General features: G+C 41.5%; 1 protein-coding gene and 1 long non-coding RNA gene across 3 annotated transcripts; one reads left to right on the top strand and one right to left on the bottom strand.

The window, feature by feature from the left end:
* Positions 1-21560: 21560 nt before the first annotated feature.
* VLDLR (very low density lipoprotein receptor) lies at positions 21561-36251 on the bottom strand. Of its 2 annotated transcripts, XM_069001626.1 has the most exons (19): positions 36017-36251; positions 31856-31975; positions 30774-30896; positions 29788-29910; positions 28115-28486; positions 27886-28008; positions 27678-27800; positions 27111-27230; positions 26908-27033; positions 26333-26504; positions 25795-26019; positions 25522-25640; positions 25007-25146; positions 24749-24890; positions 24289-24435; positions 23271-23360; positions 22804-22881; positions 22524-22693; positions 21561-22204 (listed from the first exon to the last, which is right to left on the bottom strand). In XM_069001626.1, exons 1-19 carry the CDS (start codon positions 36234-36236, stop codon positions 22169-22171), a joined length of 2769 nt encoding a protein of 922 aa, XP_068857727.1. In that variant the 5' UTR covers positions 36237-36251; the 3' UTR covers positions 21561-22168. The 2 variants fall into 2 exon arrangements, with proteins under 2 accessions (XP_068857727.1, XP_068857729.1); XM_069001628.1 differs by lacking the exon at positions 23271-23360.
* Positions 36252-36330: 79 nt separating this feature from the next.
* On the top strand, positions 36331-39471 carry LOC138103377 (uncharacterized). The gene is made up of 3 exons (XR_011147711.1): positions 36331-36440; positions 37427-37531; positions 37900-39471. It is a non-coding gene; the product is annotated as an uncharacterized lncRNA (long non-coding RNA).
* The last annotated feature ends 28264 nt before the right edge of the window (positions 39472-67735 follow it).

The raw sequence follows: 67735 nt of genomic DNA, 5'->3' as shown, positions 1-67735 counted from the left end.
CCATTGAGATGAACCAACATGTTCACACAGAGTCTGCTGGAGGCAAGACAGTGCATGGTAGTCATGAATTATCACAGGGCAGCTCTGAACTTGCCACATATGCATGGGACTTCATGTAAAGTTTTTTTCTTAGAATTAGATCACCATTTAGCACTGTTGGTTGAGGTGCTGGCAGTTCAGATGTTCCCACTACTTTGCCTCTCTCCAACCTCTTGTTCCTGTCTGCTGCTGGTGGCTGCAGCCTGTCCTGAAGCCTGTGATGCTCCATTGCAAACAGTGCCTTACATATATTTTGGGGGAATGTATGTTACCCCATGGCTACTCTGACAATAGGAGGGAACCTGGGATACATTAAAATGTCCTAGGTTGCTGTTTTCCTCTTGCTCAGAATAATGAACTGCAGTTAGTTTTGTTTTGCCATGAACTATGCTTTAAGCTAAATCTTGATCTTAAATTAACCCAGATATATCTTTGGCTCATTGATTCCTTGCACTTTCTCTTTTTACTCTTTTTTTTTCTGGCTTTCTTTTTCTTCTCAAATGTAAGCAATTGCATACCCATCTTAGGCTGGCATAAGTCTGAAGGGACTAAACTGTAAGGAGCACAGAAAAGACATTATAGCAAATTTGATAAGGGAAGCAGCACACAAGGAATACCTTTTACTTGACTGCAGCTTTATTTATAAATTAAATAAACCTACACACATAATAGATTTAACCACAGATATCATAAATCAGTGTGCTTGATTTAAGTGTCCAAGTTACAAGGCACTAAAGGGGAGTTTGGGGCACTAAGGAGAACAGAGGAGAACCTGCCTCACACTGTCACCACTATCTGCTCCCAGCAGCATGGGACTGCAACCTTCTGCTTCCCAGGGAGCAGCACCATGGGATCACCAACCCACACCCTGCTGGAACGCTGCTCTCAGGTTTCTCTGGGGGGGCCTAGCCTGGGTGCCTATATCCCCACGTATCCCTCAGGATGGCCAGGGATATCTTGATCCCCAACTTGGTGCCAGGGGAGGACCATAGAATCATAAGCTGGGTTAGAATGGTGGAATGAGCTAACTAATTTAGGTGCTCCATTAGGTTGTAATGGAAAGTAAGTGAGTTAGACTGGTCCTTGAGCCTGAGCTGAATTTCAAACACATAGAATCCATCCTTGATTTGATTTAGGCAAGCTGAATCTGCACCCCCACATACTCAGCTGTGGTAGAAGAAGCAAGTCTTCTGCAAGCTTGATCCTCTGTCTGAAGAAATCAATGTAAATCATTATGATATTGTGCATGCCAGAAGGGAATGCTGCTTTAGCTGCACTTCTAACAAGTTATAGTGATGCAGAATCCAAGATGATGGATTTTTAGTCCATTTGAGATGAATTGATGCCTTCATACCCAGACAGTGTAAGACTTAAGAAATGCATGCTAAGACATATATTAATAGATGTTAATAGGTCACTGACAAAGAAGTCCCTTTTTAGCCTTTTGTCTATGCAAGCCTCCAGTGGAGTTCCACCTCAAAAGATAATGATTGAAAAAAACTTCCAGCATTCATCATTGCATGTTGTCTCTAGTTTGAAGTGAGTACTACACGTTCAGACTGCAGATGCAGCACCCTGGGAGCTGTAGAGGGTACTGCATGAGCAGTGCAAGCAGGATCTGATGGCTCGTACATGCTGATAATGACGACTAACAAATGAAGAGGGGTTTTGTGGGGTTTTTTGCATTTGTTGTGACTGGATGCCATGGTGATTTGAACTATAAATAAGCAGAGGGTTTAGATGGATAGAAACATTGGTTCTTTATGGCACAAAATCTCAGTTTAGCTGAAAAATTCTCTGCATTTCAGCATAATGCTTGCACAGCATATTTATGTACCTATGAGATCAAAATCTTATTTTTTATGAACCAGACTTGGTCTCCTGGGGAGGAGCAATACCTTGGAGGTTTTAAAGCATTTCCAGGTATGACACCATAATGTCAGAACCCCAACATATTTTGGGAAGGAAGGATCTCCTAAGAGACTTTAAGGATAAAAATTTCTTTAGAGTAGTTTGGAACTGCAAGGTTTTGGAATTTGCTGACAGAATCTCAGCAAAGTGCTAGATAGAAATATTACACTTGTCATTTTTCATCAGTAATGCCCTAAAGGGAAATTCCACTTATCAGGCCTGTTCACAGGAGAGTTTATGTCCTGTCTAATGAACCAAAAAAAAAAGGGTTTGTTTCTTTTAATTTGTTGTGTTAGCTGTAAAGTTAAATTGTATTCATTTTTTACTGTGTTTCTGGGAGCTGGAGTACCTTAGGTAATTAATTACCCTGGTGTTATTGCTGCTCTCTGTGTGCTAAGTATAATACTCAGTATGCGATGAGACCAGCCACAGCCCTGCTCCCTGCCTTAGTGAATTCACAAGGCCATTAAAATGCAAGAGCTTCCAGTGTCCCCAGCCAGTATGTGAAAGCACATCTGTAGGTGTGGATAGGTAGGAAACAGGCAGCTTTGGGCATGACTTGGTGTGGTTCAGTTGTGGGACAGGTCTGTGTGTTGGCGGTGCAGCTGAGCAAAGGCTGAGCCGGGTCGCTGGGTGCAAGCACACTGAGCTCAGAAATCCAAATTGCTGCGTTCCTAATCCCCTCCTGTCGGCTTCTGTGGAGAAATGCACAGCCTGAAGCTGTGGCCTTCCCTGGTTAACCTTCCCCCAGCTTTGTAAGCTGAGCATGACACCATATGGTATGGTGTGTGCCTGTGGTCAGCTGGGGTCAGCTGTCCTTCTGCATGCTCAGCCTGCTCTCTGATGGCATGGGGTGAAGAGCAGAAAAGGCCTTGATGCTGTGTAAACGCTGCTCAGCAATAATGAAAATATCTCCATTTTTTCAACACAGTTTTCAGCAAAAATCCAAGTCACAGGCCCATGCTAGCTGCTGCGAAGAAGAGCAACTCTACTCCAGCCAAAACCAGATCATTTGTGAAGCCCTTCACACAAAGACACTGTGTATGCTAAAGTTTTCATGGCTCACAAATGAGACTCGGCGAATTCTTAGAATCAAATATGAAAGACAGTTGTGAAGGAAGACAACTGCACTTAAGTGATAAAGTATTCTGTCAATGTGTTCTGTCAAAGTATCACTGTATGATGTCCTTAAATTCTCCCTAGGCACCCACAGATGGCTACTACCAGGGAGCAGACAGAGAAATATCTCTGATATGCCCCAGCACAATGGGTATTTTCTCCTCGTGTGATGACCTTGGCCATCTGCTGTAACTCTTCTCTGTAATCTGCCCACTGACAGGAAGTCATGAGTGCAGAAAAGTCTCGGTATTCTGTATTTATAAAATCAAGGCTATTTGATTAAATATTTGAAATTCCTGGGCATACAAATACAATAACAAATAACAATGTTGAGAGAAATTATAAGTTCGTAAGTGTTGCAGCACACACACTCTTTTGTAGTTGGTGCTCCTATAGTGGTGCTGGCTCCATTTCTGCGTAAATGACTTTCAAATGGACAGTATGCTGTGGTCCCATACTCAGCAATAGTGTTGCATGAGATGTTTTAAAGGATTAATTTAAACAGAAAGCAGAGCATATTCCTCTTCTTAGCCTACAGAATTTAATTTTTTCCTAGGACTGTTAATCTGCTGCTGCAGCTGGCTGAGAAATGGTAAGGTAAACCCTTTGCCTTTGCCTTTGCCTTTGCCTTTGCCTTTGCCTTTGCCTTTGCCTTTGCCTTTGCCTTTGCCTTTGCCTTTGCCTTTGCCTTTGCCTTTGCCTTTGCCTTTGCCTTTGCCTTTGCCTTTGCCTTTGCCTTTGCCTTTGCCTGATAAAACTGGTTTATACCCAAGGGTTGCTCCCTGGATCAGAGGGGATGTTTTGCAGGCACATCTGGAATCAGAACGACAGAATGTAATCGTGATAATGTGACTTGTGCTTCTTATGGAATTTTTCACCTGTTGTATTGAGAACACAGTTCTCTCAAATGGTTGTAAAACACTAAAGTGACTAGGTAAAACATCTCCAGATGTGTAAAACCTAAACCATGCGTCAGTCCAGAAAAATGAAGGCACAATGTCTTGCATTATCCTACTGCGCCATCCTGTCAGTTGTTATGTGTACCACCAATTCAACAGCCAAGCTGAAGTAACCTCATAGGAGTTGGCTATCGTGAGGCTCCATATGGCCCTTCCTCCTTCTTGCAGCACATAACCTAAATATGTAACAACTCATTCACCATCACACTGAGAATCTGTTACTAGAGTGACACGATTGCTGGGGAAACAAAAGGCAGTTTGGGGGCTTCTGCAGAATGTTCCCCTCTGAATTTCAGGCTCTCAAAAAGAAAAAGGTTTTATTTCAGCATGTCTCATGGTATGAAATAAGTAATTCACAGGAGGATGTGCCTTCATCACTCTACACCTTAAAAATAATAGAGGCCACTCCTCAGGAAAGAAATTTTCACTTGTGGAAAGACACAGTTTATCAGTCTTCCCTCCTGCCATAAGGTCATCTTTATCCACTGAATGCTATTAAATAGCATAAAATAATCTTGAGATTTTTTTGGCTGATGAGATACGGGAGAAAAGGCAGAAGGCATTTCAAAAAGCAAAACTGAAAAAAGTGGAGTGATCAGTGCCTCCCAATGCAGGTGCACACTTGTCATTTGTGTGCCTCAGGGTAAGAGGGAGTCAGAAGTGCTTTCAATTTACTGTATTTGATTTCACTTCTGAGAGTAACAATCTGTTCAGGGACTCAAACTGTGACACTGGAAGTATGTCAGATTTTGGGTTTGCATTCATGAAAGATTTGGAGAAGAGAACAATAGAGTACTCATCCTATCAGTGTACTCACAATAGCCTGCTACAATTGTCTGTTTGGCACAGGATTTTGAATCCAGCAATTCTTGAGGTAAAATGTTTCATGAACAACTCATTTACTTGGGCCAAAATATGACATTCCTAATATAATTTGGAATCAGGAGAGTGGATAATGACAGGGCCTGCAGGGCATAAGATAACCTGAAGAATCTTTATGGCTGGTATAGCACTGAGCAATCTTCAGACAAATCATTAAAGATGAATGATAAACCAGTTGAAGAGAACAAGGATTCCAGTAAATGTTGATGTATCAGCCAGAGGAGTTCAGCTGACATGTTTTCCTCAAGTATCCTGTCATTTGAGAAAGGATTTTTTTGGCTGTGAATCGCAGAATCATTTAAGTTGGAAAAGACCTCTAAGGTCAAGTCTAACCTTTGACTGATTATCACCTTGTCAGCTGGCAGGTGGAAAGTCCTTGAACGTGTGTACATTATTTTAACTCCCTTGAGAATTGGATGGATATGCAGAATTTGACATTACCAGGCTTTCTTTATCTGCAGCATCCAAGTTTGAATCAACAGTTCCATAGACAACAGGTTAGTACAGGAATTACAACACACTATACAGCCTTTTCCTCTCAGGGCAGCTAAGTGACTGAGAGTTGTTCAATCTGGTTTCTGTGAAGTATAAAAATATGATGCCATTAGATCTCATTAATGAGCTGCTGAGAGCCACACTCCACAGTAACCAACATCTCCATTTTCCCAGGCAGTAAATCACCACTACTCCATTAATTTTAAAGGACTCCAGATAACTTATACCAACTGAGGATATCATAGTGTAAACTTACGCTCCCACAGTGTACAGGTTGCTTCATTCATCACAGAATCACAGCTGTCTCCAGCTGGCAGAGAGCACCTATTCAGATCCTTAACACTGCACAATAAAGCACAGTAAAGCAGGAAATGAGTAAGAACATGAGGCACTTGTGGGACTGTATGGTGCATGTACATTTTCTGAACACCATACGGCCTTTGGTCAGGGTGCTCATGATTCAGCTACTGTGCTGAATGTGGACGAGGTAAAAGAGATTAAAAGCTCTGTAGGATATTAAGTTATATATTATGCATTACATATCTAACATAATTATAGGACAGTAGATACAATGCTAGTCCATTTGTGCAGTCTTTGAAATCTGTCAGAAGTTTAGTATAAAGTATAAAAGATTTTAAAATGCAGTATCACAACTTTTCTGGCTGTTGTAAACCTGAAAACGAAGAATCATGTTAAAACTGTAGCTGAATGAGAAAGCGTTTTTCATTGGGCTTTTCGTTCTCCTGTAGCTTTTTCAGAGTAATTTAGTTATGCTCAGAAGAGAAACAAGGAATAATTCCAAATTTATATTAATAACAATTATTTCTACTGAATTAGGGCATTTCTACCTTAGAGAGTAAATTTTTCTACTTTCTAGCCTTTAGTGGGACTCCTGCTTTTAAAGATCAGCAGCTCTACACTGAAAGAGAAAGCCTTAATGGAATTTAGAAGTCTTTGTTTAGACCACTTAAACATCTGTGAAAGAATACAAATATACACATTGGCCAACAAAATTTTTTTTTTTTTCTTTCGCTCTGCCTAAGTTTCAGAAACCAGTTCCTAAGAGAGCTGTTGATACCTCTGTACCCATTCTCAGCTTTCCAGAAGAGCTGGTACCTGTTGCTTTGGTCATCTGTGAGAACAGGGAGATACTACCTGGATGGGAAGTACTCTAAGTAGGCAAAAAAATTAATACACTGAGCCTCTTTGGCCCTGTCCTTGGTATTGGTTACATAGAATAGAAATAACCCAACTATTGGGAAGTTAGTTAAGAGAATAAGGAAAGGTTCAGGCTGTGAGGAGGAAAGAACTATTTCTTCCACTCTTTTTTTTTCTTTTTTTAAAGGCAGCAACAGAAAAAAGTTGTCCAATTTTTGAAGAGTTTTGAAGGCTGAGATTTGTGAGCAGAAAAAAAGGTGAATCCTGACAAAGGGGTGGGGAGGGTTAAGACATATCTACGTATGGAGCTCCTACTAGGCAGCTCTTTGTTTGAAGAATGAAAAAGTGGAGTGGTTGGTATCTACAAAACCAAGATTTTCGACAGCGGGACTAAAAGCACTTTACAGATGATAATAGCAGGGAAGACAGAAAACTTACAAGGAATAATGCAACAAAAAAAATCCATTAAGAAAATACTATGTGGCATACAGCATCTGTGACCTTACTGTATCCCCAGGAAGCTTAGCAACAAATCTCAGGCTCTTAAGTCTAAGACCAGTAGGCGGACTGTCCTCAAGGGGCAAATCTATTCTAAGCCCCAGAGATTTCATCACAAAAGGAAAGAGAGGATCTTGCTGCACCTGCAGGTAGATTCCCTGCTTGAACAGCAGATGACTGTGAGAAATATTCTTAGTCATTAGCTCATTACCAGTTCTGTTCATTAAAATACAGCTGCATCAATACAAATATGGATAATCCATTATTTGACTGTGCTATGGACTCTTTTGGCCTGGTGCTGAAAAATTATTTTCCAACTTTAGTTTTAGATGATTCCTTCAATACTGTGGCTGCTTTGGTTCCCATTTTGCCTGTTACATTTTGACCAAAAGTATGATAATCTATGAACTCTTCAAAAATTACCAGAAATGTGCAAAACTTCACTATTTTCATGTTTTTGTTGGGGGAAAGCAGCTTGGGGAAATCCTAACATGGATACCCAGCTCTCCCCCTCCCCTCCTGTTTCGGGAGGAAGTATTCTAATATTGCTCAGGGCTCTGGTGTTTGGAATGATGCCTGAAGGCTTCACTTTATGGCTCTAAGGATTGTGATATGCAGTTCAGTTAACAGATCTAATCCTGAGTATGGAAAACATGACTATTATGATAATGAAAAGCATTCAAGAATGTTATGACTGTATATTTTACCTGAATGTTATTTTTTATATTACACTCTGTTCCCAATGGACTAGAAATTCTTTAGGGCAGGATAATTTTCCTGTTTCTATTCATTATTTAGTACAATGTAGCCCCTACTTTTACAGTGGATTTGGGTTATGCTGAAATATCAGTAACATTAAAATAAAGGAGATATTCCTATATTCATTTTCCCTGCTATTGTGCAGTAAGTTGCACACTCAGTTGTCTACATGTCCTAACTACCTAATTGCTGATTTCTGTCTTGGAGTGAGCCTCTTCAAATTCAGAGACTTCAGATATGCCCCAAATAAAAATGTACAATGGCCCCACAGCATGCAGCAACATTAAGGTGATAGGAGGTGACAAAACACCAATCATTTTTATTGAGGCAGATTGTAACGATTAATGCTGAATTGAGTAGGAAAAGCAACTGTGCCCTGCTACAAAATTCTCAGTGATATAACTTCATTTTGTATTAAGAGGAATTCCAGTGTGATTTCCCAGCTCCGACTGAGATTTTTTCCACTTGTGGTGGGAGTAAAAGGTGTACTCTGACCCTGATCACTGTGACAGGAGTTCCCTGCTGGCTTGCCCTCTGCATAACTTTGTCAAATGTGAATTTCTCATGTGAGATCTCTCATTCAGTAGCTGTCTGGACATGTTATTGAGTCTAATTAAAGCAGGACTGGCAAGACAGGGAAATGAATGAGAGGAAAAAGTACATCCTGTTTTTTCTGGTGCTCTGTTGGCTGTTAGTAGGAATGGAAATGGCTGCTGGCTCTTCAGTGATTGGACAGTACCCCAAACAGACAGACTGTACAGCCCACAAATTCTGTTTTTAGGTTGTATCACTGAAGCAGATCTATCCTGACTCATGACATTAGCACCTAAGATTTCGTGCAGCCACTGGTGCTCAGATTCTTGCTGCTGTTTCTGCAGTTTGAACCATGTAGTTCAACCGCCATTCCTGGTGCCCAGTTCTGCTGCCCTTGCAGACAGACGAAAGTGTGTGAAGGCACTGGGCCTTGCCTTTCTGAGGCTACAGGTGCTGGAGATGTGGCACAGATTACCAAATATTATTTATTATTATATTTACAAGGCAACAAAAGGCTAAAATTGCAATGCTACACAAGAAAGTCTGATAGCTATATAGATAAATTGGATTGATTGAGTTCTGTGAGAAAGATATTGACTTTAGCTATATAAATATGTGGTAGGCAAAATGGCTCAACAACTTTAAAAATACCTCTGTACAAATGCAGTATAGTCTTCCTTTGCTTTCTTTGACAGCCACAGGCTGTGACCTTAGACTAAGAGTCAATCATAACATTCTTCAGGACCCTAGATGTTCTTGCATGTGATGCATCCATAAAATTAAGTTTCAAGACCAGAAGAATTGTCAGTGATCAGCTTTTGTACCGTGATAGCAGCTGGATGAAACTCAGCAAAGGAATAGGGGCTCACTGTGCTTTCTTAGCATTTATAAACCTTTGGTTAGGGATACGTCTCAGTTTTATATGTAAGTAGCTGTAAAACTGCGATCTGTAGAGGAGGATGAACAATTTAGATTACTTGATATAAGCTTTGGAATCTCTTTTCCTACTTTCTGCTCTATGGTCAATTGTGGAGTAAAAAATGTTATTATTGCTACTATTGTGGTTCAGCCATCACTGTGAAAAAACAAGTCAGCAGCATCATTCCTTTTATTTGTGAGGGTGCTTCAACACTCCAGCATTCACCAGAAGGTGCAATAATGGGCACTGACAGCAGAGACCCTAAAGATTTGGCTGCCAAATCACATCACTGGAGTGATGAGATGAAGTTTACAACAGAGGAAATAACTACTTTTTGCAGCTACAATTTATTTTGGGGTTTTTTTACCAGCCTTATATTTTCTTGGTAGAAAAATGTCTTTTTAGACAAGAAATTATAGCCTGCAGAAAACATCTGCTAGTAAGTTGATTAATTAAAGACTACATTCCCTGAAAGCAACTGTCGTGTCAGTCAAACTGGAAATAACAGAATATGGAAGTATGGCTGAAAGGCTGGGGGATATAATAGATGGTAGGTATAATTCATGGTAGTAAAGGTTTTTGAGAAGCCTGGATGTACTTGAACAAGCCATGGTGCAGCAATAGGCCAAAAAAATCGAAGGCACTTCATTCTTAGTAACCCGAGGAAGTTTAATTCATTAAGACACAAACGACATAAAAGCTGTCCTGGGTATACAAAAGTGTAATTTCCCCCAGTCAACTGCCTGCCAGACAGAAAGACACACACCAAAGGCAGGTGTGTTACATCCCCCTGCTAAGTGCGATATTCCCTGGGTCTCATTGAGAGAGCCATGGCAGAGGTTTTAAATCTTGCCCTTTGTACTGTGCTTTCTCCTGGGAGTCCCTCTGGGGACAGCTGCTTTTCTCCAGGCAGAAGTGAGAGACCAAAGTGCCATTCCCCAGCCCCCTGCCCGCAGGTGGAAGCAGCATGGAGAGCCCTAGGCCTCAGAAGGAGGTCCCATGGTGGAGCATCACCTGCCTCTGCCTTGAAGTGGGCCAAGCTCCAAGCCCTTACTACACTGACTCAATATGCCAGGGTTGATTTAGGGCAACCTAATGAAGTCACTTGAAATTGCACTTGCTGCGTGGAGCCAGCCATGAAGATCTGTGTTTCACACCTTCTTGGGCACCAAGCCACAGAGTGGGATGCCAACACAGCCAGTGCTGCCATCATGCCTGTGTCTTTAATGGCATGCTTGGATGGTTGTTCAGGAATTGCAATTTTTCATCAGGTGTCTTGGTAATTAAGAAATAATAAAGCTGGAAGATTTATGGCTCCTGAGATCAATAATAGTTACAACCCCTTTTCAGACCTTTCCCAGGCTGCTGCTGAAGGGCTGAGGGCCACTGAAGCCCCAAAACAGGTTGTGTGTAGTCAATCCTCCGATGAGCCAATGATCTGTATGTTCTCTCTAACCTTTCTCATGATAGTTTATTGGATTCTTTCTGTCTATTTTCTTCTTTCTGTCTGTAATTAGGTGGATAAATGGTTTTGTATGTGGAAACCTGTGACCGATAGGTAAAGTTTTGTAAAGGGAAGGCCTGGTAAAATCATGGCTCCAGCCTGTTATTTAGCCTAAGTAGAAACAGACTGTGGGAGAATGACTCAGCTAGAATAGAGGAAGTGAGGCTTGCTTTGTGAATGCCTTGTGCCTGCACCGTGGTGTGTGGTGGTTGATTAAGTTTGGTTTGTTTTGCCTTAAACTATGTAAACTAACAACCAACTAATGACATAAAAAGGCCAGGTTTTTTGTAAATAAAGTTCCTTCTTTGCACCTGCCTGGGGACTCTTTGTTGCTCCCTGGTGTTACAGAAACCCCTCACACGCTTTTCCACCTGTCAGGGAATGCCCACCCTACTAAGTGAGGAGGAAAGCGCCTCCTTGAGGGATTCAGATTTGCAGTAGCAAAGCAGCTCATAGACTTTCTGCTTCAAGGTCCTACTTCCCATCTTTGAATTCCTTGACTCAGAAACTGTGTGGAAAGCTTGGGGTTTTTTTTCAGCTTAATGGTACAGTGTTTGGCCTCCATCATTACCAGTTACAGGACCCAAACCCCTTTTCTTAAGAAAGTAAAATCTCAGTTTAGTAACATGACCCCCTTTCAGCTTGTCTAAGAAAGACATGTAATCACAAGAGATTTGAGCTGGTACAGAACAAGCCCTTGAAAAAGAACCTGCAAATATAGGAACAACGGTCGTATTTTAATTTAATAAAACAATAACTTATTATCTTTAAAACATAATCTAAAATTAAAATAGTAGAAACCAAAGTAAGATTGTCTCCTTATTATAAGTAACTCTTGGTGAATCCTATGCCATAGAAACAAACGTTTATTTAAATCACAGAAAAGAAATTCTACATATTAATTTCTATATGGATAAAATATGTTTGTACACATGGTCTGTGATGAAAAAGGAGTTGAAAATGGTCTAACAAGGATCTATCCTCAGATGCAGAATTAAGCCTACAGATTAATACTCGAGGGTAAGAGCTGGTTGTTCAGAGGAATTATTTCAGGCTGCCCCATAGCTAAGGTACAGCCCTGAGCCTGGGAAAAGCCATTAACATGAAAGACAATGGAAATGCTAGACTAGGAATTTATTATCTCCTGATTTTCTTTCCCCTCTTTCTTAAGGCTGAAAACAGAATATTAATGCAATATAAGAGAGCAAATTGAAAAGGGCCAGACAGAAAACCCTATTTCCAGCTGTTCTAACAACACTAATTTACTCACTTGTCTGCTTGGCTCCCCTTAAAGGAACACTCAGCATTACTTTTGAGCATGACATAACCACGCTCTGTGTGTGTGTGTGTGTGTGTACGTGTGCATGAGCATGTGCACGTGGAGAGGGCACATTTTGGCAGCAGCATCACACTGCAATTTCTTGATTTTTTGGGCAGCTGGAGCGTAACATTGCCTTTTAAGTCGATTTTCTTGCATTTAATTTGCTGGATTAGCATAACTAAAATGGTGGTCATAGGCCAGGAAAACATTGTGTCTCTGTCTTCTTTTCTTTATTGGCTTGCCCTCTGACAGTAGTATATTTCACTGCCTGCCAGCTGGGTGACAGACTGCCTGATGAAAATTTATCATGTTGCCCTCCATGGTGGACACAGCAACGTGTCATGAGGAAAGTATCCATGATGTCATGGTTTTAGACTCTGGTAGATGTACAGCACAAAAAAATAAAAGCTATAAAGCAGCTATTTCTCTGTGCAAATTTCCTTGCTCCTGCTGGTGGCTGACATTGTTATATTTATTATTTTCTTCCATTAAAACATATTACTTTGTTACATACCAAAAATTAAATAATATTATTTTCTTAAACCAATCATTTGCTCTGTTTCACAGGTCTTCATATTCAAGTACAGGGGTTTTTTGGAAGCCCTGAACTAACATGGTTCTTTCTGCTTGTTAAATAGACATATCACCCAAATCAGTTCATGTTACACAATAGTACAGGATCTACATGTGCATCTGAATACAGCAGAAGATAAAATGTTGCTTTCAATTATTTTGTTAGGGTTTTTTTCTTTTTTTAAGTAACACAGATAATTCTACCCATTCAAATATTTGAACCTATGAAGATGTCCTTTTTCACTCAGGGCAGTTTGAATCTTAGAATGTCACTACTGAAATACGTCATATATGTTTTCTTCAAATAATTTCAAGTAAGAGAACTCCCTCTGGCATTTGACACCATGTGGTAAAAATAGATTTCTCAACCCAAAAAACTGAAGAAAACTCTCTTTGTTTCTTAAAGATCAAAATTTTCTTTGAAGAGAAGGGGTATTCTAAACTCAAGGTGTGTCCTTAAAGCTTCATTCGTTTCTTAATCTGGTGTAATTGTGGCAAACCCTATAGACTCAAAAAAATTAAATTGTTATGCAATAAATATACACTCCAGACCTTTACAGCATCACAGACATTTTCCCCTTGTGCAAAGACTGTGGTTTGCTGCACAGAGCACAACAAGCTACCTGACAATTGAGATAGAAGACTTTTGCTGTAAAATCTAACCAAGCCATCTCAGTAATATCTTCATTACCACTACCATCTAGGCTATTCTGATGCTGGAGATTTTTCTCCTGTAAAATGTGTCATGCTGAACTTAGTTGACTGTTACTTTCAGGCTGTTGCTTTGGCTATGAAGACGCTACTTTGAGGGAACCAGCTTTCAGTCCCAGGGTGCCAGCTTCTTGTGGATGTTTGAGGAAGGACTGTGCCACAGATTCTGCGCAGTCATATCTCACATGTAGGGTCTCAGACACAGAAAATTATATTCTTATACTGTTATAATGGAAGCGATATCTAACTCTGAAGCAGTAACCAAGAAAAAAGGTTCCCAATACATGGTATTTATTGTTGTAATCTGTGCCATTCCTTTTCCCCCTTTATCTAAAGCTAATAATTTTGTTTTGATTTGGTTGAAAACAGGGCAAACTTTCATAAACATTCAGAAGAAAAAAACTGAAACTGTTCCACCTAATGTGTGCACAATGCACCTAATATCGATTGTTATGCCTGGGTACAGTCAGGGATACATCTCAGTATGGCCCTCTCCTTTAGCTGCATGAAGGGAATTTTAATTAATTGTAGTGAGGATGGGAATAATAATACGGCAAAATTTGCAGCTTGTTTTACATCAAACAAGCTCTTTTGCCTCTTGTATAATCGATTGTCTGTACACAAAAGATAAAAAAAAAGCTGGTCAAGGGTTTAGTGCTGTTCAACTACCATTTGGCATGCCCATTAAATTACTGCACAATGCAGATGACAATGCAGATTCAAGGCCTGAGTCTTGTGTTAACTTGACGGCATAAATGGGTCTCCAAGTTTAAAAACAGTTGAACAAAAGAGCCACCATGGAGCGATTAAGATTTATTTGGGTGCTAGAGTGCACAGCTGCTGCAGGGAGGAGGCGGATAGACAGCACACATCCTCAGGGCTCGCCTGTGCTTGGCACAGGTCCCAGCTGCAGGGGAAGGAACTGAGCAACCGTACAACCTTTGGGTTCCTTCGCTTCTTCAGGGCTGTCACAATCCCCCAGCACAAACAGGATCAGTCCCACATGGGACCACACAGCAAAGGGTCTGCCAGGCTGGCAGCAGTGCTCTGGTTAAGTGCGATCTCCGGCCACATCACACTCCAAATTTGTTCAGTTCTCCTGCAGACACATCTGTGCTTCTTTTTTGTTACTGCAGAAGGGCCAGGGTATAGAAGTCAGGTGGGGAGGGGTCTGCCATCTTACCCCTGAAATTTATTTCTTCAGCACACTAACTTGAATGCTCAGCACTGTTTGCAGAGCAGAAAAAAAAAAAAAAAAAAGGCGCCTTTGCTTGCTTTGATATCATCAGCAATACAGGGGTGACATAGCCTCCAGCAGAAAGATGTCTCTCTTCCTACGTTACTGACTCTGATGTCTTGCTTCCTGTGTAACTGATTATCCAGACTGCTCATGTTTGCTAATGACTTCAGGAGTCTGTTGAGAAGGAAGATCAGCACTGTAGAAACTAAAAATGAAAGTATGAGACACAGAAATTAAACACTTCTTTGTGGCTGTGTTAAAAAAGACCAGTTGCAGTGGGAAAATGCCTACTTCAAGGGAGCAGGCAGTGCAGAATTGGAACTAAAACAGGCAAAGTCAGGGAAATATTCACATGTTCAGTACTACAGCTTTAGCAAAGATCTAACAAATTACTGATTTTGATTTTTTTTAATGCCACCAGGCAGTTTTCTAAATAGCACATTTTATTCCACTGCCCTCCTTTAACGCAGTAAAGGATGGGCAGATTGGTGCAGTACATCCAGCTTCTATGCCAGTCCTCTGTCCTAAAGATGAAATGGTATGGTATACAAGCTGGATTAAGTTGATTTTTATTTTTTGTCTTTGGGATGAATAAGCTAATCAGCCCAAGACACTTTCCTTTTCCTTCCCTTTAACTTACACTTTTGATAAATTCTCCAGTTCCTTAGGACATAGATGGTTTAGCACTACCACAATATAAATGTTGCAATCACAACAATGTATCATAATTTCATTATGTTTAAGAGAAATACTGATTTAAAATATTCTTAGTGGCATAATCCAATAAAACTGAATAGAAACATCTGAAGGTAAGCAACATTACATCCTTAAGGCCTTTTCTTACACTATTAGCTCAATGCTTTAGAAAATGTATTTATGCTGTTAATGCATGACCAGTACAGCAGGCACGTGTATGAGACTTCCAAACAACATGAAGTAAATCCAGATTATTGCTGTATGAACAGTATGAGTCTTGGAGCTACTGACTGAAGCTGTGAGTTAACAAAAAAATTCAGTCTTAAGCATGTCAGCATATAAGGTTCACTCACTCAAGTCCTGAAATACATTTATTTTCATTGAAAACATTATGCTAGTTTTGCCAAAGAACTCCCTCTTACTCACTCTGATGGCTGACATCTGCATTTGGGTCCATTTCTCTTTTCAAAGAACAATTCCTTGTTTTGTGTCCTTGTACCAGGAAGCCTTGTCAACTCATTGCTAAAAGAAACTAGCATCATAAAGATATGTTAATCAAAATGAGTAATGAAGTCTGATCTAAGTTGCAAACTCAAAACTTGCCCAGACAAGCAACCTGATTAACTTTGAAAGAAGCCCTGCTCTGAGCAGTAGGCTGTACAAAATGACCTCCAAGGATTTTTCCATGGCCACTTGAAATCCAGTTAATGACACAATATTTGGTGCTTACTCTGTTTCTTTCAAACATGCTGTTTGCATCTCAGACTAGTGCAGTATGTCTTGCAGAACGAACATATGCACAGTTTATGTGGTTGGATTAAACTTCATATATATGTAATTTCTCTTTTCTGTCTCCTTTAGCTCAGCATGTTTAATGCAAAATCTTACAATTAATAGAGATGTAGATGTCCTTATGGTGCACATCTGTGGTTTAGGAAGGGTACTCCCCAGTTCAGTGTCCCCCCTGAGACCCCAAACCACACTGCCACTCACTCACTCCCTGCCTTCCTCCTTCGCGCTCCTGCTTCTCGCTCCAGCAGGATCGAGAGGAGAATCAGAGGCACAAAAGATGAAAATCATAGGCTGAGGTAAGAACAATTTACTGGAAACAGCAATGAGATAAGAAAATGAACAGTAACAACAACAATATTAATAACAAAATGTGTAAGACAAAGAAACAATTTACACGGAAATCCCATGAGGAATTCCAACCAGGTCTTCCCCACCATGCTTTCTCCCAGCCAGAAATCTCACCCTTCTTAGAAGCAAGAGTCCCTTTGCCTGTGCCTGGCAGTGATCTGAGGTGATATGGAATAACATTAGGGTCTGGCCATGCCCCTTCTCAGCTATTACCGAAGATTAACCTTGTCCTTGGCCAAAACCAGGACAATCACCTACACTGCCAACCAGAAAAACCACAGCAGCAGAATGCTAGAACAACTCAGGTCTTTGCTAAAATTTGGTTAAATGATGGCATTGGGCATCTTTAAATGAAATCTGTTTATACATGTGTGTTTCTGCAGATGAGTGTGCACCCATCATTCCCCTAGAGCTTTACAGGCTCTGGTTTATATTTGCAATAGCCCCATGACTTGGTACAGTGGGAAAGCTGAGGCATAGAAGAGATTTGCTTTAAATGATGCAGGAAACAAATAGCAGAATGAGTGCAACACACTTTCCAGTTACTTACCACATGAGCTGTTTAATAGCCTTTCATACATACTTAATCCAAAGGCAGCTGCAATTCCTTACAAAGCACAGGACTATATCGTCTAGTCATACTTCTAAGGTCCACAAAGCTTAAACAATCAAACATGATGGACCAGTGCACAGAAACTCTGGAGTGCCAAGGGATCCTGTGACAATTCCTCTTTATAGCTAACTGTGTCAGCTTGTGCGCTTAAGATAAATTGTTGAGTGAGGCATTTTCTCCTGTGCCAAGCTGAGGATTTCACCTAGTTTTCTTTCCTCTCTCAAGAACATAGTACTAAGTAAACTGGGCTCTTTGTCAGCACACTTCTCTGTGTACTCCTTTTAAAAGCAAGCTGTAAGTTCCTAGCAGGTCAAGCTATGAATTTGCCAGGCTGAAAAGACATTGATTTGATTTCCTTCCTATTTGTAACAAATACTATGAACCAAAATTAAGTAATTGTTAATGTATATTCCCTGCTACTGCCTGGTTATGGCCCTTTTAATCCTCATCATTTTAAGAGCTGAGCTGTGCCTAGCTGGCCTTCTGGACTTCCATATATAGTCAAACTAGAGAATGGTATTTAATGCAGCTCATAAATTAACAGCTTGTACTGAGAAGGATTCCCTGCAAGAATTAATATGGCAGCTTCACCTTTGACGTAAACTGATTTTATGCTCTTGTTTTCAATGTATTGCTCCCCTTCTAATATTAATTTCTGAAAATCTTAACTAACACAGGACATCCTTCTGCCTGATTATTAGTCCTTGATGCTTTGTTTCAACAGACGGATGAGGCATGGCACACTGCCCTCAGAAGATGACTGGAGCATTTCCATAAGACCCAGACTTGCTGGCAGGCACTTCTCTTTCAAAGAGCACCAAAGGATGTTGCTGCAGGCCCAATGGAGGCCTCCCAAACTCTGTGCTATTTTGGTTGCCCTACCTTTTGCAACGTGAGCAGTGGGGGTTTTGCATACCTTGCTTTTGTTGTTGGGATTTACCCATGCAGATGCTTCTGATTGCTATGAATTTAGGTCAGGTTCCTTCCTGCAGTCTATGGCTAACATTAAAGACCTCATTTTACAACACCAAGAGTCTTCTAAAAAACAACTAAAAGAGGAAGTGCAGGCAAAGGGGAAGTTGCCACATATCCAAACGCACCGGAGGTATCATCGCTGTTGGGGATTGGCTTCCTCACAGCAGACCCCTGGTTCAGCCGTGTCTCTTGAGGCAGAAAGTGAAGTTTCACTTCTTCCCCACAGGGACAACAGGCTCTGAAAATAATTAACTGATTTACACGAGTTGTGATTATTTCAATTCCTCACTGATTCGTTAATGTAATTGTTAGGCTCCTAATGACCAGGCTGGCTGCTTGACTTCTTTCTATTCTGAGGTAATTTAAAGGCAGACTCACTTTCTCAGTTGCCCCTACAGTACCATGTAAAAAACTGCCACTTAATGTTTGTTAAATTAACTAACTGCTACTGAAGTGTCAGATGAGGAGACGAAGAAAATGAATGTCAGGTCTAATTATTAATGCTATACTTCACAGCCACTTGCAGAGGCCATACTCCGGAGTGGATCCTTGTAACTGCTGAACACTAAAAGAAAGTGTTGGGGTAGTTCCTCGTGAAAGTCACATCTGTCATGCTTATACAGGGAGCACTAAACAGTCTTCTGCTAGAGATTCTTAATGGTCAACAAGGGACCTTTAGATGGTATCATGTAACTGGGAATGCCCACTGCTTGCCTGTGACATTTGAATTACAAAGACAGCTAACAAAATGTTAGTTTTCAGTAGTCAGTGGCTATTTGCATCTGAAATCTAAGATGGTGAAAAATGGCTTGAGTGGTTTTTCTCTCAAATGGATGGACTGTATCAAATACTTAAATGCAGTTCTCCTGACACCATTTGAATTATGCTCTCTGTAAGCAGGCAGTTTTACAGCTTTTCTTTCTCTGCATTAGCTAGGAAGAAATAGCTCTTTCTATATGCTGCAATCTGCCAGCTACCCACTTCCATCCAAGCAACTGTTCAAACTCTTGTCTCAGAAACAGATATAGGTATACTACAGTTACAAAATTTCCAGGTTTTACCGGGTACCAGGAATTTGATAATGTGTATGGATCACAACCAACAACTTACACATAAATTCTAGAGACACTATCCTCCCACTCCCTCTGCCCCCAAAATGACTTCGACCTATTCTTCCACCAAAAAAAGTTGGGGGAGAGGGGCAGTGGGTTGAATGCTGTCTAATTAAAGAATAATCAGCATTTCTCCTAGTAAAACCAGAATGCTCCTGCATGAATACAGCACATGTAACTTGAATTTTGTACTGAGGCTTTATTAAGGATCATTATTTGAAGAAAGTTCATGGAATTAACTTTTTTTGCCACTAGAGGCATCAGCCAAAAAGTTGGAAATTCACAGTATTTGTCACTTAAGAGAATGGCAGCCACAACACACTGTGGAATTACCAAACTACAATCTAACTTTCTTGAAAACCTCCATTTAAATGCACAGATGAGCTCTTATATATTTAAGGGCCCAAAAAAGGAATAAGCTGTCTAAACCAAACCACCACTTCTCAGCTGCACATATCCACAAAGGGGACGTTAGAAGATGCAGCACTGTTTCTAGAGGGTTGTGGTGTTGACTGCATTCAAGGATCAGCCTTTCCAAGAGGCCTTTCAAAAATACTTTCCACTGGAAAGAAACAAGTCTGCTGAATGTTAAGTTAATCTTTTTTCATTGCTATCCAACTACCAACCTTAAATCTATGCCCTGACAGTACAATAAAACATTTCCATGTATTTTGAAGTTTGACTACAGGAAAGGATGTCTAGGGGGGAGGGAAAAAATTATCTAAAAACTGTTTATTTTTCTACAGAGGACATCTCTACAGCAAAAAACCATTTATATGAAATGTGTTTTCCCCAGTCACTTGTCTTGATTTAATGCTTAGTGTTTCCTATGTCCAAGCAATTTATTACATACCAAAAAATATGTTAGTGAAGTCAGCCTTCAGTTACCTGTTTAGGTTGTTGGGGTGGGGAGAAGTTTCATGTATGACATGAAGCATTTTCCACTGCTTCACAGTGGTGTGGAAGTGTTCCAACCAGGGCTGTGCAAGGAGAATTAAGACCATCAATCATTCTTTCCACAGGCAGTCTTTACTTCAGATGTTCAACAGCCTAGATACTCAGCAGCCTAACTGATTGCACAGCCTGTCTGTCAGAATTTTTCATTTGATATGGGCAAATTTCAAAGCTCCTTCAGGTGAGGAAAAGCAAAAACCAGCAAGCCAAAAATGTATTAAGTTGGCTTTTGCACTTCAACAGAGCAGGCAGACCTCTCCAAACACCTTCTTCCAGTAAGTGACAATATCAACTACTGTTATGAGCCAGCTCAAAGAAGGAAGAGGAGGAGCACATTTCTCCACATACTGTGCCATATCTACAGAAAGTACTGGCAGTCCTCCACTTACATCTAGGTTGTGAAGTGAAGAGTGCTTCTGTAGCTGTACGCTTTTTTCCTTTTTCTGAGGGCTCCCACAATATTTCTTCCAGCCTAAGTCTTTGTTTTTGTACTTTTTCTCTTATCTAGCAAGATTCAGCACTTACATAAAAATAGATAAATGGATCTTCACTATTTCAGGAAAGATCTGATTGGAAAAGAAGTATGTTCATTAAAAATCAAAAATGTAGGCAAATACAAGTTGGGTTGGAAAAGGCATATTGTAGCCAGCTGTAGAGGAACAAGGTGCAGAAGGGGAAGAAAAATCACATGAGCAGAATCAATTCCCTTTATGTTAATTTCCCTCTGAGCAATAATGTAAAGTATTTACAGTGCTGTAAAAACAAAGGCAGATCAAATAGGAGGCAGAAAATTATGTGGGAACAGAGGGAGTGTATTAAGAGAAATTTGCATGTTTATAAGGGAAAGAAAGAGCCAGATTCAAATTTAGCTTTGCACTCACACTGGCTAGCAGACACTGAACAGAAATAGGCAGTATTAAGAACCAGAGGCCTTATATATGCTGTGAAGCAAAAACATACCATTACCTTGAATACTCAACCAACTAAAGCCATATTTTTGTAGCTATAAGCAGAAAATTCTTCAGGAGGAATATAAAGTCAACTCAACATCGAAATCTTAGCAAAGATGTTATTAATGTCCCATCGCTCTGGGATACCACAAGACTGCAGCAGAGGAGCTGAGAAGGGATGATTGCAGAGAATTACTTTAGTGGACGCCAGCACAGCCACAGGGGGCTGCTGCAGGAGTGCTCAGTACAGCTATACCACCTTCATTAGATGCCAAAAGAGTCTTATGACAAGGAGTAAAACAGTCAAACACTTCCAGATGGCAGGGGGAAAAAAAAAACTGTTCAAAGAGAGGAAGGTTTTTGTCAATGCAAGTTGGATCTGTTTTTACAGAAGGAATCCCTGACTACTCTCCAAGCCTACTCTCTTACTCTATTAAAGCCTTCAACTTAGGAGATACACCATTTTATTCAGTGCTAACATAATAATTGAGAAAATACTTTAGCTGCTTGACTCATTTTATTTTTATCCCCTTGGCTGCATTTGAGTTTTACAGTGGTTTCTTAAAGATCATTCATTTTTGTAGACCTCTAAAGGCAACAGACAAGATTGAAACAATCATACATACAAAATTACTTATGTTTACAAATTTTTGGCAATCACAGTAACCCGTTTTTTCCTATTGCCATTGCCCCAATCATTGAAAAAGTGTGTACAATAATTTACATCTGAAGTATTTCAAAGTGCTTGATAGTGATTTTCCAATAATTATTTACAAGTGTCCTATAGACATATGTACAGGTGTTACAAGTTGTGGCTGGAATATGGCTTTCTATGGAAAGTGCTTTATATTTGGTCAGTGATGTTACTGACTAACCAACCCAAGGGTTACTGATAAAACTGTAACCACTAACAGCTGAATTGTTGTGGACAGGTATTTACAAAGTTGTTAAGCTGTATAAAATAGCTATTTACACAAGTGTTCCATAAATACAGAAAGTATCTTCTTTCTTCCAAGAATGGAGGAAGTCCTTCAGCCACAAACCTGGTTACTATCCCCAAAGAGTGTAAGACACTAGTAAACTGAAAGTGATTCCTGATCCAGTGCTCACGCCATATCATCATCGGTGCTGACAACAGATATCTGTAAAAAAGTAAGTACAAGTTAGCTACAGTTGCAATAACAAAAGACAGAAAACAACACACATCATTGCAAATCCTGCAGGCTAGTGACCACATTCAGCACAGATTACTCCATCCCAGGTACAGACACTAGTTACCTACTACAACTTTAACCTTGATTATAGGGTAAAGTTGTCAGTTGATTCAGCCCAGTAGTTTACCTGCAGCCAGCAGCTTTCAAAAGCAGAGACCTCTCCTAAATTCAACTCAGGTATCATTTAGCAGGCTTTCTACTCCAATTATTAACCTGGGGTCTCAGACATGTTAATAGGTTTACTTACTGCAGGGTAGGTGTGTCCTACTGAACCGCTGTGTCTTCCAATATCAATTGTGAGGTCCTCTTCTGTAGTTTTTAGGTAAACAGGATTATCAAAATTCATGCTTTTCATGTTTTTGTGCTGCCAGTTACGCCACATGAAGTAGCCAGCTGCTGCAGCCATCATCAGCAATACTGTAGGGAGACAAGGAGATTGCACACATGGAGTAGGAGTCAGGTCAAGCTCCTAAGAGTGGCCTGTCCCACCACAAGGGGTCCAAAAGGCCAGTAAATGCTGTACTTACCAGCAGGAAGAATGATCCAAGCTGCTGATGTTCTTCCAGCTGCAGTTACTTCAGAGGTTGTACCACTAGTGTTGAATCCTGCATGAGAAATTGATGCAGTGAGCTTGTGTACAGGTTGGCAGATTGTCATATGCAAGCATTTCCCAAACCCAGAAACTCCTGTTTGATTAGCTTCTCAGTAGCACACTGCTAGAATAGCCTAACATGCTTCATCCTGTATTTGTTGGAATCTTTCTTTATTGCTTGCCTTCTCTGAGCACTCCTGGGATTTCACGGAACCTATAGGTTCCACACTGTCACGTGTAAACTAATTCTCTTTAACACATGCTCCAGCTGTTACACTACACAAATGATCTGGCCTGTGTTCTCTACTTGCATGCAAAGGAGAAAACTTCTAAGTAGGCTAGTTGGTCAGCTTGCATTTCATTTCTCTAATGCTTAGCAGTGTTAGTTATTGGGACCAGTACCTCCAGGAACTAGTCCAACAGTTGGAGATTTTTCTGTTGTGCTGGTATCTTTAGCCTCAGTGTAAGCCACAGTTGTTCCAGTACCTGAAACTAATTATAGATCAAGAACTAATTATAGATCAGTTAATCCTGAAGTTCTGCAATGGCTTTGCTATGAGAGCCATGGTAGTGAAGGTTTAGCAGATGGCAAAAATGATCATGCAGCTTGTTAGCTTCACTGGGAACACTGACATTAGCTATTTCACTAGCACACCCTCAGCAGAGAGTTCTTGATGAAAAATAATTCCAAGAACAAGGCCAGACAGTTAACCAGGAATGCATTACAGGTATTTAAAGTCACAACAATCGTAAGCAATCCCATCCCTCGTATAAGGTTTTCTGAGTGAGGTTTTAGTTTTACAAGTTTACTGGTTAGGTACAGCCTTTGATACCCATAGCAACCTTTCAGAGCAGCCAGCTGAGGCCAGCATCCTTGCATTCAGCACTCTGTGGCAGTCAGAGTCAACACACAATAGAGTAGGTGGCACCTTGGAGTTTCTAGTTCCACTCCACTGGACAAAGCAAGCTTGCTGCATAGTCAGTGCTGACAACAGTAGCACAACAGCATGTTCATCTGGACCAAAAAGGAGGTACAAACTTCCTTGGACAGCAACATTAGCTGATCAGCTTTAGAACACTGTATGTATATGTACAGCCATGTTAGTTTATACCCCTGTTTTATGAGGCTGAGTATGTTTCGTCCTTGTGCTTGCTGTCTGCAGAAAGCCATGGAGGTACAAACTCTTGTTGCAAATGACAATGATGATGCAGAAGCAAAGCATGGACTTTGAACAGCATCTGCAGACTTTGAGGGCCATATTAATGCATAAGACCCTCTCCTTCAAGATTAAGTACATCAGATTAATTCTAGCAAAGCTGTCAGCCGATACCACTATATTTCCTTCCCACTAACAGGTTTCAATACTCCCCTACTCCTTCCCCATCCATCCTGGGAAAGATCTCAGTTGTGTTACAGTACCTGTACATCTCAGACCATCCTCCTGCAAGAAGTACCCAGCAGGACATGCACAGGTGTACTTTGGAGAATGTTCATTTATCTGAGGAGCAGGCAGGCACAGGTAGCTACAGCCTCCGTTTGCCATGTTCTCTTCACACCAGTTTCTACCTGTTGGTAAAGCAATTAAGGTGTGAACAGGAGTGAGCCTTCATGCTCCAGGTGTGTAGCAGAAGCATTTGCTCAGTAATTGTTTCAGTAGAATTACTTGTCTGAGCTGCTTATAGATTTATAGCTGCTCTGGCCAAGAAAGAGGAATTGCCACTAGACCTCTCAACCCGCATGGGGCTGCCTATGTTAGAAGCTCCAAGCAGAAGTAGAAATGGACTGCTGTACAGTGAAGGGATACCATTTGCCACCATCCAGGCAGGCCAGGCTTCTTACAAGTATACACTGACTTAACTATAAACGGTACTGAAATTACCTGAAGGCTGAACAAGTTCATGATACACAATGATGTCCTGTGCATCATTGAGGTTGTTCACTAGGGTAACCAACTCTGTTCCAGTAAATTTGTTGGCACCATAGACTGCCTCATTCTCTCCATCAATCCAGTACACACGGTCCTAGAAGACAATGTCATTGCATCCCATTACCACCATGATGCTATCAGCCCCATCATTCCTGCCACATACCCGCAAGAAGAGGATCTTTGACAATGATTATAGGAAGTCATTCTTACCTCAAAAATGGTTAGAGCAAGAGGATGAGGAAGGAACATATATGACTTCAGCACAATTCTACGATCCTGGCCATTCAAGTCCACACTTGACAACATGTGCAGTTTAGAATCAAGCCAGTACAAGCGACTTTTTACAAGATCTAGGAGGAGGAAAACACCAAACTTATTTAGTGTCCACATGGAGGAAACCTCCAAAGCTTGCTGCAAGAATTGAAACACCCACAGGTTTGAGAATGGTGGCAGTGTTGCCCTAGTTTCTTACCATTCCAGCATACAGAGGGCTGCTGCAGTGATGCCTATGTGGCCTGTGCCTCAAGTATAACACAGCAGTTCAAGGAAAGTTACTATTTCAGTATCTGAGAAGTGCTAATGCCTGTTGCAGTGTCTTCAGGCATGCAGAAACTTCCCTTTCTCAGAAGCTGAAAGTAGTTCTCTGAAGAATGACCTTAGCTCTTGTAGCAAAAAAATTGCTAAAGCTCCAGAATACCTCTGGCACAGAGACAAGTTCAACATACCTAGAGCAATTCCATTAGGCCATTGGATTTCTGTTGTCACAAGCTGTTGTCTGTCAAATCCATTCATTCCTGCTTTTTCAATTTTTGCTGGCTCACCCCAGTCTGACCAGTACATAAAGCTGTGAAGCAGAATTTATGTTGTATGATGCACTATATTACTGTGTAGTATCACTCTTTATTATGACCAATAACTAACAAAGACTACCTAAGTCAGTTATCAGAACATGTAGTTGGTAGGTCTGCTCTTTTAAAAGAACCAGGACAAATACTCACCCAGAGATAGGATCTACAGCAATAGAAGCTGGCTCTCTCAGCTCAGAGAAAAACAAAACCTTTCTTTTTGTGCCATCTAGGCTAGCCACTGAAATGGTCTTTGCAGCTGAGTCAGACCAGTAGATGTTCTTATAAACCCAGTCAACGGCAATGCCTGCAGGGCTGTGTATGTTGTCCAGGATTCTGATGTGCATTCCAACTTTATCACGGGTATCAATAGAGGCACTGGAAGACAAGAATTACTTGCTTTCAACCACTTCCTCCACAGATACTATCCCTTGGCATACCTCAGCAAATACTGCACAAGATTTCAGGCAGAAGACACATGTAGGACATTCCACAGAGTGCCTTTTGTACAACTGCAGCAGCAGTTACTACGAAGTGCAATAGGCATACACAATGCTAGCTGTGGGAACTTGCATCAACTGTACTTTGTCTTTAGGACACCAGGAATCTTGTCATTACCAGAGAAAGAGCTTGAATAAAACATGGGATGGTTTAGGGAAGCACACTAGGTACAGAAGCTAAGCTCATTTACCTGAAGATTGCTTTTTGGCTGAAGTCTGCCCAGTAAAGCTTTTGCTCAGCAATATCAGCATCTAGACCTACAGAGTTTCTTAGCTGCTCTACAAGCTGAATATATTCTTTCCTCTCAAGGCCAATCTTCCTAATATCCCGGCGGTTGGTGAAAATTAGACTTGGTTCTTTCCCTGTGAAAAGAGTTTAAGTGTTATCTGTACGTCTAGATATCCAGTCACATACTTTTCTTTTACAAAAAGTTTTAAGAGTCATCACATTTAGTATTTGCCATTCCACACTTGCTAGCAGATGCTGACAGAGGTCTTGGCTGTACCATACCTCATCCTTTTTTCCCTCCACAACCTGATGGGGAGGACCCTCCTGCCCAGGGAGCAGACACAAGCAGTTCATGTCACACAGCTTGAAGTACTGTATCATGGCATCATTCAAAGTGTTAGTAGTGATCAAATCTGAACAAGTTGTATCAGTAACACACCACAACAGCTAGTGAAAAAAAACCCAGTAGTATAAACATTGCATCACTTGCCAACTCATTTTGAAGTGGAGATATAAAAGTCTTATGTCAACACTCACCAACTGCCTTGCACACCCCAGTAGCAAGATCCATCTGATAGCCACGGCTACATTCACATTTGTAGCCCCCCTTCAGGTTGATACAGATCTGACTACAAATGCCAGGGTTCTGACATTCATCAATATCTGTAAAAACAGCAATATAGTTTATGCTCACCTCCAATACCACCAGTAGAGTCCATGTTAAGCTACTAGATACTTGCCTCCACAGGTTCTCCTGTCCAGAAGCTCAAACCCAGCCGGACAGTCACATTCATAGCCAATAATGAGATCTCTGCAAATATGAGAGCATCCGCCGTTGTTCACCAGACATTCATTTATGTCTAGAAGAGAGAATTAGCCACTTCTGAAAAGGCATGCATATTTAGTATTACAGTCTTAGTCATGCATTTTACCAGGTACACATCCATTTCCTGATGCCACATCTGCTAAACCATTCTGGTACTCAAAGTCTTATGCAAGAGACACCCCTCAAATTCATGTTTGCTCAGCTACCAGCACCTTCTCTATGCTACAAGCAGGCAGCAGCAAAGATCAAGGCTCTGGAAGTTTCAGTGTTTCTAATGCATTCAATTGCCTTCTGGCCACAGAGAAGTCATCCTAGCAGCCAGTTTGGCTAGGATAAAACTAGTCTATTAACTAGTTACAACTCAGTTTTAAGTATGCCACCAAGAAGTGCCAATGGGGATTCCTGCTGACATCTAACAGCTCAGAGGCTATATCTAAGTATATCTAGTAGTCAGCATTGTGCAAATAGTTTATTCACTTACTACACTCCTTGAGGGGCTCATCACTCCAGTCCTTGCAGTCTCTCTGCTGGTTACACACTTTATTGATATCTATGCACTCTCCACTTCTGCACTTGAATTTTCCAGGTCCGGAGCACTGAATAACTGACATAATGAAGATTGTGTGGGTCACTACCAGCTTCAACAAATATTCTGCAAAGACTTTATTCTTGCTTAGTTCCACACTTACCATTGTTACAGTTTGCTTCATCTGTGCCATCCAGACAATCTCTCACACCATTGCATTGCCTACTCCCATGGATGCAGTTCCCATCTTCACATCTGAACTGGTCTGGTCTGCAGGTCCGAGAAGCTGAGGACACAGTCATTACAGACTTTTACTCCTGAGATTTACTGAAGCAAAGGAGATAAAAGAGGAGTCAAGCAGTACCTCCTACAGAAGGACCAAGTGAACTTACGGCAGTTGATTTCATCACTTCCGTCCTTGCAGTCAGGGTCCCCATCACAGCGCCACTTTTTGTGGATACATTCACCTGAGCCACACTGCACCTCACTGGCAGAGCACTTCACAGGAGGTGCAGGCTGGCGGCCACATTGCTCTAGAGACTCATCTGAGTGGTCAGAGCAATCAGCATCATCATCACACACCCAGCTGAGGGGGATGCAAATCGAGCTCTTGCACTGGAACTCATGAACTCCACAGGTAGGAGGTGCACACTCCAGCTCATCACTACCATCACTGCAGTCATCTTGACCATTGCAGACAAAGCTCTTGGAAATACATTGCCCACTGCTGCATGTGAAGTCTGCTGGACTACAAGTCACATTGCCTAGGGTAACAGGAGTAAGAGAGATTAGTATATTATCACAGGAAGGCTAACTTTCATGTGAAGGTATTTTGTTTTGCAGGTTTTTTCAGCTGTTAGCTGACAGAAGATCAGCATCCTGTATAAGGCAATAGGGAAGCCTAAATGACCACCTACAGGACCACTTGGGTTCCACAGACCATGCTCCTTGGCACTGGACATTGTAAGTGATAGGCATCAGATTCGAACTGAGTGAAAATAATCTTCTGAAGTAGCTAGGCTGTCCTGCACTTCAGATTGCAAGCCTTTCAGAAAGCAGGCTCTAACCCTGTGAACCAAAGACAGAAGGTAAGAGAATTGCTAACTCAAGAGTATGGACTAAGATTAAGGCAGTCTGATGGTCAGCATGTACAATAGCTTGAAACTGAAGTGTTTTGTGCTGGTCCCCAGGACAGCAGTGGCCCATTTGCCAGTGGGGATAACAGACAAAGATCTTGCCCAAGTTGATCCTGTGGTTAAAGCATACCCATGCAATTTATGTCAGTACAAATTATGCTGGTTCAATAGCAATGTAGCTAGCAGCTCAGCACACCTAGGCTGATAGTTTTATCGGCTTCATTAGAAGCACTCTGGAGATTTACTTGTTTGCTGAGTAGGATGGCGACTCCACAGACACATACCAAAAGTCTAAAGATCTGTCTCACTAGGCCATCCAGGTAAGGTGGTTCTGATGGAAGCCAGCCCTGTGGCTTTGGTTACAGTAAATATGTCTCAGGACAACTCAGGCAACTCATATGTATGCAAGTTCTTCTGAACAAGCCAGGAATGTGCCAGTGAGTGGCAGCTAATGCTGTAGTGGCAGCTCTACTTGTGTACCAGCCTGAAGTTGCCCCCCCCAACACCAGAAACCCTGCTTCACAGATATTTCAGGATAGACCTATCAAGTAGATCAGCTATGCCCTTAGCTAAAAGTTGCTACTACACTTTCAGGAGAATTTGTTGATGTAAGCAGCAATTTCAGAAACTCCCCAGAGAACAAGTTCTGACAGTTGGCTTGCCAGGTGACTAAGCCTACCTATGGCTACTGCCAAAATTAGCAGAGAAGAAAGACACACATTAAATAACTTACATTATTGTAACTCTTAACTTAGCAGGATAGAGGAGCACTAGAAAAAGTTTGCTTTAAGTGACTGCAAAACAAGATGAATGTAGGAGAAATATTGATACTATGAAAAATGTATCTTCCCAGGTGTACTGCCCAGCTAGCTCCTTTCCAGACAAGTCAACTTCAAATAGAGTTACGCAGCCACCATTTCTCTCCTTACCACAATTCTGTTCATCTTCTTCACTGTCACAGTCTTTTTCACCATCACATTTCCAGGACACTGGGATACACTGAGTTGACTGAGGACCACAGCTGATTTCATTTACCCGGCATGTTCTTGTATCTATTGAAAAAAGGTTTACATTCAGCCTAAGAGCTACTGATCTTGGGTTTCAGCATTTGTCCTGAAAACTGAGACTGAAAGGCTTCAGGTCTGGACAAAGTTGCAGTTATTTAGATGCCAACATCTGTATAAATTAATGGAAAAGGCTATACTATTCTGCGGTGTTCAGTAAAAGAAGATGCTTCCAATTCCTGATAGATTAGTATTTTAAGGGTACCTTTGTAGTGGTAGCTTTGTGATTGCACACCAGTTACACTGCAGTAGCTTGAGCTACAATATGTAGTAGTAGGGAGGAGTAATGCCAAAATGCGCTAGGACTTGGGGGCTGAAGTATTCCCCATTGTGGATCCTATTGATACAAGGAAATGACACTTCCTGGATTGATATTCCTCGATGGGTTATGACACTTCAGACCAGAGCTGCTAATTCTGAGACCTCACAGTCAAGCCTCTGCCCTACTGCTTCCCACACCCAGCATGTAGTCAGATACTCAGTCCTTACACTAGCTCTGGTAGTATTGGGATGGCACATGCAAAGTAGCTGCCTTGGAGAACAACAATCACTTGGTGGACAAGCCATAGTGGTGGTCAGGCCTGCCATGTTCTGCTTTCTGCTTCTGACTGTAAGTAAAATCTTGTACTTGCTATCTCTTACCAGTAAAGTGCAGAGTGCCCACTCAGTTCTGCATCTTTTAAAGCAGTGAAAATTCTCAAGATCCTGACATGGCCAAGCACTTAGGAAGGTGCTCCCCAAGACAAGTTCAGCCTTCCTTTAGGAGGAGAGTCAGACTGCAAGCATGCAAGAAGTCAAAATGCTCCTCCCCACAGGCTTGCCTATACCACCATGCCAGCAGGTTCACTTACGGCACAGATCAGAACTCTCATCAGACCCATCCTCACAGTCCGGATCCCCATCACACTGCCATCTGTTAGGCAAACACTGACCACTGAGGCACACAAAATCAGATTCAGCACATGTCTTCTTCACTGCAAGGGAGAAAAAGACTTTTTTTTAGGGACCAGAACTTAGCTTGTTTATCACTGACAGGGATCAGCTTTGTTGCCCTAGGAAAGTTATTCAGTATCCTTGGTTCGTGGATGTCTGGTGTCATCCCCCACCAACCTAGTCAACAGTGCTGTTGAACACTTCCTACAGAGTTATTCTGTGTACAGAGAAACATTTATACTTATCTAATCAGGCACTGAAGGGCCACTATGGCTAAGGAGACTAAGCAGGTTAGTCTATATTAGCTGCTGCTTTGAACAGACTTGAGTTAAAATAAGGTTTATTGATATGGATATTAATATTTAGATTTTGAACTCTGAGTTTATAGTCAAGGCATTTGATTTGTCATTACAGAAGCATGGCGCTATGTAACTCTAGGGTAATAGTTTAGGTCTACTTGAGGAGACTGGCAGTTCAACCACACCAGTGATGGATATAGACTATGTTTTGCCTCATCTCCAAGTAAATCTAGTCATCTATCTTGGCTTCTATGTCTGCTTAAAGCAAGGGCTGGCAGCCAAAGCTAGACTTAATGTTTATAGGAGACTCAGCAGAATCACTTTCACATATAAAACAGGGCTTTTAACCATGGAAAAGCCAACAGCAGAGTGCTAATAGCAAACATTTTCTATTATGTATTAAAGAAACATCTGAGAACCAGCTTATATTCTGTTGATGGCCATCAGTCTCACAAGTGAAGAATTTTGGTCACAAGCTTTGTCTCAGTTGCCAATTTCAGGAGAGTTAGATAACACTCAGGAAAATTCAAATGCCTCAGATGGATACAAGGAATCAAAAGTGATTGTTCTAAGGAATTTTTCTTTGTATTCTGACTGCCAGAAGTGTTGGACAGGATAAGCATCTCTCCCGCTACCCACTCTTAAAGTCCCCACTTTCAACTAGCAAGTACTACTATAGAGGTATTATTTTGATTACTTACCACAAGCACTCTCATCACTGCCATCTAAACAGTCTTCATCACCGTCACATTTCCAGATTTGAGGAATACAGCGTCCGTTACCACATGCAAATTGGGATTCCTCACATTTTGCTCTCGCGCCTTCAATGAAGAAAGGAACCTAAGCCTCAATACTGTTAAACAATACTTTCTTGCTTTCCCCACTGATCAAGAAGCTACCCAGCTTAATAAACAGCTTAACATCAACATGAAACCAGATCTGAGCTCCAAATCTTTGCAGTCACCTTATTCAATCATGAAAGTAGAGCCAAAAGCTTTCCTTCACAGTACAAGGCCAGAGTTTAAGCACCATAACAGTCCACCTGCCAAACAGCAGCAAACAGTCTCAATGTTATTCTTACTCAGTTTTCCTCTTCAAGACAGAGTCAAGTCTGCAAAAGCGTGTGCCCACAATGACTCCGCTGTCTTGCACCTAGAGCTGCATTCTCAAAACTCTTCAAACTTTAAGCAAACCAGGTTTATATTTGATTAATGTCAAGCTGGATTAGCATTTCAATGTTCTGCTGCTAACACATTACAGCAGAATCCCCAAGACATCTGTAAAGGTAGCTTAGATAACTGCTTTGTATCTGAGCAAGTTTTCATGCTTCATGTTACTCCTCAAACAGTGGCACCCAGAGACATTCCTTGGTATACACTAAAAGAAGCATGATGCTAAAAGAGCAAAGTAATTTATCACTTCCTTCTGGAATTAAGTCCATTGTCTCACAACTGGTAAGTCTTGATTTGTTAGTACACTTGAGTAAGGTACTGCTTTCTGCAAGATCCTTAAGAGTGCATTTTCCAGAGTATCTTCAGCTCTGCAACTGCATGACCCCATCCCTCAAGGGAACATGCTTTGTCCTGGAAGCCCTGTTATAACTGTCACTAAAAGCAGCAGCCTGCATCTTCAGCAGCTAAGCCAGAGCTGTGCCACTGAATGCACACAGGCAAGTGTGTAACACCGTGCATCAGTACTGGCTGCACATGACTAGAGCATGATGCAAGGCTCCTCATCCTTTTTGGTTTATTGCATCATTTAGTGAGGGTGCTTTGTCCTGGCATTCCAGACCTCAAAGGGCACCAAACTTTAGTAGAGTATTATTTGTTATTTTACAGCCTCTCTGTACGATGCATAAAATGCAAGACAGTTTCCAAGTAGAAGGAAGGTACTCAGCCATTTTACATTATATTGGCTAGCCATCATGCATGAGGCACTCACAAATGCTGGACAGTACAAGCAAGAACAACAGGAGCAATTCTATCTGCTGAATGTCTCACATAAATTCATGTTCAAAGAGGTGAAACAGCATTTTACTGACTTCTGCTAATGTTTTAGGAGCCTTACTGGCAGGCTAAAGCAGTAGCCTGCTTGTAAGAGCAAAGTTAACAACTTTTTCAATGGGAACTGTGTTCAAAAAGTACCAAAAATCAGAACATCAGCTCTTGTGTTTACTGTTTCCATCCCGTTTCCTTTTCTCGTTGGGAATTACATCAGCGTGTGCTTTCTAATAGTGTGGTTTTGTAAAGCTACTACTACTTGGTCATGAGCTGTCAATCAATTAGCTTGCTAGATGGCACACCCCAGCCACCTGAGAGTGGGAGTAGATGCCACAATTAGCTTGTTCTAAGCCTGATACTTTCTTGTCCAGCAACCTCTAAGAAGGTGAGCCCTAGTTACATATTTCAGGTTTTACTGTACTACAACATAAAATATGAAACAGCTGACTCCTGCTAGTTTTGGACTTGCTCATCCAGGCGTTCAGAAGTGAGAACAGTCAACCTTTCTCAAAATAGCATACAGAGATATTAGACTAAGCCTGCCACTAAGGAGATCCCAAAATAACTCCACGGTGCTTAGTTACTCTATTTCAAGCTAGAATAACCAGAAAAGGCTTGCTAAGGCTGCCTGGTACATTGTGACTTACAAATGTAACATCATTTTGACCAAATGCTACAGGGAAGCTACACACAAGGCTAACAGAAACCATAGCTGAACTTGGTACTAACGGTTGAAACTTTAGAACTACTATCCTAACAACATGCCATTCCAAGACGATATCATTGCTTCTGCAGCTGATACCAAGTGAAATGTCCAAGCAACTACTTTTGATAGCCCACAAACAAGTGAAAAAAAAAAATATCAACAAGACCTAACACCCACACAGGCACACAAAGGTAAAGGCCACCATCTAACCACTTCTGAAGATGTCTGTCAGACTCTGATGGCCACTTGAAATTAGCTCCAGTTAAGATGAAGGTTAGTTACAGCCAGTAACTTTGATCCCCTGTCTTACACCAAGCACAGTTCTACAGCACCAGGTAACCACTTAGTTAGGCACTACCAGTCTAATCCACTGCTACTTTAGCAACAGAGTCATACCTCAGTTGCACCTTCAGTCACTAGACACCTAATGATTTTTGGATCAACGTCAGTTAGCCACTAATTCAAAGCTTCTCTTTATGTGCTACTCATACAGTAGAAACACCTTCACACATTTTCTCTTCCTTGGAATACGGCTTAGGCTAAAAAATGTAGAGTACCAGTAACATCAGAGCCTGTGACTGCTAACACATTATTTTACTGTTCTCCAGGTAACTACATTCTAGGGGTTGGCTCATAAGCAGCAATGGGTGTAGGGTGAAGCACAGTTACACTGACTACCCAAGTTAAACTACCTTTCTCCATATCTCTGCTATCACTGTTAGTCTCAGCCCCTTAAGCAAGTTGTCAGATTACTTGTCTGGGCAGCTTCAAACATGTGATACTTGTGTACTGTCATCTGACACCAAGTCCCAGAAAAGCTTCCAACCGTGATTGGGTAACCTTTCCAGAGCTCACACAGGAACTAGCTTAGACTTCTCCCAGACCCTGCAACTACTAGTAGAAGAGCGCTGATGGGGTCACTAACTCACACTGAAGGAACAATCAGAATACCTTGGTTAGCTAGTCTACTAATTACCCTCCACTGCGTATCTTCTGTGATGATTTCTGAGCACAGTGCAGTAGCAGTCTCAGTGCCAGCTTGTTCCTTCATTCTACAGCTGTTTACCATGTCTGTTGTGCACCAGGCATGGGAGCAACCTACGTGACTGGGAGATGAGAGGTAATTAGGCAGACATTTCTCCCGTCTCTCTTTATATGAGGACTAGATACAACAAGGTGCTGGCAGGGCTTACCTGACAGACCTGGTGTCTGAACTACTGCACACAGTTATAGGAAACACCACCAAGATCAGATACTTAGGCCTACTTTAGGCCAATAGTCAGGAGATTTAAGAGCCATAGGACAACGCAGACACCTCAACTGCCCACCTCCTACCTGGGAGAGTAGGATGGAGCTCAGTTCCTCAAAGAGGAAAGAAGTCAGCCAAATTATTACTACCTCCCCTTCAGAGTAAAATATTTTTAAATGACCATTCAACTGGCTCAGTGTGCAGGACCCCTGCCACAGGGGCAACAGCTTCTACGCCGGGAGGCAGCCCTGCAGCTGGCCACGAGCAGCGCTACTGGCGAGCGCCAAGCGCCAGGAGCAGGGACCCGCCGCCAGCAGGACTCAGCCGTGCCACCAGGTGGGGATCGCTCATGGTAGTTACCCTGGGCCCTGAACTAGAGCCATGCCAACACCGCTGGATAATACAAAGCCTAAGTTGCACCGCAGTTTGACAGCACCTTTAACGCCGCAAGCTTCCCAAGTGCTCCTCTTCCCAACCCCACAAGAGAGCCCCAATCCTCCCCGACCCTCCCGCGTTAGCCTCAGCCACCCAGGCCCTCCCCCTTAGCATCGATCAGGGGGCCGGGCCCCTACCGCAGCGGCGCGTGGTTCCCGGGAGATGTGCTGCCCGGGCTCGGTACCCCCTCACGGCTCCCGCCGCCCGGGGCCCCGGGGGGAAGGCGGCGCCTCGCCCGGCACGAGGGGCGGCGGGGCAGGCGCGGCGGCAGCGCCCCCCTGCCTACCCGGGAGCCCGGGCCCGCCCCGCTCCCCCCGGGGCAGCGGGCCGGCAGCCCGAGAGAGCGGGAGAAAATAATAAGAGAGCGAGGGAAAAGGAGAGGGTGGTGGGAGACGAAATCGCCGCGGGGGGCAACGGCGGGAGCTGCCCCGGCGGTGCGCACCCCAGCCCACTCCCCCGGCCCAGCACTCACCGTCGGCGGCGGCGCGCAGGCAGCCGAGGGCGAGCAGCAGCAGCAGCGCCCAGCAGCGTGGGACCGCCCGCCGTCCCGCACCGCGCCCGGCTCCGTCGGCCGAGGCGCTCGAGTCTCCGCGCTGCCGGTCCAGCCGCATCGCCGCGCCGGGGACAGGGTGCGCGGGCAGGCAGGCGCCGCGGGCGGAGAGGCGTGTAGCAGAGGCGGCAGCCGGAGACATGCACGGGGGGGAGGCCGTCCCCGCGGCGCTCTTATAGCAGCCGCCCGGCCGCCCTGCGCGCCCGCTGGTGACTCACGGCGCCGCGCCGGGCCCCGGTTGGCTCGCCAGCGCCGCCCGCCCCCGCTACCTCCTCCGCGGCACCTGCGGCCGCCGCGGCGCGCCTGCACACCGCTCGGCGCGGCTCGGCGGGGCACGGGCGGCGCGGTGAGTGGCGCTGCGGCGGCGCGGAGCGGTGCGGTGCTGCGGGCAGAGCCCCCCGCGCCCCCTCGTCCGGCCCTCCTTCCGCGGGGCGGGGACGGGCACGGGCACGGTGCGACCCTGCTGTCAGACCCCGCACCGGGGCGGGGGAGCGCGGCAGTCCCGGCGGGAGAGGGTCGGGAGGTGCGGCGGCAGCGGCGGCTTTGTTTCCCCTGCGTTCTCCCCAGCGCCACTGCCGCCGGCCGCGGGGAGGGAGGATGCGGCTCCCCCGGCCCGGGCGCCACTGCAAGGCGTGCCGAAACCCGCGCTGCGCCCTGGCTGCCTCCGAAGAAGCGTTTCTTCCACGCGGTGCCCACCGCCCCATGCGCACATGCTCGCGTGTTTGTGCGGTTTTCCCTCCCTCTGTAGCGGAACTTGATTTAAAACGAAGCAGGCGCGGCTCTCGAGGAAGAAAAGCACTTCTGCGTTACCCGATCGAGGGATCGTAGTTAATTAGTAATTTTACAAAACGATATGTCAAAGTCGTGTAATTACAAGCTTAACCTTTTATTTTAAGGAGGAGAATTGGTAGTTTTATTCCACGTTTGTAGCGTTTTATACATCCAATTACATCTCGTGAAATACAGAAGGGCTGGTAAAATGCAAAGTTGGGGTTGTACACGGCACTCTTAGAATTCTAAATAGTGCTTTCTAAAATCCTCTGCTTTTTTTTAAAAAAAATAAGTATTTTTATAGACTTGCTAGTTTATGGTGGTGCTGTGTGCTGTGCTTTTAATACTGTTGTGCAGATATAAACCTCAGCAAGCAGCTCCATCCAAAAATGATGAAAAAACTGGTTGCTGTTTCTTTCCTTGGAAATGAAGTCTTGATTTATTAGCTTAATACTTTTAGTTTTTTCTAGTAACATGAATGGTTCCTCCATTGAAGCAAGTATCTTTCATTTTCCATGTTTCCTCAATGTCATAACATATTTCTTTGTATGTTATTTGCAGAGTGAAGCCCTTTTTGATTCACATCCAGTTATATCATGACTACACTAAAGACAAACCATACTACTGCATGAATAACTTTGGAGTGGATTATCTCTTGCAGTTCAGGTAATGAAAGACTGTCCACATCATCCAAATGGGCAAATAGTTGATGTATCAAAGACTTGTTTAAAAAGCAAGATTTGATATTACATAGCTGAAAGACATCTGGTGATTATATTTCTCATATGTGTGTAAATGTGAAGAGAGCAGTTCCCAGTGTTTGCCTCCCTACAGCCCTTCCACCTCATGGCCTCAGGGGCAAAGACTGCTTTCCCAGCCTGCCTGGTATGTGGCATTAGATGCTACAGCCTTGTTCTTGCAAATAGATGCTGCTGCAAGCAAGAAAAATCTATTGTGTACAAGGGGGTTGACTGGGGTCCTCAGGAAGATGGCTTAGTGTAAGTAGTATGTTGAAAACATCATTCTTCTTGCAGATCTTCAGCACAACATACTGCCTTCGGTCGGATGCTCACTGCTGCATAGCTTGCTGTGCTTTGAGCCGAACAGCATTTTCACAAATGTCCTGCTGTCATTTCAGAAATATTTTATAAGCCATATACCGAGTGCTGCAATACACAAGAAGACTCGAGTCATGCAGGAATACAGAGCTGGACATACCTTGGTGTATACTGCTAGTTGATGGCCTTCCTTGTTTGTCTGTGGAAGACACAGGTTTACTGGGGGGAGAAAAATTATTCTTTGTGCCCTGCATTATTCCTACTCCATGAGTATCTGCATCTGGCTTTGTGATGGGGATCCAGCTTTCTATCTGGGATGTACCTAGCTCTTTGTACACCCCAGAGTTTGGACTCTAAAGCAGAACTTCCTGTAAAATAATTTTTATGGTTTCAACTATATTAAAGCACTTGAGTAAGTTAGTGCGTGAATCCTGTAATCCACAGATTTTGGTGGAATCTCCATAAAAGGATCGCAGACAGAAAAGTTTTCTCCATCCTTAGAACCATCCTTATCGGAACTCTGTTCAAGAAAGGGGCAAGAATCCTGCTGGATGCTGTGAGATGATCGGCAAAATGGGAGCTATCTGCACTGAGGTTTCATGTCTTTGCAGCATTTATAGTCTTTCAAAGGCTTGCTTCATGTGGGAATGGGAAGGTATCTGGGGGTCTGCGGCATGTATAATGAAATAGAGAGTCACTTGTTCATACAAGGATACAAGCCAGAATATATCCGTACAGGAGAGTAGAATAAAATTTGGGGTTTCCGTCTGCTGAAAATACATGCACATGGGGGAATAACCCTACTGTGCTAGTAATAATAAAGGAGCAAAGCACCCAGGATGGTCTAAGGCTTAGGAATTTTGTAGGGAATGTGAGCTGGCTCTTGTAACGCCTTTTTGCATCAAATCAGGGAAAACATGTTAACATTTGCTTTGTTTCCATTTGTGACCTGCAGTCTCTGTTTTTTGCCATATGTGTTTGAGTTGAACTTCAGCTTTGGGGAAGTCAGGAAGCTGCAGACAGTAGGCGGGTAAGAAAGTGCACAACCTCAGTACAGAGAGGGAGTGTGAAGGGAAAGCTGGCATTGCCACCTCACTTAAGCAAGTTCTCATAGTCAAGTGGTTTATGGTATTAAATATTGTGCATAATTGTTTTATTATTGCTAATTGTTTTTAGCGAAGTCTCCAAGTCTCCACCTTGTTTTCTGGCCATAACTGGTGAATATTTTTGAACATGTGATGTTTCCTGGAAAAAGCTGGACAATATTGCCAAGAAGCTAAGTGAACCAGTTAGGCATTGCCTTTACCTTAAAATATGACACAACAAGAAAAGGCATCATATTACCTTTCCTTTTGGGAATTGTGGCAGATAATGGCTCCCTGAGACTTTCCAGCATCAATTCACCTGTTAATGCATTTGGACTTATGAAAAAATGGATAAGTGGTTCCATCCTTTGGTTTGGATATTTTGGGGTAATTAATTTACCCTGTTGGTTATAGAGTGTAAAGTTAATTTACAAGAAAAAATAAAGAACAAAAAGACCTTCTGGAGTACACAAAATATGAATTCAGTGTGTTTTGTTCCTTTCTCTTTTTGCCTTAAAGACCATATAGCCTTCATTTCTAAAAGAATTCCTGAAGCACTGGGATTACTAATTCAACCTCAGGTCTTAAATCAATGGGACTTTTGCCTTCGGCTCCTTTGGTGAAGGACATGAAGTGAGAATGTGTCTACAATATTCAGCCTAATCTAATAAAGAAAAGGAAGGCTTCATGGGTAGAAAAAGCAGCAGCTATGTATTATGGGATAGTACCTTGCATTAGGATCAGTTGCAGAAATATTTTCTTCATTGTGTGCTGGCATTAAAGACATTAACTGCTTAAGAGATTGCACGCCTGAAATGACAGTAAATGAAGGAGGTGTGTCCATGGCTATATTTTGGAGGTGCAGAGCCAGGATCTGTATTCCTGACTTCAGAGGAGTTGTGCAGAGGATGAGAGAGAGAGAATGCATCCTTTGGGAATAATTTAAAATAGGTATGTGCATGAATCCTGATTCATGTGATTGCGTGTCTGTATCTAAGGGATAAATTGGCCTATTTTTTCTTTTTCCTTTTTTTCTTTTTTTTTGAAGGCTTCTCTGCAAACTCTATGAAGGTTTATACTCTTGTTAAAAAGTCCTGCTCATGTCCACGTTCTGTGTTTTGTCCGCAGCTTTATGCAAAAAGAAGGGAAACAAAGAAATGCATATACAACTTTGCAGTAAAAATGCACCATTCCTGTGTTCTCAGGATGCCTAGGAGTAAATCAGGACTCACAGAAAAGTCCCCTTTGCCGTTCCCACCGTCATCATCTGAGCTGTAAAAATGAGGCAGAACTTAAGTTTCACTGGTGATTTTAATCCACCTTTTAAATTTTTTTTTAATCATTAGTGGTACAAGAAATGTACAGTTCGTCTCTGAAGGAGGCTAGGAAATACTTACTTCTTTTGGCTGTATTTTTCACAATGGCTAAAACAATGGATACAATTCCCAATATAAGCATCAATTGGAATTTGCTGCTGATTTCTGTGAGGACAGGATTTCCTCCTCTGTGCTACAAACCGGTCAGTTTTCTTTGTATGGTCACTTATTAATGGGCATCCCCTGTTTGTGAGCATATGTTATATGAACACAAATGCATTTTGCTTAGTGTTATAGTATTAGAAGACTTCATAATAGGAAGGAACATGCCATGTTGGGAACAGAACCTTGGAAGTATTTAATTTGTTTTCAAAACCCGAGTTCTTATTTCATTGGTGGCGCTGTGCAGTATGTAAGCCTGGAAATGAGAGAATTGTAAGTCATGCTTTGGAACCAAATTTTCCATTATCTTTTTTTTTTTTTTTTAATAGTAAGATATGATAAAACTTTAGTTGTGGCACAGAATGTGGCTTCAAAATACACCCTTACCAATTTTGCAGCTGTGCACTTTTTATATTTATCTTTAGAAATGAGAAACTCTTTAAAATATCATGCCCTCATGTGACACCAATTCTGTATGCTTAGTAATAAACCAGATAAAACTTGATCTTGCTGATACTGCAAGACTTATACATAAACTGGAGTATATTCTGATCAGATTTTCCTGTGAGAAAACCTGCTAGTATGCACACATATTAAAATTCCACCAGAAGTGTGTGTTTGTAAAGTTTTCCAGTGGAAGAAGAGGAATTTGGAGTTTATTTTTCTTTAATGTGCAGTGATTAACAGTCTATACTTTCACCTTTGTGGAAGTACACATGCATGCACATGGGAAATCTGACATTTGTGTTCCAAAAAACTCTACAGTAAGTGGAAAAGGATATTAAAATTTGTTTTCTTCTTTACTAAGGATGAAAAATGATGTGGTGTGTGTTAAAAATAGGAAATGTGATTAATTAAGTGGGTTAAAATTTAGGATTGCAGTGTTGTGCTTGAGAGCATAGGAAATAGAAAGCGGGAGCAAGACAGTACCGGCAAGCTTGGAGTGGGCCATGATGTTCTTGCATTATTTTGGGAATGTTTAGATTTGGAGGATAATGTGGAAACGGAATACAGTGTATTAACCTGAATGTAAAAATCCCTGAATATATTCTTGGTTCATACATAAGCGGATGTTGCAGAAAACCAGTGTGTACCTCTGTATAAGGATAAGCAGCAGAGAACCATGCTAGGGAAATCCCCACTGTTCTTTGCAGGTAGACTGCGGGACTTGCTGATCAAAATAAGAACAAACTAAGGATGTGGTAAGAACTGCCCTGTACTCATCAGTTATTTGGACTTAAGAGTGGATTGTGTTTTCCATGTCCCATAGTTCTTGCAGAAATGATCTGTTGTTACACTCTGCATTGCCTACTCACATTTTAAATGCAAATGCCATTTTTCATCACTAAGGGTGTTGTAAACTCTTGCCATTTTCATTCATTAGCCCTTCCTCTTTCCCATATGTTTAAGTTTCACAGTCTTTTTTTGGATACTCTTGTTAGGGAAGAGGTGTAATATTCGACAGGCAAATGGTCAACTTTGTCTCTGATGCAGGTGGTGTTTGGCAAGAAGTGGTAGACAGATTTACAAACTGAGGAAATGCGATATAACAGCACTCCCTTAAATTTTAACTTACATTGAAATTGATCAGTACTGATGCCTTTGCATCTATATGCAAGATAATATTGTTCTGCATACTGAAATATTGTTAGATTTTGCTTACAAGGAAATTGCTTCTGTGAAATTAAATGATGCCATGAAATACAGTTTCTGAATCTATTTCAGTAGTATAATGTGTATAATAAAATGTGTCTGCCTATAGCAGTACATAGACTCCAACTTTAATTCTGCAGGATGAAAATCAGCTTTCTTAGGCCTGGGCATCTTAGAACATACCCAGATAGGATAGAGATAAGTATATTCTATCCTTGTAAGGTCAATGTTTCCTTGTTACAACTGATTTCAAAAGGAAAAGGAAGGTTTCTTGATTATTTTTTCTTTACAATGACATTTACTGTAAACCTTATCTAGAGTACTCTGGTGTCTTGTTTCTGCACTACCTAGTTTCTTTCTGATTTCCACACAGAATTTATTTATTCTGTTAGTTTTGTTCCTGCCGTTTCGGAGACTGACATTTATTTGTGTTCAGTGACTGTGCCTGACATTCTTCCCTGTCCTCTCTTAGCTCTCTCTTTTCCAAGCTAAACTAGCCAAACTCTTGGGCTCTGTACTGTTGATAGACCATTCCCCTAACCACTGTGATTGGGATCATCAGGCCCTCTCCCAGCTTGAAGCCACCTTTTCTGACTGAACAGAAAGGTAGGTGGTGCTCCAGGGCTCGAAGAGCTCCACAGGAGGACTTGAGAAAGTCTTCTCTGCTGACTTTAAGCTGACACTGATAATTTTGTTTGCTGGAAGTACCTTGACTGACATCCTGTGCTCTCCCTCTGGCTGCATCAGGTGGTGTTGTGGTCTCTGCTGTACATATCCACCTGCCCTAAGTATTTACCCTGAGGAGCAAGTTTACCTTTATAATCAAAGGGGAGAAATGGACACTTCTACATGGCCACTCAGAGACGTTCATGCAAATTCTATTACTTAGTTTATATGTCAGTTGTCTATTAAAGTGTGCTGTCCAGCTTCATGTCCTTAATTTTGTTAACCTCCTTCCTAATTTCTGTGGCTAGATTGTTGGTGATGATATTTAAGATTGGGGATAATACTGTGTGATATGTCCCATGGCTGATCACCTCTTAGTAACCTCCTTTGTCCTAAAGTTTTCTTTTCACCATTACTCCTCATATATTCTTTAAGCTATATATGTTACCCCATCTGGCAACTCTTGTACAAATTGCCAGCATTTGCTGTTTGGCTAATAGTTTCCCACATTCATCTCATTTAGATTCTTTACTGAGTGACACGTGGACTTGATCTAGCTAACTTGATTAGTTGAAAAATTCAGATGGCTTATTGAAAGACAGACTGGAGTTATCTGGGTACAATCAAATTCTGGTAAATCCCAATTGCTTTCTCCCATTTTCCAAGCACACATAAAGTTTATCAAGTTTTCTAATCTGCATTTTTTCTAAAACTTAGTATATTTTTGAAGTTGACACTGTAGGTGACTGGCAGAGCAGTTGGAGAAACTTCTCCTATTGTCTTTCTTAAATATAAACAATGTTCATTTTGTTCTTCCAAAGCACATCTTAGGACAGAGACTGTCTATGCCACTGCAAGACCTTTGGAGTTTCACCTCTGATCCATTTGTTCTGTTTCATTATTTTTCTTTTAACCATCCTGCACTTGACAGCATAGTCATTGTTCTGTTCAAAAGTGAATCAAGTATTAATTTAGTTACAGAGCTATACTTAGAGGAATTTTAGTCTTAGTATCTTATTCAATATGTGTGCAATGGACTTTCCTTCTATTTATTAATTAATGCATTTAATGAGCATTCGAAGGAATTGCAAACTCTTGAACTTTCTAGTTCTCTCAAGTTTTTAAAATCCTGTCTTTTACAATAGACAACTTAATTCTGTGCATTGTTTCATTTGATTTAGAGCTGGCTGGTTATCATTCAAATCAGATTTTACCAGATCTGATGTGGAAATCTTAATAGAAAACAGAACTCAGCCACAGTAGTGTTGGTCCATTTGCTACCTGGTGAAGATACACCCATCATTCATGTGCTGAAGTAGCCAGAACTGACAGCAATCAGTAGTATTTTTTTCTGCATATGGAAAGTTCAGGTAAAAATACAAGGCCCTGATGTATCTTTCCCCCACGTAACACTGTAGAGCTGTGCCTGCCGTCCTGTTAGCCCATATCAGACTCCAAGTCTATCCCATTAAAATCTTTCTATTCCAGATTGATTTTGATCTTTTTTTCCTGAAGTCTGTCACATTATTAGTATGCAAAACTACTGCACTGTCATAACCATTATTTCATTTTACCTGAATTCTTTAAAATATAGGTAAGTACCTTTTCGAAGCTGTGTTTCTGTCATGGTTGCAATTTTATCATGTCTCTGTTTTTCGTTGGAGATCCATTTCATCATGACCTCTGCAGTTAGTTTCAGTGTCAATACTGCATAGCATCTCCTGTTACAAGGAGAGAAATCTTAATTGCATATAACAAGTGATTCTTTAGGCTTTTCAACTGCACTTACCTTGTTTGTTTTTTTCTAAGAATATTGCTCAGGATATCTAGGTTCAGTTTATGGCTTGGCTTTGTAGAAATTTTTTTCAAGTGTTCTTGTGCAGATCACTTTTTTGATGCATTTTTGCCCAGAAAACTGAGGGAAAACATGTCCCCCTGCTTCAGAAAGCACTTTGAGGTGGTATATTTATCAATGCTTGGCAAGGGCTCAAGTAATTTAGTAGTAAATACAGTAAAAATGGTGACTGGATGGTTCAATCCTCAGAATAGCAGTTAATACATTGTCAGATTTTTTTTTTTTTTCAAAAGTGAAAGCTTAGGAAAATTTCCAAATACATCAACCATTTTGTAGAATAAACACTATCTGTGCCTTTCCCAATAGTTATTATTATTATTATTGCAGCTCTTGGCTTATTTTCAGGTAAATACACGCCACTATTCAAATTTTAAATTTTTATTGATATATGTAAAAGGGAATCACTGTCACTAAGAGAAAAGGTTTTGTTGATAATTTCTGTTATCAGAGCCTGCTGTCAGACTGATGTCCTCATTACTATTTTTTAATTTAGCAAAAAATTTCTTGCTGTTGTATTTCTTAGCATATGGTTGGAGGAAACGGCAATATTTTGGACATTCATTCTGAGAATTCTCAGAGCTTTGTTTCTACACTCCAAGTTTAGGATGTGTGATTTGCCATTTGAAAATGATGTTGCCTGTGCTTTTTGAGTCTCATTGTCACATAAAACACACTACCTTTTCTCAAGTAATAGTATTAAAATAATGAGTCTCTGGTTCATATAGCTGTGATTTTCTTACAGTTAGAATGATGAATCCACCCAAGTGCCCATATCATAACAATTATTAAAAATAGAGATGATACAAAGCCAGTAATGGATGATGATAGAAAGGTAAGACTGCAGAAAAAGGCACTGAAAGAACTGTGTTAAATGGAGGACTCAGGAGATTTACAGTTACAGACTATAAATAATTGCAGAGATAATAGTGTAAATGAAAGAAGGGAATTACCCACATTCTCAGAAGAAAGAAAGACAAGGTACAATAGCCTGAAGCTGAAAGAGGAAAATCTCAAGTCATAAGAGAATGTTTCTTACAATGAGAGTAATTGTGCAATGAACTAGAGGGCAGTGCAGTGGCATTGCAGATGGATTACGGAGGCCATGAGCATTCCTGCAAAGTGGAGCTGGACAGATTAGGTGATGTAGATGAGCTTCTCCAGCTGCTAGTTATTTCAAGAGCTTACAAAAGTCAATCTGTTTCTTTACATCATCTTCATAAATCCTTCTACAGCTGCCAGTCATGTTGTTCCAGTAGGCTATCATACTAAAATGCTTTCTTTGCAGCCAGGATCGCGAACCCCAGTGGCTTCAGTGAGATAAGGGTCTATCTCATCTAATTTTTTTTTGAAATTAAGTGTGCTTTCTGCTCTGGTTTTCCCAGCATGCCCCATCTTTCTGTCCCTGTTGTTTATTCAGTGAGTAAGTTATCATCATCATCTTCATTGTCACTTTCAAGTGCACTGCAGTGCTTATCTATTGTGTAAGCATCAGCAAAAGCATGCAAGAAAGGTCCAGTGTGACCCTAACCCGTTTCTTCTTCCTATGTATCTCACCCTGTTGCTATGCTCATGACACCATCTATTTCTGACTAATTCCAGCAGGTGAATACAGCTGTGGGGCTTATCTAGGCTTTACTTGGGTTATTTGGAGAAAAAAAAAAAAAAGAGAGTCAAGGTCTACTTGCATTTGGCTTGGATATAGCAGAAGCCCTTGTGGTGTTAACTCATTCCAGGAAAAAACACCAAAGAAATCTTGGGAAAATTCCTGATCCCTTTTCCTCTCCTGTTGGGAATTAGAAATTCTGGGTCCTCATTAGTGCAAATTGCCAAGAAAAACCACACCTGTTTTGTCTTTGGTGGTTTTGCTAGGTAGTCATTCTTGTGATGGGAAAGAGCAGGAAATGTATCTTTCAAAGTGTGTGAGTTTCCAAGGTCTCCTGTGTCATGTACTGGTCTCCAGGCTGTCCACTGGTTTCAACAACTAGTACTTGATAGTTTGCCCTTGCTCATGGTTGTTACACTGTTCTGAGCAAGTAACAAGCAATGAGACTTCCTGCTTTTGACCTGAAAATTAGCTCAGAAATGGTGTTAGGCTCCAAATAAATGGTGCCAGCGAGAAACTACAGCATGGGAACATGACTGTTTAACTGCAAAATGGGAATATGCCCAGGCTTGGTGCTGTGTGCTGCTTTTCAGCTGGAGCTGGAAGGCCCATCTGCAGGGTTAAGATCAGAGCAAGATTCAGCCCTTTGTCAGCAGGCTTTAAGTGGCTGCAGGATCTACTCTCTTTCATATTTATTTTGCAGGGAGAGCGTTCTTTGCTACCTACTGACAGGCTGTTCTCCACAGATATCAATAATTTAAGCTTTGCGACAGTTCTGTGAAGGAACTTGTGCATATGAGCCTGAGGGACAGCCACAGGACTGGTTCAGCAGGAAGGCAATTGCCATGTTAAGCTGCCCTGGTTGTTTATCCACTTCTTGCTGCCTCACTGCGCCATGGAGTCCTTAGCCCTGTTTTATTCAGTTTCACTTCTCAGTGCAGTTACTGTCTCAGAAGGTGGTTCTGGACTAGTGATCCCCAGGAGCAGTGTACCTGAGGGAGAAAGCCTTGGGTTTCAAAAAGTGTAAGCACCTAAATCTTCCCAGACATCCAGAGGCTTGTCAAGCAGGAACATCTCTTTGCTTCAGGGCCAACCCTCCCTGGGTAGTGAAGTGCTGAATTTCTCCTGTGCCAAATGGGTGACACTTTCTAACTGAGATTCTATCTCAACCTTTTAAAGGAAATGTTGATATGAGTATTTTCTATACGGTTTTAGATGTGCTTTTCCCCATTAGTTCAATTCAAATCCAGATTCTTCAATAAGGTCAACACATACAGACTTTATATCCGGGTACAGATTCTATATTTGGGCCTTAAGTAGAAGCATCTTGCTGCTCACTCTGAAAGTTAAGGACTTTTTATGTAGTCGAACTGCAGGCCTTTGGCTCAGTCAGCATTTCACATTTTCTGCTTTCCACCCCTATGTAACTATGGGCTGAAACAATTCTCAAAGCAGGATCTTGCCAAAGGCACACCTGGCAGCTGCCTGGGTATAGCTAGCTGCTGTGTTTCTGATTTTAGTATGGCTATAAATGAAGTTAACAAACTTTCTTCCCAGGCTCCAGTTTTGGCTAAGGATGTTGTATTATTTAGCTTTGCATTAGCAGTTGGGGAGGTGCTTATATGGCCACTTAACTAATTAGTTTCACTCTTATTTTTGAAGAGTTTACTTGAACAAAATTTGTTCATTACTTGAACAAAAAGCATTTGTAATATCCATGAATTGAAATGGTCTGTCAGTGTTGTAAACATATTGGTAAGCAACTGCATATCTGCCTGCATGAAGATAGTATATAACATTCCGTGTGTAAGCTGGAGACAGATCATCCCAAGTGAAGAACAAACTTCAAAAAGAAGTATTTGTAAAGGTAAAGTGTAGCTGCTCCTTAGAAACGTAAAGTATAGTGATGTAAATCATCAGAGAATTGTCTTACTACTATGACAGAATTAACTCATATATTATTGTTTTATAGCCGTTGTCATCATTACTAATGATTATTAATAATTAATCCTTATCACATAATAAATAAGATCATAACGTCTTCACTGAATTTTTTAAGGCTTCCAGTGAGACCATTATCAGACTTGGGGGTGAGCAAAGGCTGATGTTAGTTTTGCCTTTGTAAACTTACATCTGGCTAAGTGCAGCTGGCGGTAATTAGTGCAAGACAGACCTAGAGAAAAACTGGGCTAGAACTTGCTCCTCCAAAGTCATCCAATCCAACTCCCGCCTCTAGAGAAGGCTGACATTCCTAGGGTGCTCTTGACATAGGAAAAAGCATGTCTTAACATGTTCTTAAAGCCTTCCAGCCTTCCAGGTCTTTTTCTGCAACAGCAGGACATTAGTTTAGCAACTCTTTACTTTATCTACAATTTTCCACCTGATATTTAAGATGCACTAAATATTTAAGATGCACTTATAGAGAGGAAGTTAACTGTGCTAAGGATGCTGCATTTGTGTTATGTTTTGGACAAGACTGAGAGGCTGTAAGGGTATCTTCGCAAATTTAAATTACATAGTTTTATTCCTGGTTAAACAAGCCAGATGCTTACAGCATGCCTGTCAAATGTATAAAGAAATTTTCAAGGGCTCTTTAGCAGAGGTGAAAACTTCAGTTACAGCTGTTGTGTGTGGCAGAAGCTGCTAAGGTTATGCACAGATTCACCTGATGTATTGATCTGAATGTGACTTGGCCAAAGCTCACACCAGAAGTCAAAAGGATTTGAGTCTTGTGAATAAAGTGCTCACTGCCAACTGGGCTCCTTACTTGTAGCAGTCATGATGCAGGTGGGTGACGCAATCCACCCTCTGCTAGCCAGAGGGTAGGAAGCAGAGAGCAGGATAGCAGCCAGCAGCTTGCTCTCTTTCCTGTGTGCAGCTTGTCCCACTTCAACCTCTGACTCTGGTGAAGGGGAACGAGCCAGACCCCGCCCTGTCTCCTGCTCCCGCCCTCTGCTGTTTCCGAAGCAAAGTTTTCCATGACATGGTACTTTTGCACTTGTGGATTGCAAAGCAGGAACAAAGTCAGGTGACATCTACCCCTGTACTAGAGGCCTCTGCAAGCCCTAGGCAATTATTTTGAAGTGGTTGATTCATGTGGTAGCAGGTAGAGTTCTGTACTGCAATTCCTCACCGCACCATGCCACAGGGCAGAGCTGGCACAGTATATAACCATCTCACTTCCCTCTCAGTCCCACCTTTTCCATTCAGTTACTCCAGCATGTTTTTGGAGAAATGCAAGTATTCTGTCATTGAAACATGAACATCTCAAAACTGTGTTTGCAGGGGCAGTGTGGTAAAACAACATTCATGGCCAAATTCACTTCTCCCCCTGTTCTCATCTCTAGAGGTGAACCACAAACTTCTGATTGGAAAGGTCAGACGGGGTAAGTTTTTAGAGAGTTTGTCTCACCAGAAAGATGCCTGAGGTTGTTATCTTCACTGTTAATGTCAGAAGCAAGCACTTATTTGAGTACCTGCTGATGTAAAATGTATTGTTTCTTTACACTCACATTTGTTAGATGGCTTGACATAAAAGGTGTAACGTTCTACTTCCACCTAAGTTCCTTGACTTGAATAGTTATCAGCAGCAGAGTTGCACAGGAGAGCACATGTTATGAGAACAATACCTCCATTATGACCTACTAACATTGTAATCTAATTTGAGTTTAAAGAAAGACCTACACATTAACATCAAGTACGGTAGGATAGCTGAATGCATTTTTATGGTACAGAAACACTGATCTCTGACAGAAGGTCAGAGTATTTATGTTTCAGGTATTTATGTTTCAGTGTTATTTACGTTGCCATTTCTAACTGGTACAATATTTCAGTTGAATTAATATTTGTCACCTTAGACAGTCTTCATTTTATTTAGTTTTTGTTTGTTTTGATTTGTTTGTTTTGTTATTTAAACGTTGAAAGGTTTGAAAAACATATGATGTTGAAAAGACTTTTTTAATTAAGGAATAATTCCTTATTTGGAACCGAAATTGTGTATTGAAACACTGAGGATACGAAGGAGCTTTAATTTACTCATAATGGCCTAGATTAAGGATAATGTTGTAACTGCAGTGATCAGTCATAGCCTATATCAGAAGCTCAGAAGCTTGTAGTCTCTAATGTATTTCCCATCAGGGCAGGGATGGGAGTTGGGATGCTCTGTTACCTTAGCTTTACAGGCTGAGGGAGCCCAAAGCACAAGAGGTTCAATAACCTTCCCAATATCATGGCAGGACCTCTGTGACAGAGCAAAGAATTTGGGTAGCAGCAGTTGAGATCCTTTCTCTCTGAGTGATACAGCTAGAGCCCTGTAAAGAGCTGGTGCACGTTCCCATACGGACTAGATTAGTTAGCTGCACTGCATATTATAAACATGGCCACCAGCTATTTTTTTTCTAATGCAGTATGCTGCACTGGTGTAACATGTAACAAAGTCACATTAGCAGGAATTTCTTAACATCAAATGCAGCTAAACTGCAAGTCTTGCAAGAATGCTTCTGTTTACATGTAAGCCCAGCTCTTGCCCTCCGTGGAGGTGATGGAAATCCCTCCATTTATATAGGGGGTTCTTCACTGTGCTCAGTTTCCCTCTGTTCCTGTCAAAGACATCTCCTGGAGGCGTATTTAAGTGAGTCAGGATAAAGATACCTAGGGCGAGTTTAAAGTATCGAGTTTAGCTTGCTTGTTTTAACTCTCACTACAAGCACTTATGCTCCTGGGTCACGTAGGCAGTTTAAAAGCACTCCTTGCTCTTTCTTATGCAAATCTGAATATTGGTCCTTGAGCCAGATCTCAGTTATGATGTGGCAGCTGGTACTTGCTCCCATTCCCAGAGGGGAACAATATTTATTTTTTGCTATTGGATTTTGGGTAACTGAGCCATTTCCTTCAGTGCAGGCAAACTTCAGCCATTAACTACAGCAGCTTAATTAAATAATTGGAAAGTTTCTGCTTTCATTTTGCTAGTTGGTATGCTTAAATACATATTTTTTGGTGCCAATAGAGTTTTTCCAGCTGTTTAATAACACATAAATAATGGTATCTTTTTTAATATAAGTTTGTTTTCACAGTGTCAAGCTTGTGAATCACATTTCCAAATTCCAATTTAAATAAGGTATTATGAATACCGAGAAGGCTGCAAGACATAATGGCAAATAATGCAGACAATTTCTAAAAAAATGAAGCAACTGCTTGTGACCCAGTATATGTGAAATTAAATAAGTCCTAACTGGCCTTTCTTAACATTAGATAGATGTTGCACAATAAAGGCACAGAATTATATCATAACTTATTCAGAAAAATCTCTGAATTTCTTTTTGACATATTACAGCGTTAGCTGTATAGGCTTACTTCTCAAAGGAAATTTCAACATTCATCTAGCATGCATTTATTTGCCAGACACACCTAAGTTGTCAGAATAGCTGCCTAACATACATGGTGTGCCTATTCCCCACTTGAAATACCGCATTTTGATTTCTGCCTGACTTACACAATAGTAGGCCTATTTCTCCTTCCCATTCCTGTTATGACTTTTAGATTGCTTGTTCCTGCTGGAAGTACTCTCTAACATTTAATTACAGCTGCCATTTTCTGCTCTATACTTTGTATAGTCTTTTATTCTTAGGCATAGACAGAGAATAGTCTTGCTTTTCAGTTTCTTTTTCTACATTTATTTTGTGTTCTGTTTGCATAACTTTACATGTTTTCAGATATATAGAGCATTAGGGATCCAGCTTTGTCAATAGGCCTTGGAGAGGAGAGAAAAAGGGGGGGGGGGGAGTGAAAGAGCTAAGTTCCAGTTGAATTAATAAAATAATGCAAGTAGTAAAAATACTTTCCATTGTGTCAGTGGGGGTGCGGTAAATAATTACAACAGCCCAGCTGAAGTGTGCAGTAAGAACTGGGTTAAACCAATAATGGCCAAGTTAGAAAATATATTAGACTCTATTTATGTTGAACTGTGATTGAAGTAATGTGAACTAAAACACTCTTTAACTATATTACATGGTCATAATTTGTATAGGTTTATTGATTGTCTTAAAAATAAAATCTTAGCTGAACAGGACTTTCATAATGCATGTTTTCTTGAATAAAAAATATGGCCAGACTTCAGCTTTGTGAGACATAGCAGTTACAAACTGGAAGAGACATCATCATGCCTTGTATGCCTTGCAAAACAATGGTAATAGCAGGGCTGTTCCTCAAACCACATGGAAATGGGTGGTCCCTGCAGCAAGGAATAGCCAAATTGATCCTATGATCTATTGGGAGTAACCAATGCCAGAATACATTGCATATATGTTGAAATCTAGAATAGATGCTTTTCAGATACTGAGATCTTGTGGAGAAAAGCTGTAGCCTGCAGTCTGATGACACCGTGAATATGTCTCTGTGGTTGGCTGAGCTCATGCACGAATGCCCTCTGCATGTGTGCTTGGCTTCCTGGACACCAGCCAGCTCCAGCTCAAAAGCATGTTTGTGAAGCCCAGCCCAGATCAGTCAGCCTCTGCATATAGCTTATTAGCTTGGGCTCAGTGTCACCCTAGCAAGGTCACAAGGGTTTTCAGTTCGGCGCTGGCTAGAGGCCCATTAGATTGGTGTGCAGGCAAAGGGAGCTCCTGTGTACTTTTTGCAGCTCATTTATCCACATCCCGTAAGAGCTTATGAGGATCAGCAGTAACACAGAGGTTAAGAAAAATGAATAGAATGCTCTGGAGCTCTTTTGAACAAAATTACTTTAATTAAGCAAGCTTGTATAGTGCTTGTATAGTACTGGGTCATTCATATACTTTTAAAGGCCATGGAAAGGAGGGTTAAAGGCTTTTACTTAAAGGCAGGCTCACTCACACTTAAAGTACTGCTATGCCAGCCTTGTCCTGTGTAGGGCTTGCAGGCACACCTGACCTGCAGGGTAGCTTTATCCACTCGCGACTCAGCTGCAGTGCAGGCTGCCCCAGAAGAGATGACACTGTGCCTGTCCCTGTGCCTGACTGCTCCTCCCCATGGCTTCCCATTGCAAGCATGGATTTTGTGCAGCCACTTGGAGAACTGGGCTGGGGGACCACCTGGCTAAACCCCAGCTGTTTCCCTCTTGCTGGCATTCAGCTGAGCATCTTCTGAGTTCCAGCCCCTCTGTGTGGCCACATGAGCAATGGCACAGGCACGAGAGGGAAAGTGGCTGTGGGCAGGAAGGAGAGGGTGAAACCATTCATTCTAGCACACCACCAACTTTCACCATTCTGCCTCTACAGGCATCTCTGCATACTGTCTACCACTCTTAGAGTATGCCACTACAATTTATCCTGACAATGTCTTTGTGGTGGTTTTTTGTTTGGCCTTTTTTTTTTTTTTTCTCTTGTATAATTACTTAGTTTTATGAAACACCTATGTTGGGAGTTTTTTTGCCTGATGTTACTTTTTCTGAAGTCCTGAAAGCTGTATTAGGCCCATCATAGGAACTGAACTTTGAGTTATGTGATATTGAGAGTGAAATCTTTTGTAGGGAAATAGCCTTGATATTTCCTAGGTGTAATAGCAGGAAAGGTTTGGTTTTTTTCAAATCACATTAAAAAAATTAAAAAGTGAAATGTATCAGAGAATCAACTTTTAAGACCTGTTGTTGCAGAAAAGAGTAAAAGACTCACTAATGGGAAGCAGCTCCACATTTTGCAGCTTTCATGTGTCATCAGTGCCTTTTCTGAAAGTGTTATGCTTTGATAAATACCAATTGGTGGAAGCTGAAGGTGAGGAAGTATATAATAACTTGATTTTATTTTGATGGATCGTCTTTCAAAAGCAGGCACAGCCTTAATGGCAAACTATGATCATGGTATCTTAGTAGCTGGAAAATAAAGTCTATTCTCCAGTGTAAGATAATATGCTGAACACACTATGCTAGGCATTTAAGGCACTGTGAATGGTTACTGTCACAGTTATGCTGTGGAATAGTATTTAGTTCTACAGTAAGAAGTATCCCTTGAGAAACAGAGGTGAAGCAAGACTAGAATTCACATAGTTTTAAGTTACACATTTTTCTATATATAGAGTGCCTATTAAAATGAAGAAATAGAGCAGCTATTAAATCTGTCATGGATTTCAGTGGGAACCGAAGTGGGTCATAGGTCTGCATAGAAACTCAAAAAATAATGAAATGTTATGCATGGGAGTGCCTGCACCATGCCCCAGATTCTTCCATCAGGTTTTGGACTGTTCTTTTTCCACACAGTCCCGCAATGACTCTTGATTTACTCATGCTCATATTTATAATGTGTTTCAACAAAAAGGTATGATTAGCCTTCTGTTCTGGATATTGGCTTGTGTCTGGGGGTAACTTTTTTCAGCTCTTATTATTTATGTCTTACCCACAAGCACAGAAGCTGCATAGTAACCAACCTCACTGACAAGAAGGCTGCCTTATATCACTGTGGCATAGTGAAGGTGGCAAGAGATGCACTTGAGTTCTGTCAAATTATGTTTACAACTTTTGAATTATCAAGGTTCTTTATGTTGGCAGTGTAGTGTAAGAGTGCCAAGGCGAGACAGAGGACTTGGTGCCTACGCCTGCAGCAGCAGAGGAGGAATGGGATAGGCAGCTGACCACAATAACCAAGTTACTGAAAAAATGAAGAGCAAAATATTGACACACACCAAAGACAGGCAATGTCTAGCTGGCAGTGAACCAGGTTTCCACCATTTTTCATGTACTGCACTCTGCCAGAGACATCTTTTACAAAGCAAAACTTGATGTCCAGTTCTGTACAGTCTGGTTTTGCTGCTCACTTAGGTGATGTTCTATCATTATATCTGGATCAATGAATCATCCATAAGTATTTTGTGTTTTAACCAGAAGCATGGATTCTGTTTCTTGTACGTACAGTCCACAAGCAAACTAAAATGGATTAAATAACTGAAATAGCAACATATTTTCCACTATCTAAGAATGTTCCACTTTGGTTAAGACTACTGGAAGTCATGACAGCCTGTTATAGAACCTGAAAATACTCTAGCTACTATAGAATTTTTTTAATTTACGCAGTACTCATGATCACATACAGAAGTGACTGCTGTGTTAGCTTACTTGAGAAGGGCTATTTATAATCGAAGTAATATATGCCTAAAATTTCAGATTGTCAAAAAGCCTCAAAAGAAAAATCAGTATTTCTGAAATATTACCTAGGTTATAGTATTGTAAACATAAAGACAGAGCAACATTAAATACTGCCTTGGAAATGTAAGATCATACGGCTTGGCTTTGCAGATCAGATTATTGATTCCAGTCATCATCATCAGCTGTAATAGTTATTATAGTTTTAAAAGACAGCTGCTCTTGTCTGCATCTAACCAACTGTGCAACAGGACTATATCACAGAGCAAATTCCTTCTATGAGTGATCAATCCATTTATGCCAGTAAATGAGATTTTACTGTCCTTATCTTGCTTCTTGTGTGAACAACTGGAAGGTCTCGATTTTCTTTTGTCTCTACTGAACAGCAGAGACCTGCTGACATGAAACACATTGGTAGAGAAAAATAAATGTAAAGCAATCTATCTTTAGTGCTGTTGTATCTAGATATGAACATAAACATATGACAAATAAGTGGTGTCTATTTCAGTCATACCTGATGCTACTGGCAGATTTTTAGCAATTTTTGAAATCTCCCACTCTGATCCTGCACTTCAGGCTGTATTCAACAGAGGAGCCAAGAAGCTTACAGAACACTGACCCTCTCATCAACCCTTGAAAGCATTCATGAACACGAAAATATGAAATATTCTTTCATTTAGATTTTTCAGTTCACAACGTATTTCCTTTTCTGCAGTTAGTTTCCTAGTGGTTTTTAATGGTTCAGAAGCTGTGGATATTTTCACAAAGCTCATTCATAGGCCAGTTGTACCGGACATTCCAATTGGTTTCTCTAACTATAGAAATGTGGTAGACTAGATGAAAATGTGGAAAAGTAATGATGGAAACAAGGCAATAGAAGCTCTCCTTTGTGTTTGAAGATGCAGTGTGCTACCTGCTTGGCAGTGTGTAGCCTGTTATTTGATATCTTAGCTTAATTAAACTCTGAAATCTCCTATATCCCATTTTTCAATTCCCTGTGATTTTTAATTCTGCTAAGGTCTGACAGGTGGAATTTTGCAGAGTTCACTGCAATGTAGGTTTTCCCTTTGCCTGCAGAGGATCTAGGACATGTTCTCATGGCAGTTATATGGTTTCTGTTGATCTAGGAACACTCCCCATGTGTACTGTCTTCCAGTGTCAAGGCCTTCCCTCCAAACCACCCCTCCACCTCATGAGGCCCGTGGGCTGGGAATGAGCAAGAGGCTGGGAGGTGACCAACTGGGATAGCAGATGCAAACTGATCACATGGATGTTGTCTCATACCATATGGCACCATGGTTAGCAATAAAAACTGAGGGAAAAGAGAAGGATACAGGGACACTCTCAGTTATGGCATTTGTCATCCCAAGCAATCATTATGGGTGCCAAGGCCCTGCACTGGACATGTGCCTGGTGATGGGAAGTAGTGAGTAAATTCCTTTTCTTGCTTTGCTTCCAGCTGCAACTTTTGCTTTGCTTACTAAACTGACTTTATCTCAACCCAGGTGCTTTTTCATCTTCCCTTTGTCCTTTCTCCTGCTGAGGAGGGGGACTGAGAGAGCAATCGGGTGGCAGCCAGCTGTTGTCAGTGCACCATCTTTGTCTTACCTAAGACTGTACTTTACAATAAGACCAACATGACCTGTCTTAATAATCTTGTTTGCCACATTTCATTATACAAGACCATATTCCTGATGTAGGTTCTCAGGCATTGGGGTTAATTTTGTTCACTCAGAAAGTCATTACATGACTAGGGTCATTTCAGTGTAAAGCTTATCTGCATAGTCTGCATTTACAAAGAAATGCTACTTTTTCAATGAAGAGTGATCTGGGGTTTGCAAAATAAAAGATTAGGATTTGGCATACATTTAAGACTATCATTATTCAGGCTTTCCACAGATCATGTCTTCACAGTGATTCAAAGGTCCAGGAGCTGTTAATACAGTTGATAATCAGGATGGTTGCTCACTCTCTACCAGCAGAAGAGATTATGCCAGTGTGAAACAAAGCTTCAGATGGTATTCCCTGCAAAAGGAATTGTGAAATTATGGTATTTCCTATAGGGAGCTGTGAAAGTCCATGAGAAGGGCATGGGGAATCACACAGAAGGAAAAATTAATTTGATGTAAGAACGGTTTCTCTAGTTTGTTGCAGGGAGGACAATATGTAAGAAAGTGAGGTAAAATATCGGTGAATGTTATGAATAAATGTAACTCTCCAGACAGCCCTTTCTTTGACAGTACAGTCCTGATTCTCTCAACCATATAAAATTATAATTAGTCATGTCCCATACTCAGCACAGCTTGCTGAATAGGCTGTTTATATAAGATCCCTGTAGCAGACTTAGGAGTCATGGCATAGGAACTGAATGCTAGTATAAAAAATCAAACATTTTCCCATAAGAAACTGTAGCACTGCTAAATTCTTGGGGTCAAAACCAGCCATATAAGGATGAAAGAGTCATGTGCTGTTTCAAGCTACAACCTGGAGAATTTCTGCAGGTGAATATGGTATTTTGTGCACATCGCACAAAAGCTACTGCATCCACTAGACGATGCAGCAGGAAATCCTAACCCCACAGAAATTAGTGGAAGCCTTGGCACGCATTTGACAGAATCTTAAATTTATTAATTGTTATGGCAATTGTTATCAGTAACTGGTGGAGCAAGGGAGTGTGATCACTTTGAGATCGGCCAACACGCTATGAGTACACACCCTTTTGCAGGGCATCACAGACAGTGATACACAGTTGTTTCTTGTAAAAATGACAGCAAGAAGCCTCTTGCTTTAGGATGAACAGGTGGTAAGACTCTGTAGCTCAAATTGGAGCCTCCAAATTGGAGCATGAAACCTTTGCCTGTAAAAAGCACATTTTGGAACATTTTCCCAGAGCTTATTATGTATCAGAGCTGGATGTTTAGCTGGAAACAGACTTCTTGCATAGAAGCCTTCTTTGATATTTCTTGAGGAAATTTGTGGGGAGAACATTTAAAACCCAAAGCATTTAAGCGAGTCGTCTAACTTTTTTCCTGACTGAATGTGTAATTCAAGCATGCAATGCCATGCTCCTGTCTACAGTCAGGAATCTTCCTGTTCTGCTTTTATAGAACCCCTTACACTGGGAACTGTGTGCAGCCACAGCACTGATGTGTGTTATGATAATAGAAATAGTAAATACAGGAATAATCAGCAGCAGATGGGATCTTCACACAGCTTTTGCTGAGGAGTCTGTAGGAACACCACCCCAGTTCACCAGGCCACACAACACGGGGCAAGGGAGCACTCAGGGTTCTTATAATTGAAATTAACTGTATGTTGTTTCAATTAATTGTTCCAATTAGTCCCTTTTCAGTTATGCCTTTCTGTAACAGTGTCATCTGGGATGCTGTGAGAAATTGAAAATGCCCTAATGGTCAGAATGCTCATCAATTAAAGAACTTTCTAATTAGTTTCCAGAGAAGAATTTATTGTAAGAATGAAGAATTTTATAGGTGGAATGGGTGAGAAGTTGTTTTTATTACAAGACTAATTTTCCTCTCAGCAATAACATTATTTCTGTTGCCAAAAATAATTTTTAAAAAACCCTTGATAGAAAAGACAAGAAGGAGACACCTGGTTTGTTTCTGTGTAGCAAAGACTTGATCTTGTGAGCTGTCTTCCACAATAGTTTAGTAGCTAGGATGCAAACAACATAACAGCTCTAAATCACTGTTTTAGAAAAAAAAAATCCAAAATAATCATGTGCATTCATACTACCAGAGCTACTTTTTATGAAGTTGGATCAAGAGGTACTCTTCTGGATTTTCATTGAGACATTTCTTGAAAAATACTGGTTAAAAATTGGCAAGTTTTAGATCTGATTAAAATAGTTTTGAACTTATATATTTTTTAAAATGGAAAACTGAAGTCTAAGGTGCAGTTTCAAAAGTTTATTTTCTTTTCCCCTAGTTTTTATTTGCACTGGAAATTCAAACAGTACTGGGAACAGTTGCTAGCAGTTGTTTCCCCTGAGGCTGTAAATGTAAAAGGACAGAAAGCTCTGCCTTGAAGCATGGCCCAACAGATGCTTTCTGCCACAGCCTGTAAACATCTCCATATCCAGGTGTATCATACTGCCTTGATATGCTAACATTCAAGGAGACCAGGTTTTCAAATAGAATTTTAAGTATGGCGCACAGCCCACACCTTAATCCAGACCTCCAAAGCCTGAACACTAAGCAAAGGCCTTCAATTTGAGAGCTTATCCACAAGTGGAGCTATTGGTGACTTTGTCTAGGGTTACTCTGTGTGTGCAAGTACAGCATGTGAATGATTGTACCTTCCTACATGACTTTCAGACAGGAGGGCTGCTCAGGAAGCTGTGAGGTTTTTTCTGCTTATCCTTCATTAGGAATGCTGAGACAGATCTCCAGAGTTATTTAGTTGTGGTGTTGCTTTGGCTGTGGTGATCCAAAGAAATTTTGTCACATAAAGGTGACAAAAATTAGGGAAATGTGCCATCCTATCTGTGTACTTTATTATATTGTATGAACATAATAAGATGGCACATGACACCTTGAACAGCTGTTTTCATGTTCATTGAAGATATTTTAGCAACAGGAAGTTGCTAAATGCAGGTTCTTACTTGTTGGGGCCCTCCTCCCTGCCGTAGGGTCCTGGGAGAGGGGGCCTGGGGGGGAGGCACGGGGTTTCCCTGCCCCTGCTCAGCCTCATTCCCCACTGGTTGGTTTGTGTTCCCCTGCGTGGGCAAGGACCCTCGGGCCCCGTGATTGCCTCAGTTCCTCGGCAGAGCCCCGGCCATGCGGCTGGAGAAATAAACATCTCTGAAACATCTACCATGAATCGGTCCACATATATTTCTTTCCACGGGCCTCGTTGTTTGATACGCATGTTGCAGTATCTGCACTGTAACAGATGGTGAAGAATTGCTGGTAAGACACCGATCCCTAAGGACAGAAAATTCATGAGTAAAAACCACTCTAGATCTCTCTCTTCTCACCTTGGTTTGTATATTCTCTCTGGACTATGGAAGAATCGTGAGAAATGTGGCTCTCTGAACCACAGAAAGAAATGTATCTAGAAGTTAAAAGAATCCTTGAACAACAAAACAAGAAAGTATTTGTTCCAAGAGATCTAGAATTTTTTTTTTAACTGGCTTTTCAAAAATTTCTTTTATATTTCTAGAGACTTACTTTTTGATATTAATCCTCCTGGAACTACTGGAATTAATCACGGGTGGTTTTGGTCGAGATCTGGGATGAAATAAGGGATCAAACAAAACATGCACTAGTGATAGAATCTCTCTGTGCATCCCTTGTAATCAGCGAAGCTTGAGGAGCATTTGTAAGGTCCCATTACCCCTAAAGCAGAGGATGGCCGTAATCCCATGGCCGAGACTGCACGGCAGCCATTCCAGGAGCGCGTGGCTGCAGCTGTGCCGGCGTAGGTGCCTGCACTGGATGCGCCCGGCCCCCTCGGGAGCGCGCGCCTTATCGTGGACCCCATCCCTGTCTCGGGGTCCCTGGCTGCTCGACCGCGAGTGAATGAGCGACGCTGCAGGTGCCGCGGGTGCCATGGGCCACGAGCAGCAGAGAGGCAGCCCCCTGAGCAGCCAGCAACTTGGGGTTGGTGTGGAAGCCCGCTCTGAGCACACAGCTTGGAGAGCTTTGTAGAGCGAAAAGCGGCAGTTTCCATAGTGACACGAGAAGCCGTACAGCGCAGCGCCGAGCCGAAATGAGGCTGCTCTCAAAGCAGCGTGGAGTTGGCAGAGCAGAACCACTCACAGGGCACGGGGCCGGCAGCGATGGCAATGTGGGGCCGCGCAGAGCCCAGACACGCACCAGAGCAGCGCCGCTCGGAGGGCGCGGAGCAGCCGAGACACTGGAGTCAGCGAGGCAGCAGCCACGTGGGACCAGCACCCACGACAAACACGCAAGCACATGATAGGAGAAGTTGTAGCAACAAAAATCACAGGAACTGTGAAATGGTACAATGTCAAAAACTACTATGGATTTATGAGATGATACAGGGGAAGACTTATTCATCCATAGAACTGCCATTAAAAGGAATAACCCTAAAAATTACCTGCAAAGTGGAGGAGATGGGGAAGTTGTACAATTTAATATAGTGCAGGGAAAGAAGGGTTTACAAGCAGCAAATGTTACTGGGCCTGGGGGTATTCCTGTCAAAGGCAGCCGTTATGCACAAAATTATAAACAATATCCATCCCAGCAACTTCCCTACCCACAGCCTGCTTTCCCCTTTTACCCTATACCCAATATGAACCTTTCCTAAGTTTACCCCAACCCCAGTTTATTCCTAATCCGTTTTTCACCCCATGGCTTCCCTATACAATTCCCTTTCCCTACAACTCCTCTCCTATGCCGAGGGGGGGATGAAAAGGGGGAGGGAAGAAATTAAACCCTCTCCTGCCTCAATTTCCCCACAAAGCGTGCCCAGAGAGTCCTGTCTCCCTTCTGTCAGCCTTAAGATGTTCCAGAGAATCTGTTTGGACATTTAAAGCCTCAGGAGGGTTTTGTTTTGAAACTGTTCTTGTTATGTTTATCCAGTTGTTTTCAATGTTAAGTTTTAAATCTCTTTTTGTTAAAAATAAACGGGTGAAATGTCGGGGTCCCTTTCCCGCTGCCGTGTGGTCCTGGGAGAGGAGCCCTGGAGGGGAGACACGGGGTTTCCCTGCCCCTGGTCAGCCTCGTTCCCCATTGGTTGTTTTGTGTTCCCCTGGGCGGGCAAGGACCCTCGGGTCCTATGATTGAGCAGTTCCTCAGCAGAGCCCGGCCATGCGGCTGGAGAAATAAACATCTCTGAAACATCTACCAAGAATCGGTCCATACATATTTCTTTCCACGGGCCTCGTTGTCTGATACATGTGTTGCAGTAGTCACACTGTAACACTTACTCTTCCTGTCTCGTTTCTGGTCTTAGCCTAAGAGAAAAACTTTACTGTAGTCACCACAGATTTGAGCACTGGAATAATATCTCTGTCTCTGTATGTATATATAAGCATATATATGTGTATAGGTATTGATGAACACACACATAAATATATATATACACACATCTATATACTTTAGTTAAATTATAAACCAGCTTCCTTTGTAGTAGTCTTTGCTTATGATTTCCATGTCAATAATCTGTGGGTAACCAGAATGCTGAATGAAGTGAGGCTCATAATTTCTCCATCCTAAATGTTGTTTACTGATACTTTTGGAACTTCTTAGTGGAAATAAGTTAAACAGCACCTGAAATAGTCCATTTTTGCATCTACCAAATTAATGGTCTTTGCCACAGCATTCAAATGGCATAAACTAAGTTTTTTTGCATGTCTCTGTACTGACAATATGATTGATTTAATAACTAACCTCTGACACAGCAGGAAATTTAAAATCAGCTTTTTATAGATTATCTACTAAATAAAATACTTTTACAGGAAACTTCTAACAGGTCTTGTTCAAACACTTGTTTCTTCTTATTCATTCAGTTGAAAAGAATTGAGCTGAGTACCCTCCCCATAAAATGCCCAAAAGCTGTAATTTCCTCCAGGCTGTGTCCCACTGGTGAAGAGACTTATGTAACCAGCAGTGATTTACACAGACGTGTACCTCATCTGCATTTCTTATGATTTACACCACTTTGATGTGTTCTTGGAGGAGCAAGGAGGAGCATTACATCAGAACAAAGCAGTGTTTGGCAAATGATAAACCATGGCTTCTCAAGAGCCAGTCATGCATTTCTCTGTTTACAGAGTATTCCTGGCGTGACAGTACAATGGCCCTGTCCGCAAGCAGTGTGCAAGTTCACAATGGTCTCGACTACCAGACCATACATTCCTGCTGTCTCTTTTGTGCTGGCATTAGCAGCTACCCTGGCTGTGTTGTGAAAATGAAGCTTTTCATTTTTTAGTGGGATAAATGTTACGCAACATGAGTGAGCATTCCACAGTGCTTTGGCTTATCCCAATTGTGAACCACCACTTGTGGGATGGTGAGGAAAACAAGAAACATCTGTCTGTACTAGAAGCCCATATTTACTGTCTCTTTCATCCTTGTTCTGCATGGAAAAAGAGGACCAGCCAAAAGTAAATCTGTCAGAAAGGTACATAAATGGCCTAAGGTTATAAGGGCATGCTGTTGCTCTCTGCTCCTTCTCTATTTCCAACACCTTCTCTACTGATTGAATTGCCAGTGATTTGTGTATTTCCTGATAGAACTTCCCAAGTGTCCATGTTCATTCTCTGCAGATTGGCTCTTCTTTTTCTTAACATCCTTAACATTGAGCTCCTTAAATTCCTCCTCTGTCTGTATCTTCCATTTCTAGCTGATTCTACTGCATAAAACAGCATTGTACAGATACCCTTTCCAGAGATGAAGGAGCTCCACCATTTATTTTTATCAGTCAGCATGCCCCAGTACAGAGTTTTGGGTACCATGCAATACTGGACTTCAAAAATTTTGGTGTACTGGGTTTTGCAGATGGATGAGTAGACTGCATGGTGATAGTAAAAAGAAAGAAGAGGGATTACATCCTTCACTGTAATTAATTGTGGCAGTAAACGTCAGAGTACTGTTTCTAGGTACCTTAGTATATCTACTTATATTGGGATCGTTTTTATTTTTTTTTTATTCTTATAAATACTAAAATCCTCCATTTCATATATGGAGAGGATTAAGAGCTAGAAAACGAGATGTCTCTCAAAATAAATTTGGTTTGTGCTAAACTTAGGGATATGCCCATTGAACTGTTTGGATGAATTGTGAAGTGCCTGCAGGAATTGACCAGGACATGCCAAGCAGGCTATGTACTGGTTCAAACATCCATGAACTGAGATATGAAAGACCCTCTACAGACAACCCTTAGAGAACACAACATCTTGGGACCACCAGATTAGACTAATGATATATGTGTACTCTTGAAGGCATTTTCTATGGGTTTCTTGTGGAAGAACTCTTGTTCAAAAGAGAGGGCACAAGTGAGCACAGTCTTCATTCATCCACTGCTGTGGGTATTTCACGCAATTCCAGAAACCAGTGTTCCATGTGTGAAATGTCAAGTGATGGTAATGTGCTTTAATAGTCACTAATGTCTCAATGGGAAGCATAAGCCAAGACTAAAAATGTGTTATTTAACCATAGTCTCAAGATATTCACCATTACAATATGATGTAATGATCATAGTGATCATAATGATCACTACGACGTAGTCTAACACTATGTCTAATATTGCCAGTCTCAGCTAAAAAAAGGAGAGCAGTTGATTTCTCCACCTCTTTTTCCAAGGCAGAACTTTCAACAAGTCTCTTTCTCTTGGCTCAAACCTTGCCTATCTCACATCAGCTGTTACTGCTATTATTATTACTGCCACCACCATCATCATCATCATCTTCATCACCACTAGCAAACAAAACTCCATCATGTAGATGGGGTACTTATGGCTATTTTCATGAGGATTTTGAGACAGATGTTACATGCAATGTGCTGCAGACTTTATCTCAAATTGCTGTTTCAAATGTCTTTTTTTAAGGACCACTTGTTAAGGATGCCAATGGTAGGAGAACAAAAATCAAAGACTACTTCTGTGTTATAGGAGGGGTACTTAGGCAGGCACTGGAGACTCTCTGAAAAGCAGTAGACAAGTGTAAGCCTGTAAGGCAACAGTGCTAATGACACACATCACTTTCAGCACTGTAGAAAAGCGTGACATAAGATACAGCCTGTGTGTTTCTGAGTGGGGCAAGCTATAAAATAATACAGTCTTCAAGCAACTCCAAACTATTCACTCCTAGATTCTCAGACTAGATCCTGGACTTCCTTGACCTGAGATGAGAGGAGACTCCAAAACCAAGAGAGCAACCATTGCTCTCATGGTTAACAGCTGCTAATGAGTTGTGAGGACACTCTATTCAAACAGCTCTCTCTCAAAAAGAAAACCAGAGAGCTAACAACAGAGTCTAAAACCAATGTAAAACTAACATCTTAGGCTTTATTATAATCTTCACCAAATCTTTGAAATATCGATTACAGAGTCTGTCTCTTGCACTGTACTTAATTACTAAAGCCATCACACATTCCCCAGTTCTAGTCATGGTTGTATGGAATTGGCCAGGAACTGATTATAAAAATATCTTTCTCTTTTAACTATAAAATTTTCATCTTCTAAGATGATGAACTTCAAGCCTTCAGCATTAGGAGCTACAAGTTATTAACTTCTGGGAAGATTATTTAAAATGTATGGTGGAAAAGGAAGATGCCAAGACAGAAATTGAACAGGCCTGCAGCCAAAGGCCATGACGTAGCATTATCAGGACAGGAGACCATTGAGCAAGAATGCACCTGAATGAAACAGAGCTGGCACTGAAATGATGCTACTGAAAGTGAAAAAGCATTAGGGCTTCTCTAACCTTTGCCAAGAGCTAAGAATAACTCCACGAGGATACTAGGTGGGGGAGTATGGTGGGAGGGCATTTATCCTGCTTCTCCTCCTGGGTATGCCGAGGAAAGCACAGCTGCATCTGGGTCTTCTCTGCTTAAGTCTACAGATTAACTGATTAGTGTACTTGAGAATAAGACAACAGTTAAGTTTATTGAAATACTTTGAAAAGACACCTTGTGTCTTCAAATCTTCATCTGGGACACTTTTGATGTGATGTGATATGCAATCTATTTTGTGAAGGGCCAGTCTGTTAAAGCCATCCCAGACAATGATTAGTGCTAGTGTGAGCCAAAATATAGTTACTCGGTTTCCATTTTGTAAGGTTTACATTACATAGGTAGCATGTAATGTAATTCTAACTGATAGGAAAAATTAATTCAGTAATTAATTAAACACCTCTCTGGAACAAATGGACTTATGGGTATTCCCAAAACATATGGTACAAATTAGTGCTGATCAAGTCATAGTGGCTGCATTTACCTCATGTACTGGAACTTCCAATCAATCAGGGCATGGCTCAGTGCCCACACTACACAGCTTTTCCTACTAGCTATCTTCAATGGATATCCATAAAGCTGCTGAGAATGCTGTCAAGAGTGACTGATGAACCTTACTAGATTCTTGCACTTCTAGGACTTTGTGTTCAATTCTCTAGCTACAGACCTTAGGGATTCAAGGAATTTTGGAGCCAGCAGTTTTTCTGGATCTGAGCCAGACAGCTTCAAGGCCCATATTGATAGGAGAAGCTACGCAGTGAACTCCTGTTTTTAGACTTAATTATCCTTCCTGCACTGCTGCAAACAACAGTGTTGTTGCCAGTGCTTTAAGCAGCCAGGATTCTAAGCCCGCTTTATAATATTGCTGAGACCTCTCCAGCCACTCAAGTTCTCTTCGGATTTAAAATGCGGCTGAATGGTGAGGCTTGTTTGCTTAAGAATAGCAACAATGGTAGTCACAACTGCTTCGTTTAGAAAAAATGTAGCCTGTGTAGAGGGATTTGATTCTGCTTAGGAAAGAACCTTTCTGATTTCAGTAACAGAAAGGAATATCAAGAAAGAGAGTGTCAAACAGAAGTCTAGGAATAGCCTCTGCTATTACTTAGCTTTTTACTTCTGGAAAGACAGAGAGGTGGTGCTTACTACTTAGTGAAGGGTGTCTCCCCGCAGCTGAATGAAGGTGCTGTTACAGTGTGGTGCTGGTTTATCTATGCCAGATAGTTTAAGATAGCATAGATAAAAAAGAAAGCATGGCATACCCAGTGGCTCACACTCTCCGGTGACCCAGCAACTTCAGCTGTTCAGGGAACTGGGCTGTGCATTCTCTTGAAGATGTAGACTGTTGAGTTGCTTGCTAACTGTGTAATAGCACTAGCTAGCTCTAAATGTCCTTAATTTCCTTTGGGAATTCGATAACAACATATCTGAGGTTTGAATGTCCCTTGTGGAGGGACCACAACTCAGCTACATCTAGCAGGCTCTGCTTTGCTTCTTGTTTAGCTAAATTAATTTGTTAGGCAGACAATTTGTCAAATTGCTATTGTTTGTTGGGTATTTGTGACTACACACAAGATGTACCTTAAAGTCCACTTCCTTGTAATTAAATTGAAGGATCAAAATTATTTATACTGAACTCCAAAGCATGTGGTGGGGGAAACAGTAGATTCAGTGCATTTCATGATTCTTTTTGAACCCCAACAACACAATTCTCTTCTTATAATACATTTTAACTTGAAACATCTCATAATCACCATCTTCTCCTATCTCCTTCCCCCACAGCTCTAGTCTTCACAACATATGGCATTGCACCCCTTACTTCCAGCCCCTGAAATCCTCCACATAGACCAAGCAGGAGCCTGGGTACAGGGGAAGGCTTTGCTGCTCACTTGTGGCATGTCATGGTGTGGAACAAGTATCTCCATTT

This window comes from Aphelocoma coerulescens, assembly GCF_041296385.1.
Source record: "Aphelocoma coerulescens isolate FSJ_1873_10779 chromosome Z unlocalized genomic scaffold, UR_Acoe_1.0 ChrZ, whole genome shotgun sequence".
Classification (NCBI taxonomy): domain Eukaryota; kingdom Metazoa; phylum Chordata; class Aves; order Passeriformes; family Corvidae; genus Aphelocoma; species Aphelocoma coerulescens.
Note: the sequence above shows the minus strand (reverse complement) of the source record. Positions and strands in the feature narration are given on the sequence as shown.

Excerpts from the sequence above, each read along its gene's own strand:
- VLDLR (XM_069001626.1), bottom strand. The coding sequence starts at position 36,236 with ATGTCTCCGGCTGCCGCCTCTGCTACACGCCTCTCCGCCCGCGGCGCC. Across the intron at positions 30,897-31,855 it reads CAGTGATGAGAGTGCTTGTG|TGAAGAAGACATGTGCTGAA; the intron begins GTAAGTAATCAA and ends TCTCCCTTGCAG. Across the intron at positions 27,231-27,677 it reads TGAGCCCCTCAAGGAGTGTA|ACATAAATGAATGTCTGGTG; the intron begins GTAAGTGAATAA and ends TCTCTCTTCTAG.